The 72089-nt window shown below is 38.7% G+C and overlaps 2 long non-coding RNA genes across 2 annotated transcripts; both read right to left on the bottom strand.

The window, feature by feature from the left end:
* Positions 1–10795: 10795 nt before the first annotated feature.
* LOC123609016 lies at positions 10796–17062 on the bottom strand. The gene is made up of 3 exons (XR_006717569.1): positions 16851–17062; positions 12382–12773; positions 10796–10983 (listed from the first exon to the last, which is right to left on the bottom strand). It is a non-coding gene; the product is annotated as an uncharacterized LOC123609016 (long non-coding RNA).
* A 179-nt stretch (positions 17063–17241) lies between these two features.
* Positions 17242–38611, bottom strand: LOC123609017. Its single transcript, XR_006717570.1, has 3 exons — positions 38334–38611; positions 19424–19526; positions 17242–17693 (listed from the first exon to the last, which is right to left on the bottom strand). It is a non-coding gene; the product is annotated as an uncharacterized LOC123609017 (long non-coding RNA).
* Positions 38612–72089: the final 33478 nt, after the last annotated feature.

Below are 72089 nucleotides of genomic sequence, written 5' to 3' on the forward strand. Positions count from 1 at the left end.
CTTGATAACCAGGACTGTTTCTTTGAAATTTAATAGGAATCAGGTGTCTCCAGCAACTCGTCTTAATACTCAGAAAATTCCTTTCCCCCTTCCTCTCTATACCCTTCCTTGTACTCTTTTTGAATGCATGCTACTGAATGCACACATTCAAAAAGCCAAGGCAAGCTTCTGTTCCACACCCTCCTGCCCTTGATATCGACACCACATCAAGCTTTCCTCCACCCAGATTCCTTTTTAGCCACAGTAACCATGAGCATTTAACATTCGTCTTTACCTTTCTCTCTTTGGTCTTCAAGCCAGGTATGAGCTATAAATTGAGGTAGAATGTACAGCTGAGTCAATAAAGGGTGGGGACAAAAATTAAATAGGTTTCCTATCGTTTTTCACAAAGTTTGAGAAACAAGGTTGGCAAAGAGGAAAAAAATAAAACAGGAAGCAGGATTACACATATAAATTAAATATTTTCACCCCAACCCTTTTTAGATAGTCCAGGGGTATTAGGAGTGTGTGTTTTGGATGGGCTCAGCAAGCATTCCAACAGTAAATGGCTTCCTGTTCAGCGTGTTCGAAGTCAGGCTGTCTTTTGGGGTTGGTTAAAAATATGTGTGAAATATGTGCTTTTATTTCAAGCCAAGTCAAATGTTTTCAATCATCCCCCCCTTACTTGCTTCTCCTCTCTTCCTATCCTGTCATTTCTTGCCCCCTTGACAGTAAAATATACCCCAAAATGTGTTTTTTCCCCAAAAGGAAGTTTAGTGATTAATTATGAGTTACATGTAAACATATATTATTGACCTCGAAGGTATTCACCAAGAACCTGGCCACTGTCACTCCTGGCTGGCATTTTTAAGTGTTAGATCTTGGTGAATAGAAGTTAGAGAAGCATGCAAAGAAACCAGGTATTTGGCTCAGGCACAACAGGCAACCAATGGATAATTGAGGGTGAGAAATGGTCTATAACTTTTCACCCCAGTGGTGATGAACCTATAATTCCCAAATTGTTTGTGTAATTTTCTATTTCTACCACATCAGTGGCAAATATTATTTTGTACTGCATGTTCCTTGTGGATTTTTTTTTTCATCAGTAAGGTCCAATTAGGATGCCTGAAAGGAAAATAGCATACCTGGGCCCATCATACCTAGTAAGAAATGCCACAGATGTACCCAGGAGGAAAAATATAGACTTCTGGTGGAAGCCACAGAGTCCCTTCTGCAAAATGCTGCTCCGGTGTTGATAGACTTTAAAAATATATGTCATATGATCTAATTAGAGGAAACTCTCAGATATTCAAATTTGACACCAAGCTGTCGAGGAACCTTTTATGTTTGGCATAGGCTACTGAGGCTGCAAGTACTCTCTACAAAAGGCTAGCACTGGCTTTGTTTGCCCACTCCTCCATTAGACTGAGCCTATTTAAATTCCGGAGTGTTCTTAGACAACTATGTTTCCTTATGGTATTAGGTATCAGAGTTCACCCTTTCCATATTTTAAAATTTATTTAGTGTAAGAGGTGATTTTTTAGAAATCCTATGTGAGTTACATGGCTTGTGTGTGTGGTGGGAGGTGGGGAGTCAGCCTTTCCAAATGAATCTCTAAGGATAATTTGTTCAAGGAATGTTTCTTGACATGTGATTCCAGGATTTTGGTGTTTGCTGTTTTCAAATTGGTTTAACTTAGCAAACATTTATTAAATTGTTGACTGTGCAGAGCTCAATGATGTTTAAAGAATGTTAGTGACTTGGAAATAATTCAGCTTGACAAAGTCTAACACTTTTTAATTATAAGAACTGTCAGAAATCAGTTCCCTTTTAGGGAACTTCTGCTATATGATGAAAGGACATTTATAAAAAAACGAACTAATAAACAAAAACAACCCACAGCTAACGTCATACTCAATGGTGAAAGACTGAAAGCTTCCCTCATAAGGTTAGGAACAGAACAAGGATCTCCACTTTTACCATTGCTATTCAATATAGTTCTGGAAGTACTAGCTAGAGCAATTAGACAAGAAAAAAAAAATTAAAAGATCCAAATTGGGAAGGAAGAAGTAAAAGTATTTCTGTTCACAGATGACATGATGTTATATATAGAAAATCCTAAAGAATCCACAAGAAAACTACAAGGGGTAATAAACAAATTCAACAAAGTTGCAATTGCCCCATGTTTTAGCACTTAGTGTCCTCACTAAATAAGTCTAATGGCTTATCCTCAGACCAACATTTAATGTTTTAAAAAGTGAATATAGAAAAAAAATTATGAATATGGAAGTTCTCTTATTATATAGTGAAAAGTAATTTTGTTTGCTGCCCTCATATTCAGCTTAGTGTGTGAAATTCTCATGAGATTACTTTGGCAGTAGGTCAGATTTTGGTTAGGTTCAAATACTTATGGAACTAATAGCCCAGAAAGTCTCATTATGCCTTGAAAAAGACTCATTACTGGGTTATTTCCTGAAAGCAGGCGATACTGGCTTAAAAATTGAGGGAGAAGAGTGAAGATTGCCTTTGAAGTCAAGTCTGGAGAGAGGGACAGAGACATGAGAGAAACTTTAAAGGAAGGTGAGGAAAGTAGGGACAGAGGAATCAATAAACAAAAGATACCATAGACCTTTGTTGTTCATTATGGTAGCCATGAGCCATATGTGACTTCTTAAATTTAAATTAATTAAAATGAAATAAAATGAAAAATTAAGTGCCTTAGTGTCATCATCCACATTTCTAATGTGTGGTTATTATATGTGGCTAGTGACTATCATCTTGGACTGCGTGGATATAGAATATATCATCACAGAAAGTGTCTTGAAGAGTTCTGGTATAGGGGGTATTTTGTCCTTATTTAACTCAATAATATATAGCAAATATGTTTTTTGTCACAAATATGTTCATTTGTCACAAATGATCTTAAATTCACTTTTTAATGATTGGATAGTATTTGATTATACGAATACATCATGACTTTTAAAAATAAAATCATCTATTACAAAAGGAGCTTTTGTGTAACTTTCTGTTATAATAAATATGAATATGATTTTTAAGAAGCTCTGGTAGTAGAATTTTTTCATTCATCTTTATTTATTTAGAATAAACTCATAGACATAAAATGCCTAGATCAAATATAGTGAATATATTTTTTAAAGCGTTTGACATGTGTGGCCAATTTCCTGTCCAGAAAGTTTGTCTGTTTACATACCCTAAGCATAAGTGACAGGAGACTCGTTTAATTCCGAAAGAAAAAGAATTATACCCTAAAAAGCAATAACAAAACAAAACAGACTGGTTGCATAGCTGCCTCTGTGAAGAATAGAATTTCAAATTTGGGTAGGAAAGAACTGTGAAGAGGTAAGCTGTGAAAAACAACAACAACAACATAATAAATAAGTAACCCCTTTTTGCAGTATTCCTACCTGGTGGGCACCATGTAGGCATTTTATATGGCAGTCCAATCCTCAGACAACCTTGTGAGTTAGGCATTACTGTTACTACCTTCATGTAGATAGAAGCAAACAAAAAATAAGCAAACAAGCAACAAGAGCAACAGCAGACTGAGGCACTGGGAGTTAAGTTACTTGTGTAAGATCACACACGAGGCAGCAAAGCTAGGATATGAATTTACCTGAGTTCATTCAGACTGGTAAGTGTTCAAGAGTCCATGCCTTTAACAACTATGCTCCATTACCACTCAACCATTGTATTAAAATCCCAATGGAATTAAGTATTATGGATTGGATTGTGGGCCCCCCGTGGGCCCCCCTCCCCCCCACCCCCCCCCATACCCCCCACCTCCCCGCCGCAAAAGATACGTTGAAGTTTTAACGTCTAGTACTTCAGAACGTGACCTGATTTGGGCATAAGGTCACTATAGATGTAATTAGTTCAGAGGAGGTCATAATCAAGTACAGTGGACTCCTAATCCAATATGACCAATGTCCTTATAAGGAGACAGCCCTGTGACAACACAGGCTTATAAGGAGAACACCGTGTGACGTTGGAGTTATGCAGATATAATCAAAGAATGCCAAAGATTGCCAGCAATCCATCAGAAGTTAGGAATAGACAAGGAAAGATTCCCCTACAGGTTTTAGAGGGAACGTGGCCTTGCTGAAACCCTAATTTCGGACCTCCAATCTCCAGAAGTCTGAGATGATACATTTCTGTTATTTTAAGACACTAAGTTGTGGTACTTTGTTACGGCAATCATAGGAAACTAATACACCAAGTAACTTAGAAAGACAGTCCAGGGTCTGACCAGATGCTTCTTAGCCCATGATACCATCTCACCTACTTTTTGCCCCAGGATCACATTTCTCAGATAACTACTTGGTGTCTGATCACATGGGCTGAAGGCCAAAGACAATATATTTGCAACTGAGACTGCATGTCTTGGAAATATCAAAGAGCACTCTGACTCACAAAGAATATTTTATTGAATTTGCCAACATTTTATTCACTTTCTGGGAAGCTAATAATTGTATATTTTTGTTTGGAAGGACAGTGATTCACTAAGACATATGAGCTATGCTGGTACCACATAGTAGTATTTAGATGTATCTACTTTGTAGGAAAAACTGAGGTTTAAATAGCTCTAGATTATACATGGATTTGTCATTTTGTGCTGATTTCCACTGCCAGATTCAGTTATATTGTATTTTATTCAATTTTGGAAAATCAGTATGCTTCTTGGCTGAAAAAAGTTAACCAATAGTTTATTCTGTACTCTGATAAAAATAAATCTTTACAATGAAAGTAACTGGAAGTTATCTTATACTGAATGAGCATCTGAAATATGATTTTCAAATGTTAAATATATGATTTTCTAATTTCTATTTATAATATCAGAAAGGGAGAAGAGTCCAGAAGTGTCAGGAATCTCACAGGATACCTTGCTCTCAAACATACTTCCCCCCCACCCCCAACCATCAGTTTATACTCCTAATTTATTCTCCTCCTCTGAAGGGATACCTTCTCCAGGCTATGAAGGTGCCTGAAATTCTAAAAGCAATCATTTTTTTTTTTAATTAGGCATTACCTTCTCCTGGCAAACCTTATTTAAAAGAAAAATTAAAAATAGCTTCTTTACAATGCCTTTACTATGCCAAGCATTGTGCTAAATGTATTTACATAGATCATTACACTTGAACTTCATAAAAACTCCATGAAGAGTAATGAAATGGGTATTGATGAGGAATCCAAAGCTCAAATTAAGTTCTGTTACAAGGTCTAGCAAGTGGCCCTTCAGGTTTCAAATCCCAGGATGTTTGAATCACAATGTATTTCCATGCCCTATACAAGAGTCTGGGCAATAAAACACTGGGACCCTGAAAGAGGAAGCAGGAGAGAAAGTGGAGAAAAGAGAGAAGAAGAGCATTAAAGACAAACTTCTGGCATCTTCTAATTTTGCCTGGGACTTCCCTTGAAGTTTTTAGATTTACTCTGTCTAGTATGGCAGCCACTAGATGTATGGGACTACTGAGCACTTGAAATGAGGCTAATACAGATTGAGGTGTGCTAGAAGTTTAAAATGCATACTAGATTTTGAAGACTTCAGATAAAAAAAGGATGCAAAATATCTCAATATCTTTATATTGATTACATGGTGAATGATAATATTTAGATATATTGGCTTAAATAAGATATATTATTAAAATATATTTTACCTGTTTCTTTTTACTTTTTTAAAACTGTGGCTCCTGTCGGGGCACTTGGGTGGCTCAGTTGGTTAAGCATCCGACTCTTGGTTTTGGCTCAGGTCATGATCTCCCAGTTTCTTGAGTTTGAGCCCCCTGTTGGGCTCTGTGCTGGCAGAGCAGAGCCTGCTTGGGATTCTCTCTCTCCCTCTCTCTGCCCCTCTCCCCCTCGCCCTGTCTCTGTCTCTCTCAAAATAAGTAAATAAACTTTTAAAAACATGTGACTTCTATTAAAAATGTGAAATTATGTATGTGACTCTCATTACGTAGCTATCCAACAACACCTCTTCGACGTCCAGATAACATGGACACCCTGATTAATGTTCACCTAACTTAAATGAAAAAAAAAAAAAAATAGGTTTTAACGTTTTGAGAAAGGTAAATAGTACTAGAATTCAAAACTAACTTTTAAAGCACACAACATGCTGTTTTTATCTTCAAGGTAATACCGTTGTTCGGTCTTTAAACCTAAAAAGATTATAACAGTGAGATGTGAAGCTTTTAGTCTTTGTGGTAGATTGCTTGCAACCCTGGACTCAGCTCCTCCTTCCTCTGACTTGAGCTAGTTGGTAGGTGCCCTCAGGAGAGGGTGGGTCTATTTTCCTACTCTGTAAATCTTCAACCACAAGGGTTGGTCTTGTGAGTTGGGTTTGGCCAACAGAATATGGCAGAATGATGGTGTGCCAGTTTGAGGCTTAGATGTATCGACAGACTTTGCACTCTGTCCACCCACTGCTTTGGTATCTGGCCCACTTTTTATCTGAGTGGACCCTGAGAGAGCCTACTGGAGGGTGAGAAACCACGTGGAACAGAGACAGATTCTCCTAGACGAGACCACCTGTATTCGTTTTCTATGGTTCCTACAGCAAATTACCACAAATTTAGTGGCTTAAAACAACACCAGTTTATTGTCTACAGTCCTGTAGGTTAGAAGTCCAGCATGGGTCTCACTGTATTAAAATCAAGGTATCAACAGAAATGTGTTCTTTTCTGGAAGAAGATGAGTCTTCTCATCTCACTTCACTTTCACCTCTTTTGACTCTCTCTTACATTTTTAAGGAAGCTTGTTATTTTTTGGGCTGACCCAAATAATCCAGGATAATCTTATTTTCAAATGACCTGATTAACCTTGATTCCATCTGCAATCATAATCTCCCTTTGTCACATATTCAACCTCTCAAGCTGTTTAATAATACTTTTAGCTCTTTTTTAACAAGACGAAACGTTAAATGTTAATGTTGGATTCAACATGCAGTGACTTACTTTTGGTTTGCACTCTGTGGTATAGATTATGTAATGCCCGAAGTTCCTAAACCTCCCACAAAAGACCACCAGAGTCGTGAGTCAAAGCCAAGCGGCAAGGGGCGTTTATTGCAGGTTCGAACCTGGACCTCTGCGCACTCGTTGCCGGTGACGCTAAGAGGCCTCGATCAAGGTCGGTATAGGGTTTTTATAGACAGGGACAAACAGCATAGGTGAGTGATGGTCCTGATTGGTAAATTTTAAAGTAAGGACATTTGTTATTTTCAGATTGGGCGTCCTTGGTCTGTCCTTCGGCGAGAAGGCTTTGTCCGTTACTTGTGGTGGGAGGAGAAAAAAGGGGGCAGGGGAGGAATGTGTTAAGCAAGCAAGATTACAGAAGCGAAGGACGCCAGTTAGTTTATGTACAATTACTACAATTACTCATTTCATTACATATCAGACTACATTCATTTAGGAAGGTTACTACAATTACTCATTTCATTACATATCAGACTACATTCATTTAGGAAGGTTTACAACCCGTTCTACTACACAGCGGGTTACATCCAGGAAAGGTCTCACAATGCTCATAGCAAACAGCAAGCAAAACAGACTTCTCAGCAATTGTATTTCTTATTAAAGATCCATAATACGTGGAAAAGAGAACCTAGCTTTAAACTAAGGTAGGGCTGTCATTTGGATTGTTCCTTTCAATTACACATCAACTTTTGGAAGAATCCACATTTTGTTTATCATTAGGGGAAAACCTGGATATGCCTCCCAATGTTAATTCTCTGCTTCAACTGTGAAACAGAAAAGAAAAATAAGTCAAGGAGTTTTCTGTTAGGCATGACATTTTAGCCTCCTGAGTACAGCCTCAGAGAAACTGGGGCTAAAAAAAAAAGTTTCAAATGGAAAATATGAACCAAGCAGAATAATTTCTAATTGAGCTACATGAAGTTTTTACCGTGTAATGTTTTTACCTTGTAATGTTTGATCTATGATCCCAAGATTTCCATTTCGCATATTTACTAGCATAATATGAAGGAGCACTGGGTCCACATCATCAGTTTCGTGGCAGAGTCTTGTAAAATGGTACCCATTTGCCTACTGTAGCCTCATGCCGTAAAAGTGCCACTAGATGTGTGTGTCAGTGGTATGGGGTTTTTCGTTACCTGCAAAATTTATTAGTAAAGATCCCGAACCTGGAAAGGAATAAACCAAGCAATTATTTGGCACCTAAACAAAATTCACACATTCAAAACTCTTGGAAATTTAAGACACCTGCCAATGATTCCCAGTATAACAAGTAAATCAAGGAAATGTATTTAAGGATAAATAAATAAGTTGCATCATTGAAATTTCTTGTTTTTTTTTTTTTTTTTTTGCTTTTCCTTCTTAAGAGTGTTTTGAACTTTGTCACCAAGAAATCTTCTGAGAGGGATATAAAAGAATTTGCATTGTTTTCTACTTTTTCCCATAGAAGGCAGGATGGATTTGGAGTGGCCTATGAAATTCTGAGTGTTTTATACATTGGGCTACATACTGAGATTGATTGGTTTCTTAATATCATTATTATTATGTTTCTGTTGGGAGTCATGGAACCAGAGGTTGGCCTCAGGAGGATGTCACAATGTCTTTTGAACTGTGATTTAGGTAAAGGCTTCCTTCTTCTATGTGGCTAAACACATTCCTATTCGAAAACGGCTTTGCTGCTCACCAACAATTAAGCGCAAAATAGTTCACTTAGGCAGTGACTTGAGGTACTGGGGAGCTCTAAACAAAACTGTGTTGCAGTGATACTGCGTGACTCTGTGTTTGTTTACTAAGTGGGACTGGACAGAGCAACTTGCATGTCAGCACATATGTGTGATGTGTGTACCCATGTGCAAATATGCACTCATGCCTATTGGAAAATGAGGTGAGGAAACATGGGTTTTTCTGCTTCCAGAAAAAGGTCAATGCGCTTAGCAGGGCTTTGAAGGGTTTTTACTTTACGTATTAAAACAGCATTAATTTGGGGCACCTGGGTGGCTCAGTCTGTTAAGTGTCCAACTTCAGCTCAGGTCAAGGTCTCCTGGTTCGTGGGTTCGAGCCCTGCATCGGGCTCTGTACTGAGAGCTCAGAGCCTAGAGCCTGCTTTGGATTCTGGGTCCTCCTCTCTCTCTGCGCCCCTCCACTGCTCGTGCTCTGTCTCTCTCTCTCATAAATAAACATAAAAAATTAATTCAATTTAATTAATCTAATAAGTTCAAATGCTAGGTAAATGAAGATGAAAGGGAGACAGAAGGAGAAAAGACATTTATCGAGCACCTATAGTTTGGGCACTGCCATATTATAGTTGGGCATTGCTATATTAGTGTTGGCACCGATAGGTATTACATTTTCAGTGTATGAATAAGGAAACAGTTCAGGGAGATCAAACCACTTTCTATGTCAGAGCTAGGATTCAAACTCAATTGATTACAAATCCTATGTCGTGGTCACTATTCTATGATGCCTCTTCACCTAAAAGGAGTTAATAGTTTAGTCTAGTGTAATGTTCATCGACATTTACAGACACTTTCTTGATTATGACGTAGGAAGATTTTACACACACTGTCAGAAATGATGGAAGAAAACAAATGAAGTTATAAAAATACCTTTATGAAATTCATAGTCACCAACATATTAACATAAAAGGAGTCTCCTAATTATGTTTTAAAAGCTCTACACCTGCTTCTTTCTTGTGTTTAATGAGAACTGGACTGAATGTAGCAGAGATAAAGATATTACTTAAGTCCTTTAAAGAGATCTTATTAACATTCATGTGTATCTGATATTGTTTAACTTTTAAAATATATTTCTTAATGGGGCACCTGGGTGGCTCAGTTGGTTAAGCCTCCAACTTTGGCTCAGGTCATGATCTCACAGTTCGTGGGTTCAAGGCCTGCATTGGGCCCTGTGCTGACAGCTCAGAGCTTGGAGCCTGCTTCGGATTCTGTGTTTTCCTCTCTCTATGCCCCTCCCCCACTTGTGCTCTGTCTCTGTCTCTGTCTCTCTCTCAAAAATAAACATTTAAAAAAATTAAATATATTCTAAAAATGTTTTAAAACAGCTTTTAAGGATAAGACCATAATTGTTGTCCTTTATGAAGTATCTACCCCTTATTTTGAAAATGCAAAATATTTGGCTTATGTATATCTTATGTTTAGTCCTTTTAACTACTCTGAATAGTAGGTATTAATATCCAGTTTAAAAAAATGAAAGTCTTGGGGTGCTTGGGAGGCTTAATCGGTTAAGCATCTCTCGATTTCAGTTCATGACCTTGAGATCCAGCTCACCCTTGGGCTCCACGCTGAGCATGGAACCTGCTTAAGATTTTCTCTCTGTGTCCCTCTATCCCTCCCATACTCATGTTCTCACTCTCTCTCTGTCTAAAAAAAAAAAAAAAAGGAAGAAAAAAAAATAAATGAGAATCTCAAGGCTGTAGAGATTAAGTAAGTAACTTATAAACATTAGCACTAAGTGTAAGCCAGTCTTACAGAAGACCCATACTGTTCCTCACATACCTCACATTGCCTTCTCATATACAGACTTGAATATCATGAGTAAGGTTCAAGATAGCCTTATGATTGAGGCTATAAGAATGATTGCTGCATTGATTTGACTTAGAAAGTTCAGAGAATGGACAACAGAATGAGAAACACAAAAGAGTAGTTGGTTTTTTTTTTTTCAAATCACTGGATTAGAATAGCAGAAAAAAGAATTCAGAAGACAAAAAGTGGTAATTAGCTAGCTGTATCAAAAGTAGCTATGGGAATGACATCGCCAGGAAAGAGAAGAGTAAATATTTCACAAGACAATTAATCTAACTCAAGGCTAATAGATCTAAAGCAAAAGGCTTATTGATAACCCTCCATTTTCTCTTCCTGGCGAAAGTGGTGGAAAGAGCTACAAGAGCATAAGACTGAATTGTTCTTCAAGGCCAGGTGACAGGCAGCTGGTTCATGGTTAATTGCTGGAGCCCCGTTGGAGTTGTAAATACTGTTAGTCTTTGCAGTTTCATGACAGATACCTGAAGAACACAGATGTTTATGTAGTGAGTCAGAAGTTTATTTCTTGGAACCTTTTTTACATATTCACTATATAAACACTGAGCAACAATGATTTGCGTGGAAAATCTGTTTAACAGAGAAATAGACGTGTAGTGGTTTCTTGAGCTCTCGATTCTCTGTCACACACAAAAAAATTCTATCCCTCTGTCCCACTTACTAGCTGTGTCTGTGTTTTCCTGTCAGTACAAGGCATGTAAGGTTCTTGGGACAAGCTTATTGTATAAGTTAAATAAGTGGATGTACAGTTGACTCTTGAACAACATGGGTTTGGACTGCATGGGTCTGCTTATACATGGAATTTTTTTTATAAATATAGTACAATATTATAAATATATATTCTCTTATGGCTTTCTTAATAAACATTTTCCCTCGCTTACATTCTTAAATTGTAAGAATATAGTATGTAATACCTGTACAAAATATGTGTTAATTGTTTATATTATCAAGGCTTCCCATCAATAGTAGGCTATTAGTAGTTAATTCTGGAGGGAGTCAAAAGTTATACGTGGATTTCCAACTGTAGGTGAGGTCAGCACTCCTAATCCCCACATTGTTCAAAGGTCAACTGTATATAAAACACTTGGCATGGTGCCTAGAACAGAATAAGAAACCAAACAATAGTTGCTATTCATACATATATTGTAATATGTAATGTTCTGCTGACTCTTCTCAAAAGGAAACCAATATCCAAATTTGTCTTGAGTATTGGTCTCTCGATGCTCTCAGGATGATTGATCCCTGAAGGCCACTAAGCAGAGTCCAATGGGAGAAGAACCAGTGTCTGACTTGTAGCGGTGGAAGGCTGGTATTTAGGTGTGGGCTCTTGTCTTTGGTCCCTTTTAATCTGGCCAACCTCGTGCTTCAGCAGCGTAAAACTATTTCTTCCAAAGGTTTTCATTTCAGAAACAAGAAGACCCTTGAGGCCAATAACTTGATATTTATTTTTAAATGTTTCAAAATAAAAATAATAGTGTGAGGCTTTGCTTCAGCTTTCTTTCTGAAATGACCCTTGACAGGAACTGGAAATAGTTCTTGTCAATGCAGCCATTATCTCTTGTGACCAAACGGGATGTGGGAGGTAGGGTGGAATTTCTGAGTGCTTTGTACATAGGAATAAAATGTCTGTCACTTAGTTAAAACAAATTATTGATTTTTAAATCAAATCAAAATATTGAGTCAAACAAGCAGGTACTGTACTTGGATTTTCCCTTATTTGTAAGAACTGTTTTTCACCATTTTATGAATAGTGGGAAAAAAATAAGGAGTTATAAATAGCAAAAAACATGTTTTGGGCTCCATGAAATCCATACAGGCAAATAATTATAGGGCAGTCTGAAAAAAAAAAAAGTTTAAATTACCATTGTTTCCTAGGAAAATGATTCTCATTCTTGCCTTATCAGGTAAGCAAGCTGACAGAATGTTCAGAGTACTTAGGTCCCATTCCCACTGGATGCTGGTACATGAAGCTTAAACCATTCCTTCCTCACACCAGCCTTCTCCTCTTCTTGGGAACAAGGGTGTTGTTAAGTGTCCTCAGCATCCCTCAGGGCTTGGGCTTGGGCAACTGGAGAGCAAAGCAAATGACTGGGTGAGCTGGAAGGGAAATAGAGGGAGCTGGACATGTATTAAAGTGGAATAATGACAGATGCTTTAACAGGGCAATTGTTGATTTCTTCCAGTTATTGAGATGACACAGTCTGGGGTGACCATGTTGTTGCTTCAGGATGTGCCCAGTTTAAGTATCCATGGCCTGGGAGTAAAGAAAATAAAAGAATGAGCAATGAATGATCACATTTGCTTCTTGCTTAAATTTCCTCCAAAGCTCTAATTGTTTTAAGAAATAACTTCCAAATCCTCAGCCTGAGATTCTGGCGTTTTCTTGCTCTCGCTTCTACCCACTTATCCAGTTCCTGTGGTTGTCTTTTTTTCTTTGAACCTTGGACTTCACATGCTCTACTCATAAAAAAAAAAAAAAAAAAAAGCAGTATCACTGGACTATATCAGAAATGTGTTTCTTTGCCTTGAATGTCATACTCCTTTTATCCAGAGTGCTCCTACTTCCTTTATTTCCTAGGCTAACTGATAAATCATCATTTAAAACACTCTACTCATACATGAATCTGGGTTGTGTGTACTTTCTATGTTCTTTACTTTTGTCAGTCATTTCATTTGTCATATTATAATCCTGTTTTATTGTCTGCATCAATCACCAAGCCAGTGTCTTTGATTTGAGTGGTTTGATTTAATATGTGGGGCCTCATCTGTGGTCTGTTTTAAAAGCTCCCTGGTGATTCTGGGTTACAACAAGGATTAAAACCCACTGAACCAGACTGAGAGCTCCATGAAGACAGGATGGTTGACTGTCTAGTTCAACATCACACCCCTTTTCTAGCTCAGTGGCAGAAACATAGTAAATGCTCAGGAAATATCTATGGATCAAATGTCATTGTAGCCCCAATGCTTGATGTGGTATTAAGCATAATGTTGAATGAATGAGTGAATAGCTTAAATTCTACAAGGATTACACAAATTAGTAAATCACAGATCCTATTTTTAAAAAATTACAGTTGGGAGCAAGTGAGGGGAACTGGAGAAGGACACATTCTGATATAATCACTTACACAACCAATGATAGAAATGTTTGCAGTGGTTGTGATGATTTGTTATGGAGAATCTCTCTCACGGTGAGGATTCTTCTTTCTGAATGCAGAAATTTTCCAAGTGGTTTGGCGGATGTCCAGTTAATTGAAGCTTTGAGCAAACTCCCTTTAAGTTTTTTAGAAAACTGCTAAATCTTCTGAGGTCATTCCAGACCATTTGCCTTTCTCTGTTATGCACTAAGGCAGGAAATGTTTTCCTCCGTTTTGAAATGAGCAAATTCAAGGGGCCAGTAAAGAATGCATGTGGTGGGACCGTTATCAGCCCCCTCCAGCTGTTTACCAGGGTCCTTTTCATTCTTAACAGGGACATCAAGTTCTTTTGGATACTAGTTAGGTTTTATACATAAGACAAAATAAACATTTCCTGGAGGGCTTCAGAGGGTAACTACTCTTCCGTCTTATCTTGCATTTTCCTTCAATCAGAAAAGGAAAAAATAAGATTTAATGTGAGAGAGGCCTACCATTTATCAGGTTGGCTGTAGTCAGTTGATACATTAAAACATTTTCTTGAGCCTGAAAGCAATAAAACCTCTCCATTTTCTCCATCTTGCTTGCTTAATTTTTTGTGCTTGTGAATTGTCCGGGCCCCAGCCCAAGGTCATCTGAAAACAATAGTACCTGAGTCATTAACGTTCTTAAGGTCTTGTTTAGGAGGGGTTGTTTGGGGCTGCTGTAGTCTGACCTGAGTCATCCCACACTGGGCCAGGGAGGCTAAAAAACTGGACTCTTCCCAAAGGAACGGTTTGTTATTATAGTGAATCTCCAGAAGGAAACGTCGTTAGTGCTAACTGAACATGTATTTTGCCTCAGATTTATTGTTGGGCAGGGACAGATCATGACCTTTTAATCAGGATAGGCTTAGATTGAGTTTTTTGGTACAAAATAAATTCGCTTCTGGTAGGATTTGCCAGAGACCACCCTGGGGGAAGGTTCGATGGTTCATTTGGAGATCTTGGGATTTGGAGTCAGGTAAGACTGAAGTTTAAATCCTGTCTCTTGCCAATGTACTATGTGAGTTAGGTAAGATACCTGTTTGGGGCTCAGGGTTCTCATGTATAAAAGAAAATAACTAACAAAGAAATGCAATATCACTAATTTTGTCAGATGCTCCCTTGCCTAAAAAATATTAGTTAAAACTATGTTATGTGCTTTCCAAAAGTGTCCTCCTCCCACCCAGGTATTGTAATCTATGTTATTACAGAGAAGCATGTAGAGAATGACAAACACTTGAATAAGGTAGAACAAAAGAATATGATGGAAAAAGCATTGAATTTGGAATTGAAAGACCTCATTCTTAAACTCAACCCTAGCTGTGTGTCTTGAGGCTCGCTTGTAAAATAGAAGTAATATCTCCCTTCATATTATTATTGAGAAAGTCAGATGGTATAATGTTTGTAGATCTACTTTGAAAGAGTCAAGAGCACAGTGCCCATATTAATTATCATAAAGGTTGTATTTCTTCTCCTACTAACCAAAACCAGGTTTAAGAGTGGGGAACGGTACACAGCTGGGAAAGGGGTATTTTTTCAAGCCAGAGAGGAAGGTGGTGATTCAGGATGCGATCTGAAAGCAGTGTTTACATTTTCCCAGCTGCCCCTTGGAGCGGAGCTAAACCTCATGTAGACAGCCCAGTGTTGGCTTTAGTGGGGCAGTTAGGGGCGGCTGAGATATAGACGTGCCTGGAAATAGAGCATTCCTGCATAAATTTTGTGTGATGTGCTCATGAAAAGGATTGTGTTGTGTAAAACTATCGAGAGCAAGACTGAGGACTTAAAGAGAACAGAGGTTTGTGGGAAGAGTAATAAAAATAGTGTATATGTGCATTTATTTTAATGTCACAGTTCATAATAGTTCTTGAAGGCATCCATTACTGTAACAGACAGAATTTATTGGTGCTAAAAAGCTGCTCCAATGGGTAATCATTTTCCTGACTGTCCTCCTGAATCGTTCTGGAAGTCTTCCAAAACAGTCTTTCGTGAGTCATCTCTTACAAACTCATTTTACAGCCTTCAGGTCCCATTGACTTGGCGTTTAGCATTTTTTGCACTTATATTTTCATTTTGTTAATTTCTTCAAGTATTAGGAAAATGGGTAGCCCTTCCACCTGGGCCTGGTCTTCAGTCCCCATCATACGAAGGTGGAACCTAAACGGGTCTCTCTTTTATACTGCATGCCCCCTCTCTTTGGGAGTCCAGAGAAAGAGCAGCAATGAGACTTGGGCGTTTTTGTTTGGAAGAAATCAAGTACACAAAATACAGGTAGAAATAGTGCAGATGTTAAATTGTCATACAAACGCAAAATTGCATATTCTTCCAATTGTCATTTGAAGCCCACATACAATGAGTCACTCATTTGGGTGATATCTCGGGAAATAGCATGGTCTGTTATTGTGAATGGAGAAAACACCGTTTATCATTTATAGGCATTCACTCCAAGTAAGTTTATCAGAGAAACTCCGGTATTTTCTGATAAATTTTCCTGTGAATCTAAAACTGCTCTAGAAAAGAAAAAAAAAGATGAAAAAGAAAAAGAAAACAAGCCCCCCCCCCCCCAAAAAAAAGGCACAACAAACTGGGTGAGATGTGAGAACAAAGGACCATGGAAGTTTTGAGATGGGAAAATTACTTCAGACTTGGTTTTGGAAAGTAGGGGACAGAGATGGAGTAAGGGCTCACTAAGATGTCAAACCTGAGCTTGACCTTGAAGGAGAGGTCTTGGAGTGTGGAAAGGAATGAGCAGCGGCACTGAAGCCACTGAAGAGGGGGAACATTCGGGTCACAGAAGTGGCGTGGTCAGATTGCAAAGACGCAGGCGACTATTGGTGGCAGCTGCTGTCATGTTAAATATTTCTTCCTGAACTTAGAGGGGAAATTGGACTCAACAGCATATTAATTAGAAGCTCTTTTAAGTGTTATTTATACATATTACTAATATGGGACACAGGAGATCTAGAAAAGAACGATGAAAAAATTAGTAAAATAACACCTTTAATATTCCTATTTAAAATGTTGATTTTAGGCTTTTTTTTTTTTTTTTTACTTTGTGAAGTGTTATTTTACACATTTAGCTTAGAAATATTTTATTAGATATTTTCCCATGTCATTAAAATACTAGCCACACTTTTTTTTAAAGTAAAATCATTAAATAATAATTAAATAATTATTTACCTAGAAACAGCATAATAGTTGAGCAGCTACTAAGGGAGCTCTTGTGGTGAACGGATACCCCTCGGAAGCCTCTGATGCCTCATAGAGAAGGTCAAGAGAAAACAACAGCTCAGTGGGGTGAGTTGTTGAAATCTGGAGGTGTAACTGGATTCATATTTTCTGATTCCTTTCTGTAAATCAGTTAAATATTCTTTTCCAATTTATTAATGTGACACTAAACAAAGAGAAGTTTAAAAAATTCACAGTCCTCATTCAGATACTACGTTCTTTTGATTTCATGATTTTGCTGTAAAAATAAACATCATTGAGATAAAGGAGACACGAGGTGAGCCCTACTGTTTCCCCGTTGTTTTGTTGTTTTTTTTTTTTTTTTTTTTTTTTTTGTCTGGGACTGCTTCTTGCCATGGCACAGGGTGGGGAGCCCAAGCAGATTTACAGTCATGCTGAGTTTTGGGGTCTGAGATTGGAATTTGTGGCTGCCTGAAGCATCTGGAATTTGCAAGCCAGTGGTATTCAGAGAAGAGGAAGCTGCACAGAGGGTGGGCACCAAAACTCTGTGTGAGGATTCAGCTGGGATCTCTGCTGGGGGTTAACCAGGCTTGTGTAAGGCAAGATTCCATGAAATCTACCAAGGATCTGCTGCTGGGGTGAACGGTGATTTCTGAGGTTGTGCAAGGTTGTGTGTTGCTGAGAGAGGTTGGAGAGCTGGCCCAATCAGCAAATAGAAGATACGTACACAGAATTTTCAGTGTATGCTACATCCATGGGCCTCTCTCTCTTCTCTCTCTCTAATTTGTCCATATGAAAGTGTGCGTCCTCTTCCGGGTCCTGCTGAAGTAATTCCTAGGAACAGAATTACCCATTATTTACCCAGTCTTACCATTATGAAATTAACATTTATTTGTAAAACAACGGGTAAGAAACACCACCTGATTTCTAGATACAATCTTAATCTAGTACTGAATCAAAGCAGAGGGAGTTTGAATTCACACTATTCAAATTATTTTGAGACCGATCTGGGTTTGACAGTTCTCAAAACTAATTTTTTGATAAACTTTCAGCTTTATTTATTTTTTTTTTTAAATTCTTTTTTTTTTTTTTTAACGTTTATTTATTTTTGAGACAGAGAGAGACAGAGCATGAACGGGGGAGGGGCAGAGAGAGAGGGAGACACAGAATCGGAAACAGGCTCCAGGCTCTGAGCCATCAGCCCAGAGCCCGACGCGGGGCTCGAACTCCCGGACCGCGAGATCGTGACCTGGCTGAAGTCGGACGCTTAACCGACTGCGCCACCCAGGCGCCCCTCAGCTTTATTTTTTAAGAATTAGGATTTCAAGGGAAATTAGCTTTCTACTTTTGCTTTAAATACCATTTTTTTCCTTCTGTACAAATCCTTTTGCATAGAGTTAAAAAACATTGAAAAGACTTTTAAAAATTGATGGGGTGCCTGAATGGCTCCGTCGGTTCCGTGTCTGACTTCGGCTTAGGTCATGATCTCGCCTTCAAGAGTTTGAGCCCCACATCAGGATCTCTGCTGTCAGCTCAGATCCTGCTTTAGATCCTCTGTCCTCCTCTGTCTCTGCCCCTCTCCCAGGTGTGCTGTCTCACTCTCTGTCTCAAAAATAAATAAAAACACTAAAAAATAAAGTAAAGACTTAAAAATCGAGAACAAAAGGATATTAAAGTGTTCAGGAATTATTTTGAGTTTAAGTAAAAGCCTATAATATTCTTGAGTTGAAAACTTTACACCTAAAATATTTTCAGACTTTGGAAAATAAAAACTAGTCATTGTTTTATTTAGAATGATGTTACTTTTAGGGGGCCTCGGTTGAGCATCCGATTCGGATCTCAAAGCTTGTAAATTCAAGCCCTGTGTCGGGCTCTGTGCTGATGGCTCAGAGCCTGGAGCCTGCTTCAGATTCTGTCTCTGTCTCTGTCTCTCTGTCTCTGTCTCTGTCTCTGTCTCTCTCTCTCTGCCTCTCTCCTGCTTGTGCTCTGTCTTTCTGTCTTTCAAAAATAAACATTAAAAAATTAGAATAATGTTACTTTCAACATAGTTAAATAATAGTAACATAGTTTGATACTAAGATAATGCAAATTATTGGTGTAAGGCAAGCAGTCTTGAATTATTAGCAGTGGAACGAAAATAAGAAAGATCTCATGGTATCAAACAGACTTGACCCAGTGGCTAAATGTACTTTTACAGCTGTTTGGACTTTTCAAGAGTCTTGCTATCTTTATAATGCACACTTTTAGTTTTCTGTATTGCACTGTGTGTATTTATGATCATTTATGCTGAACGGAGAACAGTTTATGTATGTTTACTCCTAGCATCCAAGCAACTTGGCTGGTACTTTTTTTTTTTTTTTTTTTTTTTTTTTTGGTCATTTTCTGTTAGCTCAAATGTTTGCAAGCCTATTTGCATAGAAAGGGGGAAAACCTGGGTAGAGTGGCTTTCTGTGTTGCCTAGGGATAACAGAAATCCATTCACAATTGCTTATTAAGTTTAAAAGTCCTTATAAGGAGTATATTCTATAGAGATGTGTATGAGAACAAAGAATATATGGTTTCACCTTTTATTGGATCATCACCATCCTAATAAACTTGCCTTTTCATTTGGCCAGATATTGGTCTTCCCAGCCTCTAACATATCGAGGTTTTCCCAGTTCCATATACCTAGTAAACAGGATAGGTACTCTTAGAGTTTTTTAGCCGTGAGATGTATCAGTCGCCTATGAATTGGACTCATTGTTTTCATCCTTTAGCTCTAAAAAGAAACCATTTTTACACATATTATTAAAAACATAGCATACAACTGTTGCCCCCTACATTAACTGAAGATTTATATATCAATATGTGTAATTTACCTATATGTTTTGGACAAATTTTCTTTTTTTTTCCCTTCCCCCTCCCCCTTCCTCCCCGCCCCCCCTCCCCCCCCCCACTCCTGCCACAGGTTCATTTGTACACACAGCACAGGAGGACACCAGCCCCATGCGAAGCCCAGGGGTCATACTCGTTCTTCTGTAGAAGGTTATCTGCATAATTTTGTGACACCTGAACTGTGTGTATTCCTTCAGGTAGGATATTGTTTCCTTTAGCCAAGCATCCTGGGACATGATTTACCTAGTAATGCTTTAATTATTTTGAGTTTCCTCAGATCCCACAGGTAACCAGTTTGAACCCGATAAACCTGTAGTTTTGGGGGTGCCTGAGTGACTCAGTCAGTTAAGTGTCCATTTCTTGGCTTTGGTTCAGATCATGATCTCATGGTTCCTGGGTTCAAGCCCTGCATCAGGCTCTCAGCACAGAGCCCACCTTGGATCCTCTGTCTCCCTATCTACTCATCCCCTGCTTGTGTGCTCTTTCTCTGTCTCTCTCTCAAAACTAAATGAATATGAAAAACCAACAACAACTGTAGTTTTGAATATTTTCCCCTCAAGCCCACACAAAGATAAAGAAGTTTTCTTGACACTTCTCATCAGGAGATAAATATTTTCTAGACGCTCTCTCCTGCCCCCGGTCTGGAAAGGTCCATCCTTATGGCCAGAATCTTAACTTTTTTTTTTTAACATTTATTCATTTTTGAGAAACAGAGCACAAGCAGGGGAGGGGGCAGAGAGAGAGGGAGATACCGAATCTGAAACAGGCTCCAGTCTCTGAGCTGTTACATTTTAACTCACCATCTTGCAAGTATCTAAAAGTAAAAAGTCACTGCACTCTAAGTTCCTGGGATGAGCAAATGCCCTCAGGGCACTATTTCATTTCAACCTTCATTTATCCCTCCATTAACTGCTTCCTCTTCCTCGTTGGACCCTGGTGTTTTTTCTTTCTTTCTTGTTCAGCAGTGCTTTTTCATTTGGAAAATGTTTACCTAAGTGTAATACCCATACAGAAAAATTACAAGCACAAATTATAAGTAATACAGTGTGAGGAGTTGTTACAAACTAAACATGTTCATGTAACTATCATCTAAATCAAGACAAAGATTATTACCAGAGCCCCAGGAACCTTCTGACCCTTTGTAAAGGCATCAGCCACTTAACTATAATAGCCTCTATCCTTTTATTTTTATAAATTAGCTTTGCCTGTTTTTGAATTTTAGGTAAATGGAATCATATAGTATATATTCTTTTGTGTATGAATTTATTTGCATGACATCATATTTGTGAACCTTACCCATATTTTCATGTGTAGCATTAAAAAAATTTTTTTTAACATTTATTTATTTTTGAGAGAGAGAGAGAGAGAGAGAGAGAGAGAGTGTGAGCAAGAGAGGGGCAGAGAGAGGGAGACCCAGAATCTGAAGCAGGCTCCAGGCTCCAGGCTGTCAGCACAGAGCCCGATGTGGAGCTTGAACTCAGTGACGGGGAGATCATGACTTGAGCCCAAGTCGGATGCTTAACCGACTGAGCCACCCAGGTGCCCCAGTAGCTTTAAAAAAAAATTTTTTTTTTAATTTTATGACTGTACTACAACTTATCCAGTCTATTTATTGATGGACAATTGAGTTGTTGAAAATTTGGGGCCATCACAAATAATGCTGCTGTGAGCATTCTTATGGAAGTCTCTTAGTGAACATATACATTCACTTCCATTTGGTATATAGCTATGAGTGGAATTGCTCGGGTGTACATATGTTCTTTGGCACTTTTCCAAAGTGGTTGCTCGCGGTTACGTTCAGTGAGCAGCGTGGGAAAGCCGCAGTAATTCTGCGTCCTCCCTGACACTTGGTACCGCTGGGCGTGTTTGTTTGTTTAAATATTAGCCATTCTGATGAGGGAGAGGAAACTCACCACTGTAACTGACATCTCGCTGTAGGTTAATTATTGTGAATACCTTACCTAATGCTTATTAGGCAGCCATTCGCTTTTTTTTTTTACTTTCTTAGTTCTGTTCTGCACATAAGGTCTTCATAATATATATATATATATATATATATATATATATATATATATTTGCTATATATATATGTATTTGCTATATATATATATATTTGCTATATATATATATAGCAAATATATTCTCCCACTCTGTGACTTCACTGTCTTAATGTTGTTTAGATGAGTAATTGCTTAATTTTAATGAAATCCAGTTTTTCATAGTTTTCCTTTCTGGTGAATGTGTTCTTTGACGCTGTTTAAGAAGTCTGTTCCTCCTTAATTCTTGAGGATAATCTTTAGCTGCTTAAATCTTTATGGCTTTGCCTTTCATATTTACACATCACAATTCGCATGGAATTGGTTTTTGGTTGTCATAAATCGAGAGACCATATATTTGACTGACTGTTTCTAGATTCTGTCTTCTTTTCCACTGGTCTGTTTGCTCATGTGCAAATACCACCCTCTTATTTACCATAACCTCACAGTAAATCTTGAAATCTGGTAGTGCGAGTTCCCCAACTTTATTTTTCTTCAAGAATTGTTTAACTGTGCTTGACCTTTTCTGTATTCATACAAATTTTAGCACCAGATTTTCAGTTTCTGTTGAAATACCTATTAAGATTTTAGTTGGATGTTATCAAATTTGTAAATTAATTTAGGGATATTCAAAGTTTTACAGTATTGATTCTACTAATTCATGAATATTTATTAAAATCTTTTAAATTTCAGTAATATTTTATAGTCTTATACAGAAGTCTTACACATCTTTTGTTAAATTTATTCCTACATATTCAATACTTTATGGTCTTGTGTTATCATTTGTTTAAAACTGCATTTTCCAACTGTTTCTGCTAGCATATGCAAATACAAATGATTTTTATACCCAGAAACCTTGTTAGATTCACTTACTAATTCTGTCAATGCCTTATCAATAAAAATTTAGATTTTTTACATTCACAATCATGTATTCTGATTCTTATATGTTTCATTCTTTTTTCTTTCATTTTCTAACTGGATAGTGAATAGATGTGGTTTTATCGAACACATTTGTTCTATCTCTAAACTCTGAGGTAAGCTTTCCATTGTCCACCAGTAAGTATTACGTTTACTGAAGGTTTTTGTGGAGATCTGTTATCAGGCTAGGGAAATCCCTGTCTATTGCTGTTTGCTAATAGCTTTTATAATGAATTTCTGTTACATTTTATCAAAATTGCTGTGCAATTGTTTTTTTTCTATTGTATTTTTATGGTTCATTTTCTATATAAGGTAAAAGTTTAGTTCTCTGCTTGAGTAAAACAAGCAGTCATCTATCTGGTCAGGATGTGGGTAGTTTTATACATTTCCCTTTTTTTATGTTTATTTATTTCTTTTTGAAAGAGCGAGCGAGTAAGGGAGGGGCAGAGACAGAGGGAGACACAGATCTGAAGGAGGCTCCAGGCTCTGAGCTGTCAGCACAGAGCCAGACTCGGGAACCGTGAGATCATGACCTGAGCCGAAGTCAGAAGCTTAACCCACTGAGCCACCCAGGCGCCCCAGGATGTGGATAGTTTTCAATGTCTGTTTCTTTTCAGGGCGCCTGGGTGGCTCAGTCAGTTGAGTGCCCAAATTCTGCTCAGGTCATGATCTCAGGATTCATGGGTTTGTGCCCTGGATCGAACTCGCTGCTGTCAGTGCAGAGCCGGCTCTGGATCCTTTGTTCCCCTCTCTCTCTGCCCCTCCCCTGCTCACTCTCTCTAAATTAAATAAACATAAGATAAATTAATAAGTGTCTGTTTCTTTTAAAGACTTCAATCTACTCCTTCTGTTTTGAGTTCCCCCACTGTCCACTCCCATGCATTTTTATACCCCCCACTTTGGAAGCACTTAATGCCTTTAATTCCTTATAGTTTCCAGGATTGCGTGCCACAGGTTATCTCTCTTTCGTGGCTTCCTCATTCCTGTCCTCTTTTCCTCCAGCCCTGTTGATGTTTAGCACTTAATTTTCTGTAAGTTGCTAAGTTATCTACCATTATCCCCTCAGCTTTTCAGCCTCCAAAATTCTTATTCATTCGTTTGACAAATGTCTTGCAGTTAGGATGACCAGATTTGGTGAATAAAATCCCAGGAAACCCAGTTAGATTTGAATTCTACACAAACAGCAGATGGGATCTCTCTGTACTCAGACATTATCTGCTGTTTATCTGAGGTTAGTTGGTCATCCTGCCTTTTACCTGGCATTCTTATTGTGAGTACCAATTGGTTTAGGTATTGTAGGTGTAGGTGATACATGAGAGATTAAAAACGTTCAAAAATCCCTGCTCTCAGGAGGTTACATTCTGCCGGTAAGACAGATATTGTACATGCGTAAATTATGTAGCACGTTAGTGATACGTGCTATGGAAAAGAAATGAAGTGGGCTAATGGATGTCAGATATATAAAGATTGAGATTGCACTTAAGGTGCGTCAGAAAAAATATCAAGGAGAGAGTGAAGCTACAGTAATTTTAGGGAGAAGTGTACCCCAGGCAGAAGGGGCAGCACATGAAGCCCGAGGCAGGAGTGTAGCTAGTATGTTTGAGGCGGGAGGCCATTGTGGTCCAAGTGGGTTAGCAAGATAAGGTCAGGAGCAGGACAGGAACGGGAGTCCAGACCAGGTAAGGCATTGTGGGCCATTGTGAAAACAAGCCTTCTCCTTTCAGTCAAGAAGGAAGACAGTGGAGCGTTTAAACACGAGTGATGTTGTTGAAAGACATGACACTGTTGAAAGAAGCAATCTGGCTTCTTTCTGGCTTCTATGCGGAGAATGTGCAGCGGTGGCTCAGGGGAGGCTAAGGAAGAAGAGATTACTGCAGTAACCTAGGCAAGAGATGATGGTAGCCTTGACTAGTGTGGAGCAGTGGAAATGGTGAAAAATGTCAAAATTCTCGATCTATTTTGATGGTAGATCTAACAGGATTTCCCGACGGGTAGGATATAAGTATTAGCAAAACTGTGGAATCGTGGATAATGCTATTTTTGATCTGAGCACTTGGAAGCAGGGTTCAGTTCTACACCATCTCTCATCTGTTTTGATCTCTTATTTTTATCTTCATTGCTTTATGTTTGTTTATATCCCTTAATGATAGTTCAGGGAGGCTTTGGGTTGAAGCAATGATAAAGCTGTGTGTTGAAATCAACATGTGTATCCAGAAATCCATATAGTTATTTTGATAAATTAATTTTATTTAGTTTTGATTTGTGGGGAATAAGCACCTTTGGAATTTAACTGTAATGTGATACCTTATTTTGATAAAGGTGATGGAAAATAAATGTGACCAAAACAATGTGGCTCATATCCATGTAATGTAAGACATGTGATTCAATTAGAATTTCCTTGTTGCATTTGGTTTCTGTAGAGAGAGATTATTTTTTACCCTTGTGCCACTGCCAAAATGATACCCATGAATTAACTTCTCTGCCATGAAACTAGTCCATTTTTGTATTTTGAAATGACTGATGGGAATGATCCAAAACATTTTATGTGCCCAAAGAGACATCACATACCCTGCATAATTCCACAAGGAATTGGAAAAGGTCCAGCTAATCAGATCAGATATTTTTTTTAATTTTTAAAAAATGTTTATTTATTCTTGAGAGAGAGAGAGAGAAAGTGAGCATGAGCAGAGGACAGAGAGAGAGGGGGACAGAGGATCTGAAGGGGGCTCTGTGCTGACAGCAGAAAGCCCAATGTGGGGCTCATGTACCATGAGATCAAGACCTGAGCTGAAGTCAGAAACTTAACACTAAGAGCAGATATTTTTTTTTTCAACGTTTATTTATTTATTTTTTTTTTTGGGGACAGAGAGAGACAGAGCATGAACGGGGGAGAGGCAGAGAGAGAGGGAGGCACAGAATCCGAAACAGGCTCCAGGCTCTGAGCCATCAGCCCAGAGCCTGACGCGGGGCTTGAACTCACAGACCACGAGATCGTGACCTGGCTGAAGTCGGACGCTTAACCCACTGCGCCACACAGGCACCCCAAGAGCAGATATTTTTAACGCTTCTTATTGAGAAATATGAGCATGAACTTCTGGATAAATATATAGATTGTTATAATCAGTCCTTTTTTTTTTTTTTTTTTTTTGATCAGTACTTTGTTAATTAGCTTTGTTTCCTGTCTGAGCACAGCAAGGCAGAGTTTTATGCTATTAATGGCTACTCACTGCTTTTTCTTCTTACTTTGTAAAGAATGTCAAAACTTAACTAGATTTGCTTATATCTTTTAGGTATTTCCCATATTTCCCTGTCTTTTCCAGGGCCTAACCTGATCCACTAAAAAAATAAATAAATAAAGAAAAAACAAATGACCATGTATTTTAAAACTACATACTGTAAAATGTTCTTTATACAAAAACCTGAAAACTTTGATGAGAGTGATTTGGGCAGCCTGAGGCATTAATTGAAGACCTATATGATAACTTTCAGTTATGTTGAGAATCAGATATACCTTCTGAATAAATTAACAAATAAAATTCTCCGAATTAAAAGTACACTTAATCACATTTTAATTCTTTTCAAATTGTTGATACACATGAAAATTATCAGAGAACCAGAATATTCAAGATTTATCCGCACTGTGCCTCCTAGTTCATAACTCTGTGTTAAATAATTTGTGTAATCTTTTTCAGTGACAGTATGCTAATTGGACTTCTGTTTATATTTCCTGTTGTCATGCTTATCAAATTGGAATAACTGAACCTGTGGGAACCCATGCCAGGTCACTGGCAATTGATACCCTGGGATGAACAAAGTAAATCTTCCTAGGGCATTTGTTTTTTTTGTTTGTTTGTTTGTTTTTTTGTTTTTTGGTTTTTTTTTGTGAAAACTTTCTGGACTTAAGCAGATATATATTGGTGTGTAACACAAAGTGTAAAGGAGACATAAAAGAAATTTTTACTTGCTACAAGTAGACTTTGGACTTTACCTCAGCCTACCATCGATCTCCTGTACTGCTTTGACATAAATGTTTGAGTGGCTCATTTTGGAAGTCTTCAGGAAAGAACCTGTGATTCTAGCATGTTGTTCAGATATTTCCAGGGTTAGATACTGATACCATATTTTATAGCTCTTGTAAAAGTGCAAAATATTCTAGAATAGCTTGCAGAGTACAGTGTAAATGTCTAGTTATCCTACTAAGTTAGCCAGTCTTCCTTTTTTACCGGAACGTGCCTAATTTTGCATCAAGTAAGTCAATTCCATTCCCTTGGATGACATTTTCAATGTTCTATGGAAAATAACTATAACAGGTATGAATTGAGAGCTTTATTTACATTAAGAGCCCCTCTGTATTCTCTCTTTTAACCATGATAGCAATCCTCTGAGTTAGATACTAGTTTGATTTGTTTCTACAGATGAGAACTTGGACACAGAGTGGTCGGGTTACATTCTCCAGGTCATACAGCCTTGGAAGAAAAGGATCCGGGATTTGAACCCAAGTTGTCCTCTTTGGAGGCCCTACCTACCTTTAAACATTATTCTTTGTCCATAAATAATCTTGAGTTAACACACTCTTTTGTTTAAAAAAAAAAAACAAAGGAAATCTTTTTTTTTTTTTAATTTTTTTTTCAATGTTTATTTATTTTTGGGACAGAGAGAGACAGAGCATGAACGGGGTAGGGGCAGAGAGAGAGGGAGACACAGAATCGGAAACAGGCTCCAGGCTCTGAGCCATCAGCGCAGAGCCTGACGCGGGGCTCGAACTCCCGGAACCGCGAGATCGTGACCTGGCTGAAGTCGGACGCTTAACCGACTGCGCCACCCAGGCGCCCCAAAGGAAATCTTTTTAATTATGGATAGCAGGGCTGACTTCTGCAACGTGATGTGATCCTTAACTGGTGGGATGAGCTGCACACAGTACCCAGTGTACATGAACGGCATAGACTTAACACACATTCAGAGGTACACGGTAAATCTCAAACCAGACTATGAAGTTGATGAAATTCATGTTCCATTTCCACAGGCCTCAACTTCCACATTCTTGACTTCTCTCAGCACTTTGTCTCCAACTGCTTTCTAACATTCCCCTCTTGTGTAAACCGAACGGAATGTGATACCAGCCTTTATAATGTGGTTGATGGATTCCACTTTACATGGGTGTGAATAAATTCCAGTAATGTGCATTATCTCCACTAGGCATCTTCATTCAAACCTTTGGCTTTATCTCTAATAGAAAGATTTGAGTCCATTAAAATGCCAGCCCCAGTAACTGTGTGGTAAGATAACTTGAGAGTGGTAGACCCTTGATCTAACTCTATACCTTCCTAAGCTGCTTTATGGAATGAGACTGACCAAGGGTATAGATGGCCTAAAGGAAGACCACCACACAGCTTCTTTGCTTATTTAAAACTATCATCCTTCGGTGAAACTAACAGTGACCTATCAGTTGGAGCGCTAAGCATTTTCCAGGAGTTTCTGGAGAGCAGAAGAGCACCTATCTTATTGTTACCATTTTCTGCCAAGACTGGAACAGTTGGCTAGGGCACATGTGTTCATCTAGATGCCGTGCCCACCATCACTGCCTATACAGAGGCTTCAAGATTAAACAACTCTGGCCTCCTGTTCATTCTGATGTTGTTACATTTTGGTAACAAGCATTGAGTAGTAGCTTTTATAGAAACCCTGCTCTTTGGATACCTGGAAATGCCTCTATCTTTTGTATTACTTTGATCTCTGATAAGAAGTTGCTAAAAACTAAATTACCTTCCTTATTAAAAGAGGTGCTGCAGTGGAATTTTGTTCTTTCACACAGTTTTTTTTTGTTTGTTTCCTCTGTTTATATGTTTATCTTTCCCACTTGACTCGGTCCCACTGGACTGTTTTTCTTTTCTCTTTGCATCCCAACTGCCTAGTACAGCACTTGACAGAGTAATGGAAATGTGGAATGAAGGAATTCATGGATGAGGGAGTGAATAAATAATTTTTTTGAGTCTGTGTATAACTTTAGCCTCTGTAGAGGCTATGTATGTGTAGAATAATGCTTCAACCATAAAATATCCAATGGTATTAGGTAGCATAATTGATGCTATTGGAATAAGATTTTGGCTTAGGCAAAATTCGTTTCATTTATTAACAAAAATTTAGAACTCAGGTTTTAAGTCAGTACTGATTTTAGACTATTTTCCAGGCAGGCTCCAATTTGTGGAACATTTTTAAGAGTTCCACAAAAAGTTTCAAACTGGCTTTTCTTATTTATGGCTGAAGTTGTATTAAAGAAAGCACAGTAGCCCTTCATTACTTATCACAGGTTTTAGTCCTCTCTGGACTATATCTAGCTCCACTCTTCCCTTCCAATCTGATATCCTTCCACTTTCCACACGCAGCATTTCTCTGTGCAAACCAGTATCCTCCGTAATCTCCCGTTACCCCAACACCTTGGACTCTTTATGGTCTTTATTCATCCAGCCCTTACCCTCTCATCAACCCTTTCCCAATCCTTCCTCAGTCCTACTCCATCGGTTTTTACTCATCTTCCTCCACCATGAATCCTTCCCTGACAACTCTTACCAAATGGTTCTTTGTGCTCTTTTTCTGAGTTCTTAGTACACATACGGCTAGTGCCACAGTTACAACCTGACTTTATTTCTGTTTGCTCTTGTCAGTTTTCTCCCCAGATGTAAACTCTTTGAACGCAACGATTCTGTCAGTGCCTCCAAGTCTCCCATAATGCCAAATAAAATATTAAACATACAAAAAGCGTGCTCAGAGCCAAGGTGACAAAAGCACAAAAATTAACAAGTGAGACTTCATCAAAGGAAAAAGTCTCACAGCAAAGGAAACCGTCAACAAAATGGAAAGACAACCTATGGAACGGGAGAAAGTATTTGGAAATCACATATCTGATGAAGAGTTAATCTTTAAAATATAGAAAGAACTCATACAACTCAATAGCAAACAAATCTGATTAAAAATGGGCAGAGAATCTGAAGACATTTTTCCACAGAAGACATACAAATGGTTAACGTGTACAAAAAGAGGTGCTCAGCATCACTAATCACAAGCGAAATGCAAATCAAAACCACAACGAGATATTAGTTATACCAGTGAGAAGGGCCATCATCAAAAAGACAACAGATGAGTTGTGAGCATGTGGAGAAAAGGGAAGCCTTGTGTATTTTTGATGGCATTGTAAATTGGTGCAACCACTATGGAAAACAGTATGACGTTTTCCTCAAAAAATTAAAAACCCAGCCAACCCACTTTTGGCTACATATCTAAAGGAAATGAAAATAGGATATTTAAGAGATCTCTGCACTTCCATGTTTATTGCAACATTATTCACAATAGCCAGGATATGGAAACAACCTGTCAGTAGCTGGGTGAATGGATAAAGCAGCCATGACATGTGTATACAATGTAATGTTCAGCCATAAGAAAGAAAGTAGGAAATCCTGCCATTTGTCCTAGCATGGATGGAACTTGAAGGCCTTATATGCTAAGTGAAATAAGCCAGACAGAGAAAGACAAATACTGGATGGTATCACATATAAATAAGTGGAATTTTTTTTTAAGTTAAATTCATAAAACCGGTAGAAAAGTTGTTGTCAGGGATGTGGGGAGCGTAACATGGAAAGGTTGGTAGAAGGGTGCAAGCAAGATTTCAGCTACAAGGTAAATAAGGTTTGAGTATCTAATGTACAACATGGTGACCATAGTTGATAATACTATATTGTATAATTGAAATGTGCTGAGAGTGAAACTTGAATGTTTTCGCCAAAAGAAAAGAGAAGAAAAAAGGAAAGAAAGGAAAGGAAAAGAAACAAGAAAAAAAGGAGAAAAGAACAAAAAAGAAAAGACAAGGAAAAAGAAAAGGAAAAAGGAAGATGGAAATGTGAGGTGATGGATGTATTAGTTAACTAGGTGGGGGTATCATTTCACAACGTACGTACGTTAAATCAGCATGATGCACACTTTAAATATCTTCTATTTTGTCAGTTATACCTCAGTAAAGCTGAAATTAAAAAAATATATACTTGGCAGTGTTGTTTATTGGCAAGAGGAGGGTTTTTTTATGTTTCACTGACCCCTTTATTGATACTTTTCATATCCATTTCCTATTTGATCTTTGAAAATTAAAATCACTTGTCAAAATCATTTTTATAATCTGTCACATCTCAGTGCTATGTCTTAATCAAATGATATTCAAACCTGTCTGAAAGGAAAGTTTGCCTTCCTATTTGGAAACTTACACAACATTCTGCCCACCAGATGTCAATGCTTCTTTTGGAAACACTTCTTGTATGGTTTCTCTTATCATGCAAAGGGCACAGTCTGTAGTTTAAAGATCTTGACAATTTTAACATCTGGGAGTGACTTAAATCCAGGAAACTGTATGGCCATAATGATAAGAATAAACAAAGAATATACTAAAGATAGTCTTACTAGAGAGAATATTTCCCCCCACTTTTCACTTAAAGCTAGGAAGTGAAATGAATAGGGAATTGAAGGATAACCTGTAAGTCTGAAACAGCACTTTTCCAGGTGCAGGAGAGGATATGAAATTGCTGACATTGGTTTTAAAAAGTTCAAAGTGTAAAGAAAAGGGAAATAGTACCTGGAATGGTGGTTTTTCACTGAAGCTAAGATCAAAGCTTACCATTTCTAAGCACAAAGTAAATGGAGTCTTTGGGAATTGCTCTAATTTTAATATAAGACAATTTTCTAATTTTTGTTCACTTTCTACTGGCTCATGCCTGTGTTTGCAGTAACACTGATTTGAAATGTCTATATTTGTGAGAAAAAAATTTAACCACTTGTTTTTTAACTTGGTAGTATGATACAATGAGGTCCATCTGTTTAACATCTGGACTACTGTAATACTAATTAGAAAGGACAGTATATTTTTCAGTTCTCCACATACCTTTGTACAGCAAACCTTCTAATGTGTCTCATTGTACTTGTCACAGTGCAAGGTGTGACATTATCGGTAGCTATGATGGAAAGACTTCATTTCTTGATTTAAAACTTAGAAGAGTAACTGCCTAGAGCTTAAATGAGCTCTGCCTATTTTGACAAGGGGAAATGAAGTACATGAAGATTTCACTCTTTCTATTTTACTTAGTATGAGGAAATTATAGAGGGAGACTGAGCTTGAAGTCTGGTTCTGGGCCACTGCAAAACCCTGCCTTCACATTTTGTATTTTCTACTCTTCTGCTCTTTGAAATGCCTTGGCACCTTTAAATTTTTTTTTTTTTTAATATTTACTTATTTTTGAGAGAGAGGGAGACAGAGTGTGAGTGGGTTAGGGGCAGAGAGAGAGGGAGACACAGAATTCAAAGCAGGCTCCAGGCTCTGAGCTGTCAGGACAGAGCCTGATGTGGGGCTTGAACTTAACAGACTAGGAGATCATGACCTGAGCCAAAGTCGGTCGCTTAACGGACTGAGCCACCCAGGCACCCCATTTTTGGCACTTTTTAAAAACAAGTAGGTCAAGATTTTTTTTTAAAGTTCTGCTCTTCAGACTTAGACTTTATAAGTACATGAGTTAACATCATGAATACCATGACTGATTATGCTCTGTGCAGTTGATCAAATTTCCATTTTATCTACGGATTTTGGTGGCAGATAACACAGCTTTGATGAGTGATTAATTGGCCAGGAGGAAGGTGGGCTCTTAGGGCTAGATTGATAGCGTCATGGGAAATACCACAAATGTGGAGAAACTGAAATGAATACCCCCCCATAAAAACTCTTTGAAGACTACATTTAAATTAGAAAATATAGGGGCGCCTGGGTGGCGCAGTCGGTTGGGCGTCCGACTTCAGCCAGGTCACGATCTCGCGGTCCGTGAGTTCGGGCCCCGCGTCGGGCTCTGGGCTGGTGGCTCAGAGCCTGGAGCCTGTTTCCGATTCTGTGTCTCCCTCTCTCTCTGCCCCTCCCCCGTTCATGCTCTGTCTCTCTCTGTCCCAAGGATAAATAAACGTTGAAAAAAAAAAATTTAAAAAAAGAAAATATAGTCAATTATGTGCATATGCTTCTTACAGGGGGCAGAGTCCATTTACATAAGCATTTTATTTGTTTATTTTTTTAATGTTTATTTTTGAGAGAGAGAGAGAGACCTAGTGAGAGCGGGGGAGGGGCAGAGAGAGAGGGAGACACAGAATCCAAAGCAGGCACCAGGCTCTGAGCTGTCAGCACAGAGCCCCGACGCAGGGCTCAAACCCACAAACCAAGAGATCATGATCTGAGCGGAAGCCAGTTGCTTAACTTACTAAGCCACCCAGGTGCCCCTACATAAGCATTTTAATAGCTCCTTTGGATATCTGCTAAACTTTCAGAAGAAAAAGAATTAATTTGGGTACTCTCATGTTGAAAGGAGTAAAAGAAGGATTTTTTTTTGAAGTGAAAGCCATGAAGAAAATCAATTAAAAACAGCTTTATTTAGACACTCTGTGAACTTTGTGTGAAAGTTTCAAATGCCTGAAATAAAGCCTTTGTGTATGCAAGTCATTGGGCTTTGATTGGCATGGACTTTGAGCTAGCAAAAAAAAAAAAGTAACAAAATGTTTTGGAGTGTCTAAGGAGTTCAACACTACAATTACTACACTTCTGTTTCCTTGATTTGGGGTAGGTTTATATTTCCTAGAACAAAAGTAAAAAACAAAAACAAAAACAAAACTCCTAGGACAATTGTTTCAATCACTTTCCTATTTCTGATTTCAGAAAAAACTTTATTATTTACACATGGTTTAAAGGTAAACTGAGGCACATTACAATTTTTCAAGTGTATTTGAGCGTTAATTCAAATTGGGGAATGCCAAACCAAAGATGGTTAGAAGAGCTCCACCCATAGGAGCTAGGGGCAAGGTTTTTATAGAAAAAAACACTGAACCAAAGCGAAGAAATGATTTGATTGGCTATAGCTTAAGTGGTTGCCTTATTTGGGAAAGCTTCCTTTACTGTTTGTGATTAGTTGTTCTTAATTTTCCTTATTTTGGATTGGAGTGCATTGACTCTGGCTTAGATTTTGTTCACTTCTGTATGTTGCTGCTGCATTACATCTCCGTGCGATGGCCTCCTTGTTTAAATACTTTAGTACTTACAGCCATTAGTTATTTTTTTCTGATTTGCCCTTTAAATATGGACCAGGCTAAAATTCAAAATTCTGTACCATACTAGTCAACATTAAATATCACATAACATCATTGTTGTGTATCCAGTTATTTCTATGTATCATGAGCTCTGAACAGATTTATTTATTCTAAGACTCTTCAATTTAAGTCATTAAAACTGTATTCAGAAAAACATATAGCATTTAACTTCTCAACTGCAGACCTAGGGATTCAGGTCAAGAAAAGAGTTATAGCCACATTGAACTAGAGGGACAGTCATGTGCATCTGAGTTCGAGATGTGGTAATCTTGGCAAAGGCAAGTTATCTAGGTTTAAAAGACATGGTAATCCTTTAGAATTGTATTTTGCTACCACAATCAAGAGGTGTAAATTTTCTTCTTCTGAGTAGCCTATTTATAGGTTTTTGCTGCTGTTATAGCCTTTATCCTCATACATGTTGGAAATATTTCCTCCCAATCTATTACCCTTTTCATTTATGGTATCTTTTGATCCATAGAACTCTTTTTGATCTGGAAGTTTATTATGTATACCAGTCTAGTTTGCTTTTTAAGAAAGTATCCACATATCATTAATTACGTTCTGTGACATTAAACATTCCCTTACATGTTAAAAAAAGAGACGGAGACAGAAGTGTTCATCATGTTTTCTCCTGAATATGTAACACGAATGAGAAACATTTTTAAGTTCAGAGATTGATACCTCAAAATCCCCTTTACAAATATGGTAATAGTTTACTGATAACTAAACAAGAAAATTTTGCAGTTGTACCTGTCTTCATGTATTTGTTTCTTATATGCAAAATTTATTGGTTTCTATTCAAAGAAAAAATACCTAAGTAACAATATGGACTATGTCTTATGTCCACTTCTTTGCATAGTAGAAAAATAACAAGTCAATTTTCTTTGTTCCCAAGATTTAAAAAAAAAAAAATGATTCTGTGGACTCAACTTGGTGTTGTCTGTGTGTCCTTCTAATAGCTGCCTATTGTTGGCTTTCTAGATGTCCTTCTGGACAGACCTTTAGATGAACCTGGAGAATGCAGCATGACCACACGGATTTCGTCAAAATAATGAGCGTTCCTTTCAAGGCCAGCTGAGAGAGAGAAGGGTTTTGCTCGCACATTTTTACTACTGATGCAAGTCTCTCTCTCTCTCTCTCTCTCTCTCTCTCCCTCCCTCCCTCCCTCTCTTTTGCTCATAGGAAACATCACATCATTCCTAAGGATGAGAAACTCACAGGCTAAAAATGTAAGGCTTTCTCTGTGTCTGGAGGGAAACTTTGTCATTTAAAAGAAAATAGCTCTGACTAGGCAGGATAGTCTTCCTGAGTATTTCATTCCTAGGACTGTTTGCATTCTTTCCCAGTGAGCTGGAGTGATAGGCACTGGATCCTATTTATAACAGGCAAGATGAGCTCTTAAGCTATTTGGTGCTGGGTTAAGAATAAAAGCTTCAAGGGATTGGTTGGAATTTCTGTGTGCCTCTTCTCAGCAAGCGTCCTTTGCCCTTTTGGGGGAGATGTGGCTGTATGTTAGGTTTGTGAGAACCCAACTCAGGAATAGCATGTGATGTGAAAATGGAAAACAGTTGGATTGAAACCATACATGGTGAAGTCAAAAAGATGCTCTTTCTTGAGCTGTTGCTGAAATATGCTGGGGTTATTTCAGTGCTTGAAGAATAAATAGAACTTGAGGCACCCTGGAGGATAATGGAAAAAGTATGTGAGAGGACTCTGTGAATTTTCCCAGCTGCATCTCAGCCAGTTATCATTCAGCTTTCACTCTGACTTTAGAAAACATTATTTCCCCGCAGCAGAGTCTGAGCCCTTTGTGAAACTACCCTGGGTGTTTGAAGACGTGAGAGGGGCACCTGGGTGGCTCAGTCGGTTAAGTGCCTGACTCTAGATCTCAGCTGACGTCATGATCTCACTGTTGGTGGGTTCAAGCCCCACATAGGGCTCTGCGCTGACAGTGCAGAGGCTGCTTGGGATTCTCTCTCTCCCTCTGCCCCTCCCCCACTCATTCACATACACACACACACACTCTCTCTCTCTCTCTCTCAAAATAAATAAATTAAAAAACTTAAAAAAGAGCCGTGAAGGAAGTTTCTACCTAACCCTGTATTCCTCACGATTGCTCTGAATCAAAGCACTGGAGCAAAACCAAAGAAACAAAACAACAACAAACCCCCCCAATAAGCACAAGAAGACATTGCAAATGACGTGATAACTAATCATAAACTACACAGAGTTATAAGATGTTCGGCACCTAAAGGTCTTAGTCCAAGCTCTTCTTCAGATGAAGGAAGCAAGACAATAATTAAAATAATCTAATAACTTAATCAGTGATAACAGAATGGAATCACTTCTCGTGGCTTCCTGTCTCCCTGTTGAAGGGTACCCTTCATTGGAAAATGCTCAATAGCAAAACTTACAAATGGAAAGCATGTCTGTAAGGTGTTTGGACAATGTAGTCCATTGGCAGTCTCTAGATTTACTGGGTCTGCGGCCCTGTAGCTGTGTAACAGCCATAGAGAAACTACAGCATCTTGGTGTTACAAGTACTTAGACTCATCCGGTTTGGTTATCCCCAGGGAGAATAAAGGAGCTGGATATTTTTAGGAACGTTTAGCCATTCAAATTAAAGGGAGGGTGGTCCTGGTGCTCGGAAAAATGATGGAGATACAGGTCTAGGTGGTTCAGAATGACAGCGGATCAGAGGAGACATTCCTCTCTGCATTGTTTTTAACTTTATGTATGAAGCATCGAGATGTTCTTGCTGAATTAGTTAGGATTTAGTACAATGAGAATTGGTCTGTTGAATACAGCCCATTCTTTGAAGCCTGCCTCCAGTACTAAGCTTAATCTCCTAGCTGAAACTGTATATGAGAAATATACTCGTTCCTCTCTATGAATGTTTATTTAAATTGATATCTTGAGCTCTCCTGTGTGTCGGTGAGGATCTCAGCATCCCAGAAGTACATCAGTAGAGGATGGTACTTGTTAATCGAGAGGCAAGGGCACGGCAACAGAGAGAAACTTTTTTTTTTTCTGATTCAACACTGCTAAGCCGTCGGACCTGCACTAGAAAACAATTTTTGAATATAGATCAGTTTGTGTTATGAATCTGAGACTTCAGGTTGAGAGTCTTTCCTAAGCTGTCCGTGTTTCTACCTTAATATCGCAAAACATCTTCAGAATGAAGGAGAAGGAAACTCCCGATCAGCCTTTAGGTTATTCAGAGTTTTATCTTAGCAGATTTTTGAGTAGATCGAATGATATCGTATACATACAAATGACAGCTTATTGTGGTGGCTTTAAACATTAACTTGAGGAAGTTGATTTTACTTGATAGTGTCAAAATATAGAAAGGGATAAATATATGTCAGGAAATTATAATAATGGTACATGTATTACCTTAGCCATAGACCTGAGTATGTAAATTGAAGTCTCATATGATTTTCTCAACCCTGTAACAGTAACTATTATTATTATTTCCATTCTTTATTTGTGAAAATTGAGGCTTTAGAAGGTCATGCAACTAATAAGTGGCAATGGCACTGATCTTTATGGTTTTCGGATATATACTTTTGACCACCACGTTCTATTACTTGAAATAAAAGTTACGCTTCCCATTGTGTCATAAAAACACGTAGTAAATAACTGTAACTCTGCTGGTTGCGTGCTAAGCCTCTCAGGTTTTGATTGGTTTTGTTGGTTAGGTCTTTTTGTTTTGTTTTGTTTTGATGAAAAATCTTGAAAGATTTAAACTATTCTATGTTCTTTATGAAGAGAGATCAGAACAAAGTAGACTGTCAGCAACTGGCAAGCATCAGTGATTCATGTGAAAGACTATTGTCTCTGGTGATACAATGAGTGCTGGGCTAAGAGCCCAGCGACAGGAATCTGCCATATCCTGGCTTTGAGATTTATGTAAACAATATAACTGGGATACATTATCTACAGTTTTTTGTTGTTTTGTTTTTTTGTTTTTTTTTTAAATCTCTGGGATGCCATGCTTCTCATATAAAACTCTACATTTGAAGGTTTGGCATTGTTTATTTAAAAGGCATATGTAGTTTTTTTTTTTCATGTTTATTTATTTATTTTGAGAGAGAGAGACAGAGCACAGGCAGGGGAGGAGGCAGAGAGAGAGAGAGAGAGAGAGAGAGAGGGAATACCAAGCAGGCTCTGTGCTATCAGCACAGAGCCTGATGTGGGACTCAATCCCACGAACCACAAGATCATGACCTGAACTGAAATCAAGAGCTGGTCATTTAACCGACAGAGCCACCCAAGTGCCCCTAAAAGGCATATGTAGTTTCATTCACAGGAAGAAAATAATGGTATCAATATAGAATTAAATTCACACTTCCAGAGTACCATATTCCATGGCAATATTATTTCTCATAAAAGTAGGGCCAGCGCATTGGTTGTAAAATGCCTGAAGTAAAAATGTAGTAATGGGTAGTATGAGACACTCTGATAACTGTTGCTGGTATAAGAAGAGACTTACCTCAAGGAGGAAGAGTAGTGTATCATTTTGGAGCAGAGCTTGTGAGCATCATTCCTCCCAAGTCCTCTCCTAATATGGCAGCCTTAGCGCAGGGCTGAAGCCGTGGGAAGTGTTCAATACATATTTACCCTGAAGGTGTTCTGCCTCGAGAGAGAGAGATGTCATTTTGAACTTCAACCCAATTTTTCCAACTTCACATTCTGCAACTTTTTTTCACTTTTCGATCATTTTCCTTGTCATCTTGTGCATATAAGAACTGAGCGGAAGGACAACGTTACTTCCCCCCCTCCCCCCCCCCCCCCCCCCCCCCGTCACCCAGTCACTGGCAGAACTGAAACCAGAATCTAGATGCACACATTGCTACTAAGTTGCACAATGATAAAAAGACACCCTTGACTTTGAAATATTTTAATTTAACACTATAATGACTTGTATAGATGCAGCACTTGAAACTTACCCTGCATTTCTGGGTTCAGTTACTGCAGGGGACAATTGTGGATGTTTTTGTTTATGGGCATTGGGTTTGCCTGCTTTTATTTCTCCCCCCTCCACTTTTCACAAGACAATTAATTTGAGATTATAAATAGATCACCATTGCTAGAAAATAAGACAGTAGGGTCAATTTATAAATGAAGAATGCCATATTTTATTCTTCTGTATACACACAGACACACATGTACAAATCAAGATCTTTCCTACATCAAGATCTTTCCTACATCTTTAGACCTCAGCCTGCTAAGAATGTTTTAGGATATCTCCTGCTAACATTAAAAACAAAACAAAACAAAACAAAACAAAACAAAAAACTGGGAAATTCCTGATTCTTTAGCAAAATGAGAATTTGTAACTGACCTAAGTAGGTGGTTTTTCTAGTATCAATGCTATGCAATTCTGACATCAGATGTCACATTACTTCTCAAGAGATACTCCCATTCACCCAGCAACAATGTCTTAATGAAGGCGGCTTGTTCACACACACACACACACACACACACACACACACACACACAAAACCTCAGAGTATGTTTGCAAATAATGATAATACTAGGTGTATGTCGGAGTGGATATTACTCCCCAAGAATTCTGCACGCATTTCATTTTTAGGATGGGAAATTTCTATTTAGTCTGTGGCTTGGTGTGTGAATGTGAGCCAGTTTCTTATTCAGAAGCTGATGATGGCATATTTTTTCTATATTGATTATTTTCTTGGGATTTCTGGACATCCTGTTTAGGCGCCTGCCACTGGCAGGTGAGTCTCATCGACATCCAAACGATTCAGGGATTGAGATGCTCTGTAAATGCCTGCCCAGGGAGGTTAGAGTAACTTTCCTCTTTGGCGAATATCCACAGGGCACAAGACCACAAAAACATATGCCTAGCCTTGGGCAACATCTCTGTAGAATATTTTTTCCCCTAAGAGATTCCTGCCGCATTTCCCTCAAGCCTTTTTAAAAATATGGATTTCTTTTCACACCTAGATTGATTTTACCCATTGTAGATGAATATTATCCAAGGAGGAATTATTTTGTATAGAAAATACTGAAACTGGACAAAAGCAAACACATACACCTTTATCACAGGTGAGACTTCCAGATAGCCCTTTTTCTCTCTTAGGTGCTGTATCATATTAAGAAAACTTTCATTTATAATTTGCAAATGTGAAGACTTATTGCCATGATCTGAAATGTGTGTCCCCCCAACCCCGCAATCCACATGTTGGAACTCTAACCCCCAATGTGATGGTGCTTGGAGAAGGGGTCTTTGTGAGATAATTAGGTTTAGATGAGGTCATGAGAATGGTCTTTCCTAGTGAGATTAGTGCCCTTATAAGAAGAGACACCAGAGAACTTGTGCTCTCTTTACCTTTCCCTGCTGTGTGAGGACACAGGGAGAAGGGATCCATCTCTAAGCCCGTAAAGAGAGCTCCCACTGGAAAGTGAACCCTGTTAGACCTTGATCATGGACTTTGCTATCGCCAGAACTATGAGAGAATTTATTTCTCTTGTCTGAGCACCTGGTCTGTGGGATTTTTTTAGGGCAGTATGGACTGATAGAGACACTCGTCATATAGCATATATCAATGTGTAAATACAGCCGGTTAGTTTGATTTGCAAAGTGGCCAAGTTTCATTATCCACTTAAAAATTCATTTGCAGTTAACTGCACAAAACACCAAGAGGTTCTATCTATAGGAAAAGTTGCCACAGTTTGTCCCAGAAAACTCTCAGCCTCTCTCACAGCCTTAGAGACTCTTTTTCAAGTCTAATAACCTGTAGATAGTCTTGAATTTTTTATATAGACAACCATGCCATTTACAAATAAAGTTTGTTTTGTTTTTCTTTATGGTCTAAGCCATTTTATTTAATTGCCTTGTGTTATTATATTGGCTAGCATGCCTAATATATTATTGAATAAAAGAGACAGTGAAAGTTTCCTTGTACGGTATTTGCTGGAGAGTTTTGATAGGAATCCTTTATCTATTTAAGCATGTTTCTCTTCTATTCCTATTTGCTAAATTTTTGTTTTTCTACATGAGTGAGTATTGAATTAATGTCATCACTTATTGGGAATATTATATGTTAATTATTCTTTAAGGGGTGTGTTACATTGCATTGCATTCTGAAATAAATCATCACTTTATTTTTAGGATTAAAATTTAATATTTTAATTTTTTTCTCTTTATTTTTTAATTATTTTTTGTTTAATTTTATTTTTTTAATTTACATCCAAATTAGCATATAGTGCAACAATGATTTCAGAAGTAGATTCCTTAATGCCCCTCACTCATTTAGCCCATCCCTCCTCCCACAACCCCTCCAGGAACCCTCTGTTTATTCTCCATATTTAAGAGTCTCTTATGTTTTGTCTCCTCCCTGTTTTTATATTATTTTTGCTTCCCTTTCCTTGTGTTCATCTGTTCTGTGTCTTAAAATCCTCATATGAGTGAAAACATATGATATCTGTCTTTCTCTGACTAATTTCGCTTAGCATAATACCCTCTAGTTCCATCCACGTAGTTGCAAATGGCAAGATTTCATTCTTTTTGATTGACGAGTAATACTCCATTGTATATATATATATCACATCTTCTTTATCCATTCATCCATCAACGGACATTTGGGCTCTTTCCATACTTTGGCTATTGCTGATGGTGCTGCTATAAACATTGGGGTGCATGTGCTCCTTTGAAACAGCATACCTGTATCCCTTGGATAAATACCTAGTAGTGTAATTGCTGGGTTATAGGGTAGTTCTATTTTTAACTTTTTCAGGAACCTCCATACTGTTTTCCAGAGTGGCTGCACCAGCTTGCATTCCCAGCAACAATGCAAAAGAGATCCTCTTTCTCTGCATCCTCACCAACATCTGTTGTTGCCTGAGTTGTTCATGTTAGCCATTCTGACAGGTGTGAGGTGATATCTCATTGTGGTTTTGATTTGTATTTCCCTGATGATGAGTGATGTTGAGCATTTTCTCATGTGTCTGTGGCCATCTGGATGTCTTCTTTGGAGAAGTGTCTATTCACGTCTTTTGCCCATTTCTTCCCTGGATTATTTGCTTTTTGGGTGTTGAGTTTGAGAAGTTCTTTATAGATTTTGGATACTAACCTTTTATCTCATATGTTGTTTGCAAATATCTTCTCCCATTCTGTCAGTTGCCTTTTAGTTTTGCTGCTTGTTTCCTTCGCTGTGCAGAAGCTTTTTATTTTAATGAGGTTCCAATAGTTTATTTTTGCCTTTGTTTCCCTTGCCTCTGGAGACATGTTGAGTAAGAAGTTGCTGAGGCCAAGATCAAAGAGGTTTTTGCCTGCTTTCTCCTCGAGGATTTTGATGGCTTCCTGTCTTACATTTAGGTCTTTCGTCCATTTTAAGTTTATTTCTGTATATAGTGTAAGAGAGTGGTCCAGGTTCATTCTTCTGCATGTCGCTGTCCAGTTTTCCCAGTACCACTTGCTAAAGAGACTGTCTTTATTCCATTGGATATTCTTTCCTGTTTTGTCAAAGGTTAGTTGGCCATATGTCTGTGTGTCCACTTTTGGGTTCTCTATTCTGTTCCATTGATCTGAGTATCTTTTTTGTGCCATTTAATATTTTAATATTAAATTTTAATATTTATGTAAGAAATATAAGGGGAATGTTTATTTCTTTCTTGTGTGAGTCCAAGTAGGTGGTCTGGTCAGAGGTAGCCTTTTAAACTCTAGCTTTTTCATATGCATTCCAGCCAGTTGGAAGGAATATGGGAAGGAGGAAGAGAGGCCTACATTTTATAAGGACATACATTTCTTTTTATAATACTCCAGTGACCATAATTTGCTCACATGGCCAGTCTTAGTTATAAGAGAAGCCACATTTCACCATTTTCTATTTAATATTTCCTGTACCCTATTTTATTTTGGTATTTTCTATTATCTATTGCTTAGCATTCTGGGTCAAAAACAATTTTTTTTTTTGAGAGAGAGAATGAGAGAGAGAGAGAGAGAATGAGCCTGGGGCGGGGGGAGGCAGAAGGAGTGGGAGAGAGAGAGAATCTTAAGCAGACTGCACATCCAGCTCAAGCCTGACATAGGGCTTGATCTCACGATCTTGAGATCATGACCTGAGAGCAAATCAAGAGTCAGATGCTTAACACACTGAGCCACCCAGGCATCCCTAATGGGTAAAATTTTTAGCTCATTTATGCTTTTTCTTTTTTTTTTTTTTTTACTTTGTTAACAAAATTACAGAGGACTAAAAATAAATGTTCCTTGAAAATCACTTAGGTACATCTCACAAGTTTGAGATATAATACACCAACTGTTGCTCAGTTCTATACATTTTATAACATTCATTTGTGAATTCCATTTCAAACCATTGATTAGAGAGTGTGCTTTTTTATTTCTGTATGGTTTAAGAATATATTTTAATGTTTATTTCTTATATAATTGCCCAAAGAACATGAAATATACACTGGTGATTCCTTAATGTTTATTGAGGTTGCTTTATCATTTAATATGTGGTCACATCTTTCAGCTGTCCCTTTTGTACTTGAAAGAAATGTGTTTTCTCTATTTCCTGGATCCAGGAGTTCTATTGATCAAGATTATTAATTATGCCACTTGAGTTCTTCCATATAGGTGTTAATTTTTATCTGCTTCTGCTTTATTTCTGCAGATTTCTAATAGAATTATGTTAAAATTTTTTATTGATTGTGGGTTTGTCCATTTTTCCTGAAGTTTTTTTCTTAAGTTTGTCTTTATTCACATTTCATTACTGATAATATCATCTATGTGAATTTTTCTATTAAATTTTACTTTAACTTCTAATGTATCTCTCATTAATATTGTTAAATTAGCTTTGCATCTTCAATTGCCTGTAATATATTTTTGTATCCCTTTATTGTCAAGTTGTGTGTTCTTTGTTTTAGGTATGTTTCTTAAAATAGAGTTAGCTGGACTTCTGTAAGATCAATTTAATAATTCCTTGTTTTAATATATTAGTTTAATATATTTGCAGTTATTATGTTTACTGATTATAACATCTTACTTTGATTTTTCCTTCCATACATTAGCCTTATTTTTCCTCTTTTCTGCATTTTGTTTCATTAAAAAATCTTAGAAAATTTACCTTTATTTCCTTTCCTTTGCTGATTTGGAACCTATAGATTATATTTATTTTTGTTTAGTGGACACCTATGAAGTTTACGCTCATTATTTAAGCATACATTCTTTTAACAAAGTTCAAAGTTATTCAAAATGTCTACACTTATTTCATGCATGATATGGATCTCAGTATGCTTTAATCACACAATACCCAATCCCATATCGTTCTTATTAACTATTATATTGAATTTATCTATCATTTGAGAGTAGCAAATACTCTTAAACTTTTTTCTGGTCTAAATTTTTATAAAATTTTCCCTTATTCTCGAATGTTGAATTAAGTATAGATTTTTTTTTTAATTTTTTTTTCAACGTTTATTTATTTTTGGGACAGAGAGAGACAGAGCATGAACGGGGGAGGGGCAGAGAGAGAGGGAGACACAGAATCGGAAACAGGCTCCAGGCTCTGAGCCATCAGCCCAGAGCCCGACGCGGGGCTCGAACTCACGGACCGCGAGATCGTGACCTGGCTGAAGTCGGATGCTTAACCGACTGCGCCACCCAGGCGCCCCGTATAGATTTCTAATTGCAAGTTATTTAATCTCAGGACCTGGAAGATACTACTCCACTATGTTACAAAATCCATTGTTTCGGATAAGATTTGTTTTGTCTTTCTGAATGTTGTTCCTTCATAGTTAATCTCTTTTTTATTTCTTTTTTTTAAAGTGATTTTTACATTTATCCTTGATGTATGTAGTCTCCTTATAATATATCTAGATGTGAATTAACCCTATTGTTCCTGCATTTTACTTGATGTACCCTTTCAATCTCATTACCCATATCTTTTTATCTAGTAAGTATTATATCAATAATCCTTTAATCAGTAATCTTTGTTCTCATATTGACAACCCATTGATTAGTGTATGGTTCTTTCCAGGTATGCAACTGTGCTAAGATTAATAATATAAGTCATTATTCTTTAGGGTTCTGTGTCAGTGTGAGTATAAAATGTGCTCTCATTCTACCACCATTTGCGATGTGGTTGTTAGAAAAATGGCCCCAATGAATGATGCCTCAGTAGTCATGCTCTACCTAGTGCCTTCCACATTGACTCTGGGCTTAAACATGTGCTTGCTTTATCTAGTTAGACATCCACAAATGTAACATAGTAGAAGCTTAATCCATGCTTGTGCATTAGGGCTGGCCCTATCAGAACCCTGAGATCACCATGTTATCAGGACTCATAGTATAGCTTCTCTAGTTGTACCCCATCTGTCCCTCCAGTGGAATGCAGCCATAGGTGAACCACCAAGCCAACACTCAGAATTATGAAATATAATCTTAAATTATGAATTATAAATATAACAAATCCTTGTTGTTTTAAGCTATTGAGGTTTGGAGTGTTATCTTACGCAGCAATAGTTAACTAGTACAATGTCTGATTTTTAACCCCTCCCCATTCAAGAATATGTTCCAAATGACACACACATTTTTATACCTAGTTGTGATGATGCCATACAAAAACCAAACTTTTCAGTCCTTTGTTCCTTATGTTATCCCCAGAATGAAGTCATAAGACCCTGGGGTACAAGTAGTCATATTTACCGAACTTATGTAGGACATCCAGCTTCCCAATGGGGATAACAAATCAGGACAGGTCAAATATATAAATAAAGTAGTTTTTTGGGAGGTGGGGGGGAGAAATTCAGATAGTGTTATTGTAAGTGGAGCAGTGTCCATTTGAAAATGCTGGACCTCTGAAAAAGCAATAAGGGGATGTTGGTAACTGAAGTAGAAGCTGTGAATCATGATCACTGTCATGATTTTCCTTCCCAGGGGAATGAAGTCCACTTTTACATGGAAAAGACACACGGTTGCCTCTTGTGTTTACACAACGAGCTTTCAAACCATACTTCCTTGGAAGCCATGTGACTAACTCAAAGATCGAACTTCAAGTTAGTCATTTGCTGGCCTTACAAAGGCAGGGTAGCTTTCACAGTCTACATATGAGCAGTTTTCCACAATGTCTTAGGGACATAGAAAGCACCTTACAGGCAGATGACCGTTTAATTTTTTTATTAAAAGTGTGTCTACCTCTTTTTGGCTCAGGATTGTTCCAATTTTAGACTAAAGAATGTGTTAAGGGAACTGAGTTAACTTTAAAAAAAATCTATATACCACTTGTGTATACACATACTGTATGTAAACATGTGTGTGCATGTGTGTGTATAAACTTAATCAGGACTGGGGCGCCTGGGTGGCGCAGTCGGTTAAGCGTCCGACTTCAGCCAGGTCATGATCTCACGGTCCGTGAGTTCGAGCCCCGCATCAGGCTCTGGGCTGATGGCTCAGAGCCTGGAGCCTGTTTCCGATTCTGTGTCTCCCTCTCTCTCTGCCCCTCCCCCGTTCATGCTCTGTCTCTCTCTGTCCCAAAAATAAATAAACGTTGAAAAAAAAAATTTAAAAAAAAAAACTTAATCAGGACTGATAGAAACCGTCTTTTAGTGAATAACCTGATAATTTCCTAAAAATTTATTTAAGGGATAAAGTAACTAAGCTAATAGTTATGGCCACTCAGTGACAGGCTCTTTATTTTTTTTTTGTAACTTTATTTTTTTTTAATTTTTTTTAAAGTCTATTTATTTTTGAGACAGAGAGAGACAGAGCATGAATGGGGGAGGGGCAGAGAGAGGGAGACACAGAATCGGAAGCAGGCTCCAGGCTCCCAGCTGTCAGCCCAGAGCCGGACGCAGGGCTTGAACTCATGGACCGCAAGATCATGACCTGAGTCGAAGTCAGACGCTTAACTGACTGAGCCACCCAGGCGCCCCAAGAGGCTCTTTGTTTTTAAGAAATATTTTTATATGACCAACTTAAACAAAGATAAAATAAATATCTTCCTCACAAATTCACTGAAAATAGTCAAAGCAAAATCAAAGATTTGAGGCACTGAACACACATTTCGCATCCTTATAATCAGAGGCCAAATATTCCTACCCTCTTATACTCAGAGGGTCCATTTGGCCATAATTCTCTTTATCCCCAACAAAGTTAACTGGAACGTGAAAAGCTTCCCAGGATCTACAATGAGGGAAGCCACTGTTAGCCCTGAAGTGAGTGTTAGCTTTCACTGTGATGGACTAAGCTTTTGTGTGGTTTAAATATAATGGCTATGCTAAGGGTGAATATTTCTTCTACCCCAACCAGTCACTTTATCACTTGCCACAACTTTCTTTCCTAGGCTTCATGGTTTGTGATACAGACTCCTCTCACATTAGGACCTACACATTTTTTATCAAAATAATACTGTATAAGATCCGCTTTAACACTCAAGAAAAAGAACAGACTTTACATGACCCTAACCCTGGCTATTTCATCATGTTGGTAGGATGAGATTTTCTTCCTAAAACTATTATCTGAACAACATTTTCCTTCTGCATCAAATTAAAACTCCATGACAGCAAAGAGCAGATCTGTCTTATTTAATGCTGTTAAATAAGAAAAATTTAGTCAAGTAAATTTTTAAGCTTTAATTGGCTTTATTGATTCATAAATCAGATAGAATCCCATCTAGGAAGTAAAGGAGAGCTCCAAAAGGCTCCAAAAAGGGAAGATTTTTAAAGGCAGGACAAGGAAGTCATAAACAGGGGGAAAAAAAAAGGATTCTTTCAGGTGAGTATACCTTCCTTCAGGGGATGGAGGGGCCCATGTGACAGCTCATTGGTGCTGACCAGAAAATTCCTGACTGACTGGTTAAGACTACATTTCTGGGGGAGGCTGAAAGTACAGTTATATTAGGTATTAAGCCCTGTTTTGGTGATGTGGCCAAGCATAAGTGACTCCATTTTGGGTTGTGGTTTTCTTTTCTTTTCTTTTTTTTTCTTTTTTGTAAGTTTGTTTATTTATTTTGAGAGAGTACGAGCATGAGCTGGAGAAGGGCAGGAAGAGAGAGGGAGAGAATCAGAAGCAGGCCCCACTCTGTGAGCACAGAGCCCTGTGTGGGACTCGAACTCACAAACTGTGAGAGCGTGACTTGAGCCAAAGTCAAGAGTTGGACGTTTAACTGACTGACCCACCCAGATGCCTCTGAGTGTGTGGTTTTCTTTTTAACCACCTCCCCCAACTTGGATCAGGCTCATCTTAATTGAGAGATGTGATAAAAAGAAAAAGAATTAAGGCGTTGTTCCACTCTCAGCGACTGCTCTGAAGTTCTTGCAGCTTTAGTTGTTCCTTTTGTGTGGTGTCTGTAGTCATGATGTTTTTGCTTAACCTGTGATGTTCACAGGTCATGGCTTCAGATTTACATTTTTTAATTTGGTCATTCTCTTTGTTCGTTTTCTGATGTTCCAGTCTTAGGGAGATCATTTACCTGGTGGCTGCTAACATGTACTTGAAGATTTGAGACAATACAGCACCTCAGGGAGATTATCATAATTACGATAAGCAGAACAAATCCCAATGTTTGTAATACACTTTGGAAGCCATGGTCCCCAAGATCCAGACCATTCAAAATCAAATAAGTCAAAGAAATATTGTTGAAGAAGTCACCTTTTTTAAGCCAAGTAGCTTACTCAATGATCTTATGTCATTGAGTTTTAACTTCCCCAGAAGTATTAATCCAGGTATAGCTAGATGGTTTCAGCTGCAGCATAGACACCTTCCTTGCCCAGCCAAAAGATAATCAAGGGCTATTATGAAGACCAACTTTGACCAGAAAGTCTAAGGATCTTTGCTGGGGAGCTATCACTTTAGCAGTGGATTTTTCGATACTTTCAAGATTTAAGGAGAAATTCCTGATCATAGCCTCATTTACATTTATCACTAACCAGGTGAAAGATGTGAATCAGAATGATGAAAGCCTCCTTGTAGGTCCTTTCTAATTTGATGATATAAATTCAGAGGATTCAGCCAATGAGATCTTTTATTTTGCTTGTGAAAAGTGAGGGGTTCAATTAGATTTTCTCCTAGCCTGAAATAAAAGGTTCTTCTAGGGGCGCCTGGGTGGCGCAGTCGGTTAAGCGTCCGACTTCAGCCAGGTCACGATCTCGCGGTCCGTGAGTTCGAGCCCCGCGTCGGGCTCTGGGCTGATGGCTCAGAGCCTGGAGCCTGTTTCCGATTCTGTGTCTCCCTCTCTCTCTGCCCCTCCCCCGTTCATGCTCTGTCTCTCTCTGTCCCAAAAATGAATAAATGTTGAAAAAAAAAAAAAAAAAAAGGTTCTTCTAAATTCTAGAGGTTATCTCCCTTACCAGTGGCCTAGGAGACACAGATGAGGGTCTGATCTTTGTAGGCCAATGCCAGAGTGAAGGAAGGGAAAAGGAGAAAGGGTTTCATGTTCTGTTTAAGCAGGAAGTCTTGATCTGTTGTCTTGGAAGCAGTCTACCTCAATGTCAACTACTTCTCTTGCCCCTTACTTTGATTCAGAGGTCTCCAGTGTCTAAACAGGATCAGGTGTCAGGTGGAGTCTTTTTGAGCTCTGTGATGTGCACCCAAGGCTCAATACTTTCTGGGTTTACAATAGCGTCAGTGGAAAGGAACACTTGGTAAGGTCCCTTCAAATGGGACTTGAGGGCTGTCTTCTGCTGATGGTATTTCCAGAATACTCAGTCACCAAGCTCTAAACTATGACCAGCAAGATTTTTGAATTGGGATCTGGAAATTCTTCCTTAACCTGTTGGTGATAGGTTTGAGCATCATATTGTTTGCCCAGTAAAGTGAGTTCCTTGATCACTGGAAATGGTGGAAGGTATACCCCAAGTGGGAAACACATTTTCTTTGCCACTGTGAGGGCATCAGGCTTGGGGCAGGGGAAACCTTCAACCCATCTAGAAACCATATGTATAATTACAAGAGCATATTGATAACCCATATTAGGTCCAGCTGCAGGGTTTTTTGTTTTGTTTTGTTTTTGTGGGTTTTTTTTTTTTTTTTTTTTTTTTTGGATTCAGCTTCTAAAGGATGCAACAGCATCAGGCAGGAGTTTTTTCCCCCTCATATATGCCTGAGTTTATTTTTTTAATATAATTTATTGTCAAATTGGCTAATATACAGTGTGTAAAGTGTGCTCTTGGTTTTTGGGGTAGATTCCCATGGTTCATCGCTTATATACAACACCCAGTGCTCATCTCAACAAGTGCCCTCCTCAATGCCCATCACCCATTTTCCTCTCCCCCAAACCCCCCAACCATCAACCCTCAGATTGTTCTGTGTATTGAAGAGTCTCTTATGGTTTGCCTCCCTCCCTCTCTGTTTGTAACTATTTGTTTCCCCTTCCCTTCCCCATGGTCTTCTGTTAAGTTTCTCAAGATCCACATATGAGTGAAAACGTATGATATCTGTCTTTCTCTGACTGACTTATTTCACTTAGCATAATACCTTCCAGTTCCATCCACATTGCTTCAAATGGCAGGATTTCATTCTTTCTCATTGCCAAGTAGTATTCCATTGTATATATAAACCACAGGTTTTATTTTTATTTTTATTTTTGTTTTGAAATTTATTGTCAAATTGGTTTCCATACAACACCCAGTGCTCATCCCAAAAGGTGCCCTCCTCAATACCCATCACCCACCCTCCCCTCCCTCCCACCTCCCCTCAACCCTCAGTTTATTCTCAGTTTTTAAGAGTCTCTTATGCTTTGGCTCTTTCCCACTCTAACCTCTTCTTTTTTTTTCCTTCCCCTCCCCCATTGGTTTCTGTTAAGTTTCTCAGGATCCACATAAGAGTGAAACCATATGGTATCTGTCTTTCTCTGTATGGCTTATTTCACTTAGCATCACACTCTCCAGTTCCATCCACGTTGCTACAAAGGGCCATATTTCATTCTTTCTCATTGCCACGTAGTACTCCATTGTGTATATAAACTACAATTTTTTTATCCATACATCAGTTGATGGACATTTAGGCTCTTTCCATAATTTGGCTATTGTTGAGAGTGCTGCTATAATCATTGGGTACAAGTGCCCCTATGCATCAGTACTCCTGTATCCCTTGGGTAAATTCCTAGCAGTGCTACTGCTGGGTCATAGGGTGGGTCTATTTTTAATTTTTTGAGGAACCTCCACACTGTTTTCCAGAGTGGCTGCACCAATTTGCATTCCCATCAACAGTGCAAGAGGGTTCCCATTTCTCCACATCCTCTCCAGCATCTATAGTCTCCTGATTTGTTCATTTTGGCCACTCTGACTGGCATGAGGTGATATCTGAGTGTGGTTTTGATTTGTATTTCCCTGATGAGGAGCGATGTTGAGCATCTTTTCATGTGCTGTTGGCCATCCAGATGTCTTCTTTAGAGAAGTGTCTATTCATGTTTTCTGCCCATTTCTTCACTGGATTATTTGTTTTTCGGGTGTGGAGTTTGGTGAGCTCTTTATAGATTTCGGATACTAGCCCTTTGTCTGATATGTCATTTGCAAATATCTTTTCCCATTCTGTTGGTTGCCTTTTAGTTTTGTTGATTGTTTCCTTTGCTGTGCAGAAGCTTTGTATCTTCATGAGGTCCCAGTAGTTCATTTTTGATTTTTAATTCCCTTGCCTTTGGGGATGTGTCAAGTAAGAAATTGCTACGACTGAGGTCAGAGAGGTCTTTGCTGCTTTCTCTTCTAGGGTTTAGATGGTTTCCTGTCTCACTTTCAGGTCCTTCATCCATTTTGAGTTTATTTTTGTGAATAGTGTGAGAAAGTGGTCTAGTTTTAATCTTCTGCATGTTGCTGTCTAGTTCTCCCCGCACCATTTGTTAAAGAGACTGTCTTTTTTCCATTGGATGTTCTTTCCTGCTTTGTCAAAGATGAGTTGGCCATACTTTTGTGGGTCTAGTTCTGGGGTTTCTATCCTATTCCATTGGTCTATGTGTCTGTTTTTGTGCCAATACCATGCTGTCTTGATGATGACAGCTTTGTAGTAGAGGCTAAAGTCTGGGATTGTAATGCCTCCTGCTTTGGTCTTCTTCAAAATTAGTTTGGCTATTCGGGGCCTTTTGTGGTTCCATATGAATTTTAGGATTGCTTATTCTAGCTTCGAGAAGAATGCTGGTGCAATTTTGATTGGGATTGCATTGAATGTGTAGATAGCTTTGGGTAGTATTGACATTTTAACAATATTTATTCTTCCAACCCATGAGCATGGAATGTTTTTCCATTTCTTTATATCTTCTTCAATTTCCTTCATAAGCTTTCTATAGTTTTCAGCATACAGATCTTTTACATCTTTGGTTAGATTTATCCCTAGGTATTTTATGCTTCTTGGTGCAATTGTGAATGGAATCAGTTTCTTTATTTGTCTTTCTGTTGCTTCATTATTAGTGTATAAGAATGCAACTGATTTCTGTACATTGATTTTGTATCCTGCAACTTTGCTAAATTCATGTATCAGTTCTAGCAGACTTTTGGTGGAGTCTATCGGATTTTCCATGTATAATATCATGTCATCTGCAAAAAGTGAAAGCTTAACTTCATCTTTGCCAATTTTGATGCCTTTGATTTCCTTTTGTTGTCTGATTGCTGATGCTAGAACTTCCAACAGTATGTTAAACAACAGCGGTGAGAGTGGACATCCCTTTCGTGTTCCTGATCTCAGGGAAAAAACTCTCAGTTTTTCCCCATTGAGGATGATGTTAGCTGTGGGATTTTAGTAAAAGGCTTTTATGATGTTTAAGTATGTTCCTTCTATCCCGACTTCCTCGAGGGTTTTTATTAAGAAAGGTTGCTGAAATTTTGTCAAATGCCTTTTCTGCATCGATTGACAGGATCATATGGTTCTTATCTTTTCTTGTATTAATGTGATATATCATGTTGATTGATTTGCGAATGTTGAACCAGCCCTGCATCCCAGGAATCCCACTTGATCATGGTGAATAATTCTTTTTATATGCTGTTGAATTCGATTTGCTAGTATCTTTTTGAGAATTTTTGCATCCATATTCATCAGGGATATTGGCCTGTAGTTCTCTTTTTTTTACTGGGTCTCTGTCTGGTTTAGGAATCAAAGTAATACTGGCTTCATAGAATGAGCCTGGAAGTTTTCCTTCCCTTTCTATTTTTTGGAATAACTTGAGAAGGATAGGTATTATCTCTGCTTTAAACGTCTGCTAGAACTCCCCTGGGAAGCCATCTGGTCCTGGACTCTTATTCGTTGGGAGATTTTTGATAACTGATTCAATTTCTTCACTGGTTATGGGTCTGTTCAAGCTTTCTATTTCCTCCTGATTGAGTTTTGGAAGTGTGTGGGTGTTTAGGAATTTGTCCATTTCTTCCAGGTTGTGCAGTTTGTTGGCATATAATTTTTCATAGTATTCCCTGATAATTGCTTGTATCTCTGAGGGATTGGTTGTAATAATTCCATTTTCATTCATGATTTTATCTATTTGGGTCATCTCCCTTTTCTTTTTGAGAAGCCTGGCTACAGGTTTATCAATTTTGTTTATTTTTTCAAAAAACCAACTCTTGGTTTCGTTGATCTGCTCTACAGTTTTTTAGATTCTATATTGTTTATTTCTGCTCTGATCTTTATTATTTCTCTTCTTCTGCTGGGTTTAGGCTGTCTTTGCTGTTCTGCTTCTATTTCCTTTAGGTGTGCTGTTAGATTTTGTATTTGGGATTTTTCTTGTTTCTTGAGATAGGCCTGGATTGCAATGTATTTTCCTCTCAGGACTGACTTCGCTGCATCCCAAAGCATTTGGATTGTTGTATTTTCATTTTCGTTTGTTTCCATATATTTTTAAATTTCTTCTCTAATTGCCTGGTTGATCCATTTATTCTTTAACCTCCATGCTTTTGGAAGTTTTCCAGACTTTTTCCGGTGGTTGATTTCAAGCTTCATAGCATTGTGGTCTGAAAGTATGCATGGTATGATCTCAATTCTTATATACTTATGAAGGGCTGTTTTGTGACCCAGTATGTGATCTATCTTGGAGAATGTTCCATGTGCGCTCGACAAGAAAGTATATTCTGTTGCTTTGGGATGCAGAGTTCTAAATATATCTGTCAAGTCCATCTGATCCAATGTCTCATTCAGGGCCCTTGTTTCTTTATTGACCGTGTGTCTAGATGATCTATCCATTTCTGTAAGTGGAGTGTTAAAATCCCCTGCAATTACCACATTCTTATCAATAAGGTTGCTTATGTTTGTGAGTAATTGTTTTATATATTTGGGGGCTCTTGTATTCGGTGCATAGACATTTATAATTGTTAGTTCTTCTTGATGGATAGACCCTATAATTATTATATAATGCCCTTCTTCATCTCTTGTTACAGGCTTTAATTTAAAGTCTAGTTTGTGTGATATAAGTATGGCTACTCCAGCTTTCTTTTGACTTCCAGTAACATAATAAATAGTTCTCCATCCCCTCACTTTCCATCTGAAGATGTCCTTAGGTCTAAAATGAGTCTCTTGTAGACAGCAAATAGATGGGTCTTGTTTTTTTATCCATTCTGATACCCTATGTCTTTTGGTTGGGACATTTAGTCCATTTACATTCAGTGTCATTATAGAAAGATATTCGTTTAGAGTCATTGTGATGTCTGTAGGTTTCATGCTTGTAGCGATGTCTCTGGTACTTTGTCTCATAGGATCCCCCTTAGGATCTCCTGTAGGGGTGGTTTGGTGGTGACGAATTCCTTCAGTTTTTGTTTGTTTGGGAAGACCTTTATCTCTCCTTCTATTCTAAATGACAGACTTGCTGGATAAAGGATTCTCAGCTGCATATTTTTTCTGTTCATCACATTGAAGATTTCTTGCCATTCCTTTCTGGCCTGCCAAGTTTCAGTAGAGAGATTGGTCACGAGTCTTATAGGTCTCCCTTTATACGTTAGAGCACGTTTATCCCTAGCTGCTTTCAGAATTTTCTCTTTATCCTTGTGTTTTGCCAGTTTCACTATGATATGTCATGCAGAAGGTCGATTCAAGTTACTTCTGAAGGGAGTTCTCTGTGCCTCCTGGATTTCAATGCCTTTTTCCTTCCCCAGATCAGGGAAGTTCTCAGCTATTATTTCTTCAAGTACCCCTTCAGCACCTTTCCCTCTCTCTTCCTCCTCTGGAATACCAATTATGCGTGGATTATTTCTCTTTAGTGCATCACTTAGTTCTCTAATTTTCCCCTCATACTCCTGGATTTTTTTATCTCTCTTTTTCTCAGGTTCCTCTTTTTCCATGATTTTATCTTCTAGTTCACCTATTCTCTCCTCTGCCTCTTCAATCCAAGCCGTGGTCGTCTCCATTTTATTTTGCAGTTCATTTATAGCATTTTTTAGCTCCCCCTGACTGTTCCTTAGTCCCTGGATCTCTGTAGCAGTAGATTCTCTGCTGTCCTCTATACTGTTTTCAAGCCCAGCGATTAATTTTATGACTATTATTCTAAATTCACTTTCTGTTATATTGTTTAAATCCTTTTTGATCAGTTTGTTAGCTGTTGTTATTTCCTGGAGATTCTTTTGAGGGGAATTCTTCTGTTTCGTCATTTTGGATAGTCCCTGGAGTGGTGCGGGACTGCGGGCACTTCCCCTGTGCTGTCTTGAATAACTTGAGTTGGTGGGCGGGGCACAGTCAGACCTGATGTCTGCCCCCAGCCCACCGCTGGGGCCACAGTCAGACTGGTGTGTGCCTTCTCTTCCCCTCTCCTAGGGGCGGGATTCACTGTGGGGTGGCGTGGCCTTTCTGGGCTACTTGCACACTGCCAGGCTTGTGGTGCTGGGGATCTGGCGTATTAGCTGGGGTGGATCGGCAAGGTGCACAGGGGTGGGAGGGGCAGGCTCAGCTCGCTTTTCCTTTGGAGATCCGCTTCGGGAGGGGCCCTGCGGCACTGGGAGGGAGTCAGACCCGCCGGAGGGATGGATCCGCAGAAGCACAGTGTTGGGTGTGTTTTCTCGGAGCAAGCAAGTTCCCTGGCAGGAACTGGTTTGGAATTTCGGCTGGGGGATGGGTGACGGAGATGGCACTGGCGATTTGTTCCCCGCCAAACTGAGCTCTGTCGTCCCGGGGCTCAGCAACTCTCCCTCCTGTTGTCCTCCAGCCTTCCCGCTCTCCGAGCAGAGCTGTTAGTTTATAACCTTCCAGATGTCAAGTCCCTCTTGCTGTCGGAACACACTCCGCCCGGCCCCTCCTCTTGTGCCAACCAGACTTGGGGGCTGTGCTTGGCCCGCGGGCCACCCCTCCACTCCAGCTCCCTCCCGCCAGTCTGTGGAGCGCGTACCACCTCGCCCCTTGCTGCCCTTCCTACCCTCTTCCGTGGGCCTCTCGTCTGCGCTTGGCTCCAGGGACTCCGTTCTGCTAGTCTTCTGGTGGTTTTCTGGGTTATTTAGGCAGGTATAGGTGGAACCTAAGTGATCATTAGGACGCGGTGAGCCCAGAGTACTCCTGTGCCACCATCTAACTCCCCTCAAACCACAGGTTTTAAAGGGTCCAGAGGGAGGAGGTCTGAGGCCTATGGGGATTAAAATAGTTGTTCCAGGAATATGGACCTGACAGGTCAGGCATTGCTGGTCGACTGTTTTTGCAGTTTTATGAAAGTTTCCCCACCAATGTCTATTCATAATTTGAGTCATCTTAAATGTACTGTGGTGGGCGAAGGAATGCAAACACTGAAAAGTGGGATTTTCCAGGGATCCGGGAAGAACCAAGTGGCTATGTTGGGTTTCCCATAGCCCCAATTGTTTAATTTACAGCTATTGCTTACCCACATTACTTTCTCTGATTCAAAAGCATACTATTGCCGTGTTGCAATGACATTAAGATGGCAAAAGTCTGGCATCAGGAAGTCTTTTTGTAAAGAAGCAGAATAGACCTCATCCGCGTGAGTCACAATTCTTATAGATTCTATTGCCACTGTTTTTGCACGTAGGGCCAGCTTGATTACATATTAAAAGTGCTTTCTGAAGATTCGTTTTCCACAAACGTTAGTGGTTTTAATTGCATATATTTAAATTATTTTTTAGCCTTTAGAAAACTTAATTTCTAGTGAAAGCTAAGTATAAGCAAGCAGGAACTGTTATACTAGCATTCTTTAGCTTTGCAAATTTATGAATACATTTTATAATTTCTGGAAGCATATGCCTTTTCCAATTTTCCAGTTTGACTATGATAAGAAGCCAAAGTAGATAAACCCATGTTCAGTAATTAGGTTTAGTATTTTGTCTTATTTGGAGGTGATCTGGGTATTAAATGACTATTCATCATCTAATTTCACTTAGCAAAACTCCAAGGTTTTAACTTACCAGTCAGATCTGGGGAAACTAAGTAGGCATAAATTTTGTTGAAAAGTTTATTTATAAACTTTTATCTTATATCTATTTAATTCATTTGTTTAAATTATTTAGATTAGTCATTAAAATGTCACAGGACATTAAACAGCTAAGCACCATTTTTAAGTTACCTTTCTTGCTGACAAATTCTGTGATAGAGAGAGCATGAACTTACTTGACTTATCATGAACCTAGTTGGACCAAAAGTGTTATATTTAAGGTTGAAAACTCTAAAAACATGCCTGTTTTGGTTAAACCAACAAATTTAAATTAGCTTTTATTTATTAAATATTAATCCTAGATCACATGAACTTGAAAAACATTTGGGCTAAGTTTCTATTATGTTTTTGAGCATATAATTTGTATAAACAATGACAATGAAATTTTAAAGCCAATTAAACCGATCTTTTTTTACAAATGAATTTTGGTAATACCATCCAGAGGTAGAAAATACAACGCATTTATAACACATATATATAGACACACATGAGCAAACAGATGAAAAAACCTTATTGTTTTAAAATTTTCATTCATGAGAAGTATAATAATACAAAACTCACTAATTCATAGCAGAACAGTGGAATCCAAACTGTTTTTCTGGCAGATGGAGTAAGTTAAGCCTACCAACTCAGGTGGCTAAAGTTTTTTCTACTAATATCAGTAGACAAGACACTTAAGAATTATATTTGTCCTTGACAAGTAATTTTAGAGAAGCTGTGGGCTAGATTTTGGGCAAGCATACTTCTATGGCTATTTGTATTTATTTCTTTATTTTTTAAAGTTATTTTAAAGTTTACTTGTTATTTGAGAGAGCAAGAGAGAGAGAGGGGAGAGCAAGTCAGCACATGAGCTGGGGAGGAGGGGAGCAGAGAGAGAGGGAGAGAGGGAGAATCCCAACCAGGATCCATGCTGTTAGAGTGCAGAGGCGGACTTGTGGCTCAATCTCACAAACTGTGAGATCCTGACCTAACCTGAAGTCAAGAGTCATATACATAACTGACTGAGACACCCAGGTGCCCTGTCATTTGTATGTTTTAAAAAGGCCTCTGTTTCCTTGTTTTCTTTCTTCAGTCTTAGGAATTGGGGATGATCTAGGTAAGTTTCTGGAGAGGTTACAAACCTTTTGAGATAAAGAAGGAAGGTTTCGGGGTTGGTGAAATGGAATGGGTCGAATTTGAACTTCCTCTAGAGCTACATTTTTACCTTTGCAAAAGATTTTTAAGATAAGGACAGTTGTTCTCAATTCTTCAAAGAATTGGATTGTAATCTAAATGACCTCATGGGTTGATCCACCAATCCAACAACCTTATCCTAGTTTGCTTCTTTCTCTTTGGTACTTAGCTCTAATTTTAACTCAGGGGAGAAGGCCTTTTTAAAATTTTTCCATCAGACTCTGAATATCAGCTTCCAATATGACCACCTTTTTGACTACAGAACTAGTTTTCAAAAAATTTGCCTATATATCTTTGTTGGTCTTCGGCCGGCACAAACAGCAATTATTTCTGGAAGTGTTGACTAAACCCCTCTGGGTGTAAGAGGGGTCCTCAAAGAAGGTGCAAAAGATACTGCCTTCCCAAGATCCAGTGTCACTCCCCAAAGACAGCCAAAGAAAAAACTAACAGTCTCTTTGTCCTGGCAGGCAGAGAGCCAATCCCAGTTCTTAGGATGCAAAGTGAGACAAAAAGGAAATCAGTAGCTGTCTCTGGGAGACAACAGATCAGTAACCAATGGGTCTGTATTTAGAAAAGAAGGGACAGTGTGAAATTTTATTTTCCTTACTCAACTGGACACTACAGACAGATTTGGAAGAACTGATTCTGGAAAGAATTTTTACCTTTCTCTGGCTTCTCCCAGTTTTTCCAGGATCCCCTCTGCAGCCTGATGATATCCACCAGAGTTTTCCATTGGCTATTTAAGAGAATAATGTAGCATTTTAGCAGAAAATTCCTCACTTTCATCAATTCTGCCAAGGTGCCATACAAGGGCCCTTCTTTGAAGGTAGATATGGGGTGTCCGAAAAACCATTAACTTAATGGACTTTTGTTTATGGTCTTACAGCTTTTATTTTTCAGTGGAAAAACAATGAAGATAGAGGATTATTAGAAAGAGTACTCAAAGGAGAGTAGAGAGAACAAACAGGAGACATGTCAGTCTTAGTGTCTTTTGTTTTAGGGCTCTTACATCTTTAATTTTTCATTAGCCTTTTGGGACAAATCTTTCAGTGAAAACTATTTTGAAACCTTTAATGATTTCTGCGTGTTGATTAAAACAGGTATCTGATCCTGTTTCATTTAGGAACCCTTGCCTTCAAGTGCACTTCTTCAATGATCTTATCTAGTAGTAACATTTTTCATAATGGCCATTGCAATTCTAGTTGCTTTTAGTGATATTTTGCCATGTTACTAGTTATCTGCAACTTTAGAGACTTTTGTCCTTAGAAATAAAAGAAGCAGGTGTACCGAGAGGTTCCACACTCAACTCTTTGGAATTCCAGGATCTTATTAATTAAGACTTTGGGTCTCTCAGAGCCAAACTAATACCTAAAAAGGATGTGCCGCTGGGTTGGAGATTGTCCATGTTTTGCAATGTGCCTCAAGGCACTCAAGTTTTCTTGAGGTCGAAAGGTGACTAGTGTCTGTCTAACCTGCTCTGTGACCAACTTATCCTAACACAGGAGTCTTTGAGTGAGGTGGCAGGCACTCCAACAGCTTGACCCATGCCCACCAATTTCTGCAGCTTTTTTAAACCTCTGAGATCCCCACAAGCAATATCCTTTATTTACACAAAACAGGACAAACAAATATGTGCCTCAACACACCAGTAGTAACCAAAAGATGTCACCGTGGACTGGCCAACAGAAGACTGTGCTCACCACCAGCGATTCCCAGTGTGGACTAAACCAGCAGACTCCTGACTGCAAACTGGAACTGGGAAGGGATTCCAATGTGGAATTTCAGACTGAACCAAGGGCTAAGGACTGGTACTCTGTTAGAGCCTACTGTCAGTCTAGACTGACCTGTTAACCCTGGATGACAAAGCCAATTAGGTCGAGAGCTGTAATGCAAAAATTGCAGAGCTCAACTGAGAGGAGTTCACCAGTGGCCCTTGGCAATGGTGATAAAGACAGTGAACTCAAAAGGGTTCATGGGGCACCACACCTGTGTTTCTCATTGTCCCTGAATGCTGTCAGGAGTTCACCTTGGATCCCATTGCTGCCGCCAAAACTGTTAAGTAACAAAAATTCAGCCCAATAAATTTTAAAAATTGATTTGGCTTTATTTATTGCTTCATGAACCAGGTAGCATCTTGCAAGTAGAGGGGAGCTCCAAAGGGCTACAGAAAGGGAAAGGTTTTTAAAGGCAGGACAGGGAAGTCATAAACAGCAAAAAGGATTATTTCAGGTGAGTTTACCTTCCTTTGAGGGGAAGGAGAAAGTCCATGTGACAGATTACCTCATTGGTGCTGACCAGAAAATTCCTGACTGACTGGCTAAGACTACATTTCTGGGAGAGGCTGAAAGTGAAATTATGTCAGGTATTAAGCCCTGGTTTGGTGATGTGGCCAAGCATAAGTAACTCCATTTGGAGCCTTTGGCTTTCTTTTTAACAATGCCTAGCCATTGGTCAATGATCTATTTATTGAAAGAATGGATTACTGTATAGAACACTTGGAACAACTCCTCAGAATATGGACAGACAGTTCTCCAAAAATAGCAGAGTAGAGACGTGGTTGTTGATCTCATAGAAGGTGGGCTCTGATTTACTACAGTCAGTCTTCTTGATGGAAGGTAGAAAAAGGGTTTTGGATATAGGATTCTGTAAGGTACTGAGATTTCAATAGAAGGCTAGTTCCCTTGAGCAGTTCAACAGGTTCCATTAATGCCTCTTCTGTATTGCAAGCATTTGTTCCTGTCTGCTGTCTTGATTTTTCAGAGTAGGGCTAGTGAAAATTTAATATCATAGCTGAAGCACAATCTTTGCAGGCTTAAAAGCCACTACTATTTTTTTAATTGAAAAATAGTTGGCACACATACATTAGTTTCAGGTGTGCAACATAATAATTTGACAAATCTCTATGTTATTCTATAAGCCAATATTCTAACTTGTTCTTTCTAGATTGGTAAATTCAGATACTTCTTACAGTCACAATATTTCCCCTTGAATAACAATGGCTTGAGAAATCATAATAACACTAGTAACGCACTGTAGTAAGTGGTATATAAGCAGTTTTTACCTTCTGGGTGGATTGTGGAAGGCTTTCTAGACAAGGCGACAATTCAGTGGGTCTCTAGAGAATGAGTAGAGGTCACTGGGAAGAAGATGAGTATAATTTTCAGATAAATCAAAGAGAAAGAGTAATTGAATGAGATATTGAAATACATGACAAGTTGGGGGGATAGTGTTAGTTGTCCCGCTTAATTAGGATTTAAGGTGTATGGGCACATAGGGGTAGTTATAAAATGCTGATGTTTAGAGATGAAAGGTTGTCTGAAATAAGATATTAAGCAATGTAACTACCAAAGCAAGCAATTTGCTTATCATTTACGGAACCACCAGAGGTTACTAAGCAGAGAAATGAATAGTGAGAATTGAAACATCTCTGATTTTTTTAATTTTTTCCCATGTTTGTGCTAACCATGGGAGAAGGCTGTATCAGAAGAGCAAGTTTGAGAGTTTCGCAGTCATGAGTAGCTTGAGCAGATTAAGTTAGAGATTGCTGCTGATGGAGGGTTCTAGAAGTGAGAATTCTTTTCAATGATGTGAGTCTTGAATATGAATGGAGATCGGAGATCTACAATAGTGAGCCAAAATGGACAACTCAGTAGAGTTCTGAGTCTGAAGAGGTGGCTTGGTGCAACATTGAGACTTGAAGTCAGTCCAGAATAGAATTTGGGGATATAGCCATGGATTAAGTCTCCAATTTCACATTCATGAGGAAAGCCAACAAAATCAGAAGGAAAGCAGAAGCCTGGGAAATGTGTCTGTGTGGGTCTGGATTGAGAGGGCATTTCCACACGATAGCTCAACTGGGTTATGACAATTGTTCCTAGGCTGCCAACATCTCTCCCTCACTCTTAGGCCAACTTTTGTGGGGTGGTTTAACAGCATAAGAAAGTATGGGAAGTTCTTCTGAGAAGACTTCCCATTAAAACAACGTCTTTTTTATGGGACACCTGGGTGGCTGGACTTCCGCTTAGGTCACGATCTCACAGTTCGTGAGTTTGAGCCCCACGTCGGGCTCTGCTCAGAGACTGGAGCCTGCTTCAAATTCTGTGTCTCCCTGTCTCTCTGCCCCTCCCTCACATGTGCTGTGTCTCTCCCTCTGTCTCAAAGATAAATAAATAGTTAAAAAATTTTAAACACAAAAAAACTAGTATTTTTAGTCCAGCTGGATCCTATTTGGACACCTTGTCATTGCAACGTTGAGGAAGGATAATCGAATGGTCTTATCATCCTGTGACTTGGCATAAAATAGAGCAGAGGCAAAAGGGCCTCAGACACAGACGACCAGCAGTCTGGCTTGCTGTAGAGATGAAAGTATGAAAGATGACCCTACCACAATGGCAAAGGCAAGATGCCTGTGAGAACATGGGCAGGGGGCGAATTTGGTCAATTTGAAGTTAGAATTACATCTACAGACACTTATAATGAGCTAAAATGCAAAACATATTTGGAAAGGGAAATAGAGTAGGAGTCAATATATATCATCTACTGATGTTTAGAATCTAAAATGCCAAAAAAAAATTCTACAAAGGAATTAATGCAGCAATGCCATTTTAACTCAAAGAATGTTTAGTTTTAAATATTCGTACAAGAGTATCAACTTCAGGGCACCTGGGTGGCTCCGTCAGTTGAGCATCTGACTCTTGATTGCAACTCAGGTCACGATCCCAGGATCAGCTCAGAGCCTGCTTAAGATTCTCTCTCTCTCTCTCTCTCTCTCTCTCTGTCCCTCTCCCTGGCTCACACTCTTTCTAAAAAAAAAAAAAAAAGGCAATTGCTTACTGAATGCTTATGAACAGGGAGACGTTGCTTTCCAGCATACCATATCAGATCTGAGAAACAGCTTAAAAGCAAACAAACAAGCCAACAAACAGAATTAAAAACTGCCTCCATCACTACTACCGCCATTTCTTAAAACACACAGAGCCACCATTTATGGTGTGTTCCAATTCAGTTAACTACTCTCTTGCTTTGAATAATACATGCCTCCAACCTAATTAAAGTGTTCCAGTCAGCTAAATTCGCATCCAAATAGAAGATTAGAACTAGCAAGTGATTATGAAGTAAAAAGAAATCCTGGGAATGCTAAGGGCTCCTTAAGAATATCTGATAGGTGAGTTCATTTAATGACAGAATCAGAAATGGTAGAGTGATAAGCTCAGAAAGCTACATAGGACTGAAGTTAGGCTCTAAGTTTATCAAAGTCTTGAGCTGATTTTGTTGTGCGGGTGAAAAGCTATCTCAAAAAAAGCCCAAATTATTTCACTGGATTCAGATTTTAGTTTAGCTGTTATGATTTGCAGGCAGTAGACTAGCAGTTTTCTTGTTGTAATACTATTTGCCCTAATCAGAGGAATTTGGGGAGGCAGAGACCGGAGAAGCACAGACTGTCTCATTTCAATAAGAAGGCCCAATAGCAAGCAACTCTCTTCCTACAAAAGCACAATCTGAAATAGTTGCTCTGAATTTCTGCCAGGACACAGCTGCGACCCTGTTGTAGTCCAACTGAACGGTATTCTTCAACATCCTGGGGGAGATTCAGATATCATCATCTTTCAGTCATTATCCCACCAAGGTCCTGTGATTTGGGGATCTGAAAATAAGATACGATACGGAGTAGAAGAGAGTAAACACAGAAATTTGAAATAAGGCCAACCATTTTTTTTTCTTAGTATAAGGTAACCATGTAACTTCTTTTCAAACCTGGATAGATTTGAAAGGAGATCCTATTAATCATTTTACCAGGACCATGGTGGGTAAGTAGGAACTGTCTTAGGCAGATAGGTCATATAATCAGTTTAGCCACAGAGAACCAAATTTCCAAGTCTAATAGATTATTTCTTTAGTTAGTAATAGCTAAGCATAACTGAAACTTATCTAGGGCTTCATAAAGCATAAGCTCTTATTCTGGAATACCACCTACCTTCGTGAAAATATTTGGTGTTGCATAGGCCCTATACCTGTGATCTTATCAGGAATAAAAACTCACATTGGAAAAAAGAATCAAAGTACAGTTGACCCTTGAACAACATGGGTTTCAAATGGGTGGGTCTACTTCTACAGGATTTTTTTTTTTTTTTTTGGCTACAGAATAGTACTATAAATATATGTGCCTCAAACCTAATTAAAGTGTAAGTATATTTTCTCTTCCTTATGATTTTCTTAATAACAGTTTCTTTTCTCCAGCTTACTTTACTATAAGAATACAATGAATGATACATATAACATACAAAATATATGTTAATCAACTGTTTGTGTTGATGGTAAGGCGGTTGGTCAACAATAAGCTATTAGTCATTAAATTCTTGGGGCAGTCACAAGCTACATATTTTCATTTGTGCGGGGGATTGGCACTCCTAACCCCTAAGTTGTTCAAGGGTTAACTATAAATAATTGTAAAATGAATGTCCCCCCAAATTTCTAAAAGATCATACACATTCCAATTTCTGCTGTATACATTTAATTAGTCATAGGAGAAAGTATCCTATAGGGAACTAAGCACTTCATAAAGGGTAAATAATCTATTTATAAATAACAGATTCGACTTTAAATCAATAACCATCAGAGAAAATAGAAGTACATTATTCATGTTATATCTGTTCTTTTGAATAGATTTTAATTGAGCCAATTTAAGCTTTAAATTCTTCACTTACAACTCAAACGTAAGTTCTTTATCAAAAACTGAACAAAGTCAATGAGCATTAAAAGAGTAAAGAAGGAAAGTGTATAATTTGTATTGACCAACCACTAGAACCAAAGGCTGTATTTAAGCAAATATGAACCATGGATCCCTGGGCCACCTTTCTTTCTCCTCCCAGTATTGAAATTGTTCTGCAAGGCCAAAGTTGTCTTTCTGAATGTAATCACTAATACTACTGCACCCCTTTATGCTGTTTTTCATAATTGGAAGAGTATGAACGGAGAGCCCCTCTGATGCAGACCTGCAGGATGGCCCTTCTATTATCTCTTCTCCATTCTGACCCCTTCCAATTTCTTTTTATAGATTTCTTTTTATAGAGTCCTATTTTTTTCTCTTTACTTTGAGCCTAATCTAGCAATCATTTATCATGGGCAGTTTTCCTAATATGGGAGCAGGAAGGTTTGTTCCTTCATTCTGTACATTTTTTTTTTTGAGAGCCCACATGCTCCAGATGTAGACATAAATAGCAAATAGAAGAGATGGAAATCCTTCCTCATTACTAGAAGGGGTAAAAAGAAAGCCAGTCTTTCAGGTTCATCAAAAGGGTGAAATATATATATTTTCTAGTCCTAAGATTAGTCACTTTTAAGTCATTCTCGGGCATACGTTTCATAGTATATATTGCATTTATATTATATACACATGTAAGTGCAGAGCAAAGCTTGGAATCACAATAATGACTTAGGTTCACTTTGCAGGGGTGTTATGTGTAATCATGCAGTATACGCAGTAATTTGCTTTTGGTATTTAATAGGTCTTGTTTTTTCTTTGTTTTTGCCATCAAACAAAATATATTTCTGTACCAGCACATATAAATTGATGTCATCCTTTTAATGACTGCTAGTCGTTAGTATAGACGTGCCTTGTCCCTATGGATAGGACATTTAGGTTGCTTCCAAAGTTTGCAGTGTCGCACGCAATGATGCATCGTCTTACACATCTTTTACACAGATGTGAGTGTTTCTGTGGGAGGATGTACTTTAGCATCCTGAAAAAAACTCAACTCAGAGGAAAGCATAGGGTACAAGACAAAATAGTTTGCTCTCACCATCCAGGATAGGGCTATATTATTATTTTATGAGATGCAGAAGTCTTTGCTGTCACCTTAACACTGGAGAACAAATGCACAGAATGTAGGTAATGATTGTGTACGTGCAGGGGGTGAGCTGAGAAAGGATAGGAAAAGTACGATAGGAGAACTTTTACTTTTCCCTTCTGCCCTGGAATGGTTTGTGACAGGCAGGTATTCATTTTATTTAAAATTAATTTTCAAGGGGCACCTGGGTGGCTCAGTCAGTTAAGCGTCCAAATCTTGATTTTGACTCAGGTCATGATCTCATGGTTTGTGGGTTTGAGCCCTGTGTCAGGCTCTGTGCTGATAGAGAGGAGCCTGCTTGGGATTCTCTCTCTCTCTCTCTCTCTCTCTCCCTCTCTCTCTCCCTGTGCCCCTCTCCCACTCACGTGCATTTGCTCCCTCTCTTTCTCTCTCAAAATAGATAAATAAACTTTAAAATTAATCTTCAAAAAGCATATACAAAGAAAACAATAGTTTTTCTCTAGTCTCTTGGTGAAAAGCATAAGGCTTCTTTCACCCAAAGGAAATAACAGGTCTGGTTTTTTTTTTTTTTTTTTTTTTTTGTGTGTCAATAAAGTTTAATTAAAGAGCTGTTTCCAAAAACTTTAGGTTGAGAGGAAAGAATTTGTCTAAACATCAGCCTTTTAAAACAAGCAAAAATGAAAAATAAATTTAAATTACCTCTGAACCTCAGTCCTGATTTCTCTTCAGATCAACAAAACTGTGCCAAGTTGAGAACAGTTATGTAAAAAGCCCAACACGAGGAGTTCTTGGGAGATCCAAAAGAATTTTGTTAAATTGAGTAACTTCCTTCCTTGTAACCCCCACCCTGCTTTGTAGGCCTGGCTCCTTTGGTTCCTCATTTACGTCCTGGCCTGGTTTTATTTTTGCCTTTTCCAGTTTAAGAGGTCCAGAAGCCACTTCATGAATAATTAATCAAAACCTAAAAATGATTTATTCCGTGATAGTCTGTACGATTTAATAGTGCATAAAATACCATAGATCCTTGAATCACAAGATTTTTAGCTGTGAGGTGTTTGTCTAGGCCCCCCAGCTTAGTTTTATAGCTTCTGATTTAGCAATTACCAGCACATAATTTTTACATAATTTCTCTCTGTGTGTGCTGCCATGTGTGTGGAGAGACAGAGAGACAGAGGGAGACAGAAATCTCATAAAAGCTTTAAAGTTGCAGTTTTTCTATGGGAAATATTTTGGGTTTTCTGTATTGTAGCCACTAAATGAATGTACATTATATTGCTGTGGTATCAGCTGATATGTTTCTATATTGTGTAAAGAGGGGATAATAAGACGCAGATCATTTCCCTTCAGTAAGAGAGATCAAGTGAGGCTATGAAAACCTAGGATTAGTCCCAAATTAAATTGCTGTACCCAGTACATTGCAGCTCAGATATTACCGATCCTTCATTTCAGCCAGGCCTGCCTTGCTCAGCATCAGATCTTCCTTCACCTTTAAAATTCACCCCCCACCCCCTTATCACACAGCACACTCACTGGGTATCAACCTTCAGTGAATGGTGTTGAACTACTTTTCTAACTTTTTTAGAGATGGTGCACAGTGAGGAGTAAATGGTATATTGACTCTTCTAAGGAAAACTTGTTCTTTAAAAATAAACCAAAGACGGGTGCCTGGGTGGCAAAGTCAGTGAAGCGTCAGACCCTTGATCTCGGCTCAGGTCATGATCTCACAACGGTTCGTGGGTTCAAGTCCCGCGTTGAGCTCTGTGCTGATGGTGTGGAGCCTGCTTGGGATTCTGTCTCTCCTTCTCTCTGCCCCTCTCATGCTTGTGCGCTCGCTCGCTCTTTCTCTCTTTCTATCTCTCTTAAAATAAATGAATATTTTTTTTAATTTAAAAACTTTTTAATAAGGCACTATGATACAGCAGTGCTTGGATTCAGAGGAACAGAGATGAAGATTTCGGCCCGTATTGCTTATTCTTGGGAGGGGTGGCATTATTCTTCCTAAGGCCCACTGTTTTGATACTTAATGTTGGCATTCCTAATTCTGTTTTCCCTTGTTTAACGACCAATGCTTTTAGGGAAGCAGACTGCCATTTTGGTCATATTAAAGTCATTCACGGTTGCTCTGAGGCCTTCTCATTTTACTGTTGGCTGCCCTGCGTGTATAATACATCATGCAAATTAAAATCCACCCATATCCTGCATTAAATATAATTTATACTGCAGTTACAAGAGTAGAATTGCAGGTGACTAGTTGATGTAATGTTATTTTTTGTAGACATTTAATTAAGTTAATTAATTTTCATTTTGCAGCTTTCCCTTTGTAGTTCGGAGCCAATACCTTCTTTTTCAAGTTTCAGTCATTTTTGTAAACCTTTAAAAATCTCACAGTGCATTGGCACTGGGCTCAAATGGCTAACGGGTAAAATGGCCTTGATGATGCTAATTTAATAGAGGAGTGTATTCTAAAACTCATTTATTAAAAAACTAGAGCCAGGTCACCTGGGTGGCTCAGTTGGCCAAGTGTCCGACTTTGGCTCAGGTCATGATCTCATGGTTCATGGGTTCAAGCCCCGCATCGGGCTCTGTGCTGACAGCTCAGAGCCTGGAGCCTGATTCAGATTCTGTGTCTCCCTCTCTCTCTGCCCCTCCACTACCAGTGCTCTGTCTCTCTCTCAAAAATAAAAATAAGAAACATTAATTTTTTTTTAAATAGAGCCATTTATAATGGTTTGCCTTTCTAACATATATGTGGTTTTTTTAATAGTAAGCTACCTTCCTCAGTTTTCTTAATTTTTTTTTTTTCAACGTTTATTTATTTTTGGGACAGAGAGAGACAGAGCATGAACGGGGGAGGGGCAGAGAGAGAGGGAGACACAGAATCAGAAACAGGCTCCAGGCTCTGAGCCATCAGCCCAGAGCCTGACGCGGGGCTCGAACTCACGGACCGCGAGATCGTGACCTGGCTGAAGTCGGACGCTTAACCGACTGCGCCACCCAGGCGCCCCCTTTCCTCAGTTTTCTATATCCATCCTAATTATCTAATTTTTGAAAAATTACTTTTCTTCTTTATATCAATTCCCTTTTCTCTTTTCATATTTTGATATTTAAGATCTGAAGGTACAGTTGTATCTTAAGGCAATTTCTATGACTTTCTACTTATTGCCAATTCTTTGAACCCCTGATGTCAAAGTGAACCTATTGGACCATTCCTTTCAAAAACTATGGCTCCAACTTTGGCTTCTAAAAAGATAGTTCTTTGGATGATAAAGCCTCCAGCCCCTCAATTGTAGTAGTCCTTATAAAGACCATGTGTATGCAAGCTTACCCTTCATGTTTCTCCAGACATTAATTTTTGTTAACATCTAAACCACAGTGCTCCATGCTGCCCCATTTTGGAAAATGAGGTATGAATGTAACTGTGGGATACATGCTTGTCCTTGCCAAAGCGTGGGGCACCCTCGGTTCACTGAGTTCAAAATTTCTCATGTCCTTCAAAGTTCAGGAACATTTTAGTCGAGTCTGCACACTGTTCTCAGTTTAGTTGAGAAACTTCTTCTGTGTGGATTTTTGGTAAACGTCCATCTCTCAACTGACAGAGACAGAAAAGTGTTTTTTCTTCTCTACTGTGTCTCCTATTTTACTTGTGGCCATCTCGGTGAGATGCACTTCTGTATGTTTTTATTCAGCAGAAAGGAAAAGCCCCATCCCAAGGTAGTTGTTCCCAAGGAGAGAACATTTTCTGTGCTGTAGAGATTGGTGGAGAGTGGTAAAATCAGGACAGTTTCAGTGCTTGTGTTAGGAAGACAAATACTTATATCATTAAACCTAAAGCTTGCTTTCTGGTACAGTTTTGTGGTCTGACCAAATTATCGATAGTGATTTCGGGAGGGATCAAAATGCCATGAAGATATTGAATAGAACATTTTTTTTTCCATTTCTGGTTTATAATCCTGAAGGCAAAGGTGAATTGTATTGTTTTCCCCATACGCATTGCCTTTTACAAAAAAGATTTCTATCTTACACCTTTGAGGAGCCTCAAAAGTTTTAGGATGTCTCTATAGAGTCCGGTTTCTCTTACTTGGAAAACCTGAATATATTATTGCAGTACAAAGCTCACGTCAAGGCATCCACTCTCGGAGGATGGGACGGAACTCACAGCGACAAGAATGTTTTGGAATGCTGGCAAAGGAGCAAAAACAGTGTGTCCTCCCCACACATTTAGAAAAATAAAGGTACGGAGGACATGGCGTACTTCTTATTAAAGGCTTTGAAAAACACCACACCTCAGTAAACATTCCTCAGGAGCTGAGGAAACACTCTGGTCAATGGCTTACCTCAGCTCCCTTAATTCTGTTTTAGTGAAGCGGACAATAGCACAGACACAATGCCAGCCTTGGAGGAGGGAGAGCCAAGCCAGGGACATGCAGGCACACTCTCTCAACAAGCCCAGTGTCCCGCTTCAGGCAGTTTGTGAACACTCATCGCTAGGTAACCGAGTCTCGGTGCTTTCTTCTGCCCCTGAATGAGCCACTTTACTGTGTAACTTCCTCTTTTTTGGCCTTTAGAGCTCTTGGTGAGGCTCCCTTTGGAGCTCCACGGAGACCAACCCAAATCCAGCTGCCTCTGACGCTGGTTTATTTCCCTCCCTCCTTGGTTTGAAAATACAAGTAGCATCATCCTCTGGGACAGCAACCGGAGAGAACCAAATACTTAGCTTATGATCAGAGTGGATACTGCCGTTCCCTTTTGCTTCCTAAATGTTTCACCTGAAGTAGGAAGTATCTTTTCCACCCAGAAGGAAATGGTCTAGTAGGAGCTTTCCCATATTTTTTTTTTTTTTGTAATTTTTAAATTTTTATTTAGATCCAAGTTAAATTTTTATTTAGATCCAGTAAAAAGCTAAATTTTTATTTAGATCCATGATTATAGTATAATCATGATTTTAAGAGTAGAATTTAGTGATTCGTCACTTACATATAACACCTAGTGCTCATCCCAACGAGTGCCCTCCTAAATACCTATCACCCCACCCAACACCCCTCCAGCAACCCTCAGTTTGTTTTCTGTGTTTAAGAGTCTCATGTGGTTTGCCTCCTCTCTCTTTTTATCTTATTTTTTTTCTTCCCTTCCCCTATGTTCATCTTTTTTGTTTCTTCAATCCCACATATGAGTGAAATCATATGATATTTATCTTTCTCTGACTGACAGGCAACATTCTTGGTTCATTCCCATGACAGAAGGTTAGTACTAAACTGGCTTCCTGTCTTAGCTTGTGCACCAAATATTCTCTTCTGATGCCATTTTCCTGAATTACTAACAAACTATTCACTTCACTCCAGCCCCTTTAAACAACCCTAGACTCCCTGAGTAACCTATGCTGGAGTTTTGTACAAAGCTAGTGAGAGCCCCACTTCTGTCTTCGGACAGCATTTCTCCAGAGAAGTGCTTCCCTAATGCATCCCTACTGATATCGACAATTAGAAATATGTGTGAGATGGGGCGCCTGGGTGTCTCAATCATTAAAGGTTCCACTTCAGCTCAGGTCATGATCTCAGGGCTTCTGTGTTTGAGCCCCACATCGGGCTCTCTGAGCCTGCTTCAGATCCTTTGGTTCCCTTTCTCGGCTCCTCCCCCATTCTCTCAGGTGCTCTTTCTCTCTCAAAAAATAAATAAATAAAATACGTGTGAGCTACAAAAAAGGCAGGTGTGTGGGCCTCATTCGGAAGATTCTTATTCAGTGTGTGTATTGATGGGGCCCCAGTATCAATGATTTCTTAATTCTCGGGTGATCCTAATTCACAGCAGTTTTGTCAACTACCAATTTAGACCAGCTCTTGTTGTCTACTCCCCTCCTCATTTCTGATTTCCCTGTTTTTATGATTCCTGTATGTACCTCACCTTTCCCTGTCTTGTCACTTGCATCTATGACATTTTTCAGATTTGCTACCCCAGTTTCAGCCTCGGCCCCAC

This window comes from Leopardus geoffroyi, chromosome B2 (genome assembly GCF_018350155.1).
Source record: "Leopardus geoffroyi isolate Oge1 chromosome B2, O.geoffroyi_Oge1_pat1.0, whole genome shotgun sequence".
Classification (NCBI taxonomy): Eukaryota; Metazoa; Chordata; class Mammalia; order Carnivora; family Felidae; genus Leopardus; species Leopardus geoffroyi.